At 36.7% G+C, this 72,089-nt stretch overlaps 1 protein-coding gene across 1 annotated transcript; it reads right to left on the minus strand.

The window, feature by feature from the left end:
* Positions 1 to 20,320: 20,320 nt before the first annotated feature.
* Positions 20,321 to 50,316, minus strand: TMEM47 (transmembrane protein 47). Its single transcript, XM_024765451.1, has 4 exons — positions 50,166 to 50,316; positions 48,922 to 49,065; positions 33,717 to 33,857; positions 20,321 to 23,706 (listed from the first exon to the last, which is right to left on the minus strand). The coding sequence occupies exons 1-4, from the start codon at positions 50,314 to 50,316 to the stop codon at positions 23,528 to 23,530; spliced, it is 615 nt and encodes a 204-aa protein (XP_024621219.1). The 3' UTR covers positions 20,321 to 23,527.
* Positions 50,317 to 72,089: the final 21,773 nt, after the last annotated feature.

Here is a 72,089-nt window from a genome sequence, read left to right on the forward strand (position 1 = left end):
GGATAAAAATCAGAGAAAAATCCTTGAACTATGTTAGTGGTTTGGGTAAAATGAATTCAAACTTATTTTTAAATTACTTGCAGAGGGAATTCCCTGGCATTCCAGTGGTTAGGACAGGGCACTCTCACTGCTATGGCCCAGGTTCAATCCCTGGTCAGGGACCTAAGAAAAATTGTTTGGAGAATTATCCCACGCCTCTCCATTTAACATGTCCTGAAGAAGATGTGATAATTTGCAAATGTGGCTCTTTCTGGAGGAAATACCAAGTACTCACAACGATTTGCAGTACTTAGATACAGCAGATCAGAGGATTTTGACACAAATAATATGACTAGGCATGACATCAGTAATTCAGCACAGCAGGTTGCTGAAAATTTAAAGGGGATACCATTTTTTGTCCTGATTAGAATGCCATCATTCATCTGTTCTAGCTAATCTCAACAAGGAAAGGTATGGGGAAACTTAGATGTCTGCAGCTTTCAGAAATTGGTTCATCTGTTTCCAGGCTAAGTGAATTATTTATCAGTGACTCAGCACATCTCTAGTGTTTGAAGGCACATTGCACAAATTTAAAAGGAGTTTTTATTTCTGCAGCCAGGAAACAAATCCAATTAAAATAAACAATTTGGAAAGATTTTTATTTCTGAAAGTTATGAATAATTTCTTCAGTATAAAAATTCAGTGTCTGCATTTTATGAACCACTTTGTACTTGGACTCCAGTGCATTTTTAGTACTCGCCTTTTCACATGTTGAATGGCATGAACTACTATTAAATGCCCATGTGTTGTAAATAAAATCTTGAAGATATTATTTTTTATTATTATTATATTTTTTATTTTGGCTGCACCATGCAGCTTCTGGGATCTCAGTTCCCTGACCAGGGATTGAACCCGGGCCACGGCAGTGAAAGCACCAAGTCATAACCAATGGACCACCAGGGAACTCCCTTGAAGATATTAGAATAGAAAATAAAACAGAATGGAAAACAGCTGAAGCCACACTTTCTCTTTCCTAACAGAACCTCAGTTTTGTTTAGGTACCTACTCCATTTCTAGCTCCAGAAGGAGTTCCTTTTTGCCAATGGAATAAGAGCAAAGAATTTCTCTTGGTTATTCTTCTTGCTCCATATAGGCCATGTGACCTAAGTTGGACTTATCAGAATAAATTTTATTCCATGTTTTGAGGAGAAGTTACTCTCTTTTGTTTTGGTGAACAATAAGTACCCCTTGTTGCCATTGGCATTCTCTTGAAAAGAAGCTGTTGTTAAGGAGAACAAACTAGAGAGATGGATATTTTATTGAATCATTAAATCACTGATGTTTCTGTACTTGACCCTGCACTAACCTCTAGTCTTCCTGGTATGCGAGGATATACATTTCCTTATTGTTTAGGAAAGTTTAATTTAGTTATTTTACCAAAAAAAATTTTTTTTCTAAGCAACATGGAAGCATCTCATTATCTGTACTTAGGCCTTGATTCACAGTAAAATACTTTGTCATTACACTGAGTTTCAGGCTAAAATAGGATATGCATAGTTCACGGTTCTTGTCTACATCACAAGCAACAGAAAATAAGTGGATATGTTTTGTTTCATATGCTGTAATCTAGTTCTGAAGTGGTTTACCAACCATCTCCAGGAATATTGGAAGATAGCATTTTTGGTAGCTGAGAGACTCTAAAATCCTCTAAATTATGGAAAACTTCAAGACAAAGAAAAAGCCTCAAATATTAAAATTTCGCACAAGAAACACAACTGTGGATTGAAGAGGGTTGGACTGAAGTATAGCAATTTTAGAATGTTGAGATTCAAGAAGTAATTTCTATTATATCTGCTCTCTGATTTTTGAATGGTCATAGATGGCAATGGCCTTATTGAAGTTTTCTGTACTGTTGGGGAATTATGATTCAGTTTCACTGCAGAGCATGAGATACTGATGAAAAACAGAATGGAGGGCTTCACTGGTGGCGCAGTGGTTGAGAGTCTGCCTGCCAATGCAGGGGACACGGGTTTGTGCCCCCGTCCGGGAGGATCCCACATGCCGCGGAGCGGCTGGGCCCATGAGCCATGGCTGCTGAGCCTGCGCGTCCAGAGCCTGTGCTCCGCAAAGGGAGGAGCCGCAACAGTGAGAGGCCCGCGTACCGCAAAAAAAAAAACAAAAACAGAATGGAGATTTTTTTCTCTGAAATGTGAGAAGTAGGAAAGTATAACCTGTGCTTAAAGTATCATCAATACAGAGATAATTTTACAATGTGAACTTAACCTTCCAAGTCAGGAAAATGAAAATCAGTCAATGCTAAATAGGAAAGGATTTAGACTACTGTGAGATGTACAGAAGAATAAAAGATGGGAAAGAAACAAAATCCTGAAGAAAAAAAGCACAATCTTTATGATCCATGTAGCAGAATATCAAGACTATTATTAAAGCCATAAGAAGCATTCCAGTACAGTACAAGATGGTGACGTAGGAGGCTCCTGAGCTCACCTCCTCCCATGGACATCAGACATACCAATCTATAGCTACACACGGAGCAATTCTCTCTGCAAGAGATCTGGAAACTAGCTGAACAACTCCTACACACTGGGTAAATGAGAAAATACCCACATCACCCACATTGAAGTGTATAGGAAAGGCTGAGACACTCTCGCACAATAAACCCCACCCCTGGCACAGAACCATACAGTCTGGAGGGATCTTCCAACTCCCAGCTTCTCCCTGGGGAGTGAAGGGTTTGGATCCCACACCTAATGCCCCCACTTTTAAGACTCTCGCATGTGGAACAGGCCCCCAAAACACCTAACCCTGAAAACGTGTAGGGCTTGCATCCGTGAGACCCGGAAGACTATAGTCAAAAAGAAACATTTCTTGACAGGCTTCTGTGAACTTGCCATTGCTGTTTCCCAGGGCTCAGCACAGAGGGAGCAGGCAAAAAAAATATCACATTTCCCAGTCTTTCCCTGAAAGAGACCTATTTGCATACTTTAAAATTGCCCCCTGAGGATCAGGCTTATAATTTAGCACACATCTAGGGGCTGACTACAATCCTCCCTGTTGAACAGGAAGGCCAGAGACACCACCTTTGCCTTATCACTTGTGCTGACAACAAATCACCAATATCCCCCTGAAAGGAGCTTGTACACACATCTGGTACAGCAGCTTTTGTGGCTTCTGCTCAAGAGACAGGCCCCTGGATCACCTATCTCTGATAGCCAATGGGGCTTGCATTCATGACTTGTGCGGAACTGTAGCAGACAAAATTTAATGGGTGCAGGAGCACCCCTTCCCACAGCTATCCACCTGGGCCTAGTACAGAGGGAGTAGGCAAAAAAGCCTATCTCCCAGTTTCTCCTTGGACTTTACAATGGAAAAACCTGACAAACACTAGCTCAGCCAGGTGTGCAAGATTAACCTCAACAGTGACAAGTCATGTTGATAGTATGTACCCTGGATATAATGTGATGAGAGTGACACTTTACCTCTGTGGCCATCCTTCCAAAAATATATAGCCCTAGCCCTGTTATGAGAAAAACATAAGATAAACCCCAAATGAGGGAAATTCTACAAAATACCTGATCAGTACTCCTCACACAGTCAAGATCATTGAAAACAAGGAAAATATGAGAAATTGTAACAGACATGAGGAGCCTAAGGAAACATGATGACTAAATGTAACATGGTATCGTGAATGAGCTCCTGGAACAGAAAAAGGACATTAGCAAAAGTCTGAGGAAATATTAATAAAGTACGGATGTTAGTTAATAATAATGTATCAATCTTAGCTCATTAATTATAATAAATGTTCTATACTAATGTAAGATTTTAACAATAGGGGAAACAGTATGTGATGCATGGAAACTGCTATCTCTGCAATGATTTTTATAAATCTAAACCTATTCTAAAATAAAAAATTTATTAAAAATCAGTGGGGTAGTAGAAAAAAGAGAGAAAGAAATAAGATATAGGAGAAATAAATGAAAAGAAAATAGGACAGGGGAGAAATATGTCATTTAAGTACAACAAAAAGTGTGCTGTGCCCTTTTATTTTAAAAACATTTCAAACATTTGCATTTAAATAACTTTATGTATCAAAAGCCACATTACTTGTTTTTTAATTCAACCTTCAAATCATGGATTCATTCATTAGCTGTTTTCTTCACACCTTTAGTCACACTTATGTCCCTCTTACACCCAAATTCTTAAAACCCTTGAAAGTCCTACTGAAAAATTCCTTTGCTTTCTTCTGCCTTCCAGTTCTTCTATTTGCACTATTTTACATTGTTTTAACACTCTCCAGAGCACAATGATCATCCTCCCATCTTTTCTGCATTTAAGATTCTATGCCTTCACCCACTATCTTCTCTTCAATCCAGAAACAACCAACTGTTTTTCTGCAGGCCAAGTTTATCTTAAAAATTAGTCCACATCATGCTTTAAAATGAATTGAATATAATATCAATACTACTAAGCAATTCAAAGTAGCAAACTACTGATGAATGTAACAACATGGATGAATCTCAAAAATATTATACTGAGCAAAAGGAGCAAAATCCAAATTGGCTGTGTCATTCCATTTTTATTAAATTTTTGAAAAGACCAAATTAAGTTCTGGTGAGTGAAATCAGTCGTTCCCTCTGGGGCAGGGGAATTGACTGAAACGGAGAAAAAGGGAATTTTTTGGGGGTAATGGAAATATTCTATAACTTGTTTGGGGTAAAGGTTACGTGAGTATATACATTTATCAAAATTTATTAAATTATATATTTTAAATATGTATAACTTATGTAAATTATACCTTAAAAATTTGGAGGAATGAGGACTCTAAGGTAAAAACTAAAAGTTATTATAAATTAATGTTTAAGTGATTTTTTAAAATAGCAGCCAACATTTTCAGTTTAGAAATCTGTGTTTCTGACTTTTTATAGAAAATGGGAAAACCTAGAAACATTGAACCCACAGTCTTAAATAAGCCTAGAATCCATGACTCTGGTCTTATCCCTTTCATTCATTTAGGGCTTTTTTGTTGTTGTTAGATCCTTTGGTCTAAATTCTAGTCCTTATTCCCAATGTGACTGTTCTTGTATTTGGACAAACTGGCCGTATCCTAAGATTACACATACATACCAATAGCACATATGCAGTCTCATTGAAATGACAGACCCCAAAGTTTACCTGATAAAATATGCCGTAGACCTAAGCAAAGGCAGGTTGACTCAGAGACCCTGGAACTAGATACATTTTATAAAGGTATAAAGATGTAATAAAATAATAAAAAATACACATTGCCTGTGCATAATGAAGACACTATGGATGATTAAACTTTCCTGGTTATTTCTGAGTTTAAATTTATAAAGATATCAAAGCCTGAAGTCTATATCATTAAAATCTCTGAGTGTGTCTCATTCTACAGCAACATGTTTTTTCAAAGGGCTTGCAATTAAACACAGAGCATGTAAGTGATTTTATTAATGAGATTTCCTGCTAATTTAAGGTTATTCCATTTTTAAGACTGCCTGAACATTTATAGGTCACAAAAATATTTTTTTAAAGATTCCTTAGTGGAAAAGTGACCGAAATAGGTTAGATCAAATAAACTTCACCTTCCATCAGAGACTAGACATGAAATATTTCCATTCAGAAGGAGGATTTGGGGGGGCTTAGATTCACCTGATGAGTGAGATATGAAAACCAGATTTCTACTTTAGCTGGGGAGTTTTATTTAGGAGACCATATTCCTCTCATTTCTATTCAACAACATATCCCGTGAAAACAGAAACACTGCAATTAGGTCATCATCAAGTTTCCTCATAAAAACACACTATGTTTCAGATGATATTAAGAGGACATGATAAGCAAGCCACAGGACATAGAAATATAACATACCAGCAGAATGTTTTGAAACCCATTGTCAGCAATATTAACTAGGCATGGCAAAATAGGATGGAGAAGAAAAGCAGTAATGACTGAAAAGGTCTTTTAGCAAACACCTGTAGATTGCAATTTGAAAAGAAATTTTCTTAACATCAAAAAGAAATAAATTATAAGTAAGCATGTTATTTTCCTCCCTGTAAACATCTCCACGATTCACTTATCTGGGTTGCTAGCCAACAGGGTCCCAGTTGCATTGTGCGTTGTAGCATCTACAGTACAAAAGATAATAATTTGCATTACTAAATTAGGGAGAAAATACAAATTAAATTAAGCTAAATTTCTGCTCCTCACACTAGTAGTAAACAAAAGGAGGTCTGGTTTGAAATATGAGATTTGATTTTGGCCAAGTATCCTAAGCCCAAAGGGAAGTAGGGGACTAACAATGATACAATTTTCTTAGACATACTTGGAAGGTTCAGATAAATTTAAACTTTGAGTCATGATAGGGAAATGAAGTAGGGTGAGTAGGGAAAAAAGAGAACAAACAAGGTGACTTTGCAATCAATTGTGCATTGGTGTTTACAAATGTTGACCCGGATTTAGAGCTTTCGGGAACAGAGTTAAGTTATACCAGGCCAGTGCCCTGAATGGCTTTGTGCAGTCAGGCACTTGTCTAGTTCCAGAATGATGCTTCCAAAGCATTCATGGCCTTTCTCACAAAACTAGGTCAGTGGTGTTTGGACATTAACTTTGTTTTTTCATAGATATTAAACATCCTAAAATAATCTTTTATTCCTCTCTACATGAAATAGTCAAGGGAGAAATAAATTTAAGAATCTGGATTGTCCATATTGTTATCTAACTTTTCTGAATTTGATAGAATACAGTCAATATGTTTTTCAAACTTTCTCTCTAATGCAACTAAAGATAGTGATTTGAAACCCCCCAGTAATGAGCATCTACTGTACTTTGTGCTTTATTATTAATTATCTGATAGAATCCTCACTATGTCTCTATGAAATAAGGTTTACTTCTATTATAATTCCCATTTTACTTATGAGGAAACTGAGATTTTAATTTGTTCACAGTCACTATGCTAGTAAGTGGATGATTTGAGATTTAAATTCAGATCTGTTTTACTTCAAAGTATTTTAAAACGTATGTTGTGACACATTATTGCTGGGATACTGATCAAACTTTTTAAAAAATAAAATAAATTACAATAGAACAAAGCAGAGTAGAAAATATTAGACAGCAAAAGAGGTAACAACAGTTCACGAAACTTTTCTTTCAGGTGTGTGTGCAGCATGTGTATAATAAGCTAAAATTAAAATGAATTTCTTTATCACAGCAAAAAAAAGTTTGAAAACTAATGAGGTCTATACTCTCGACTCAAAATAATCTGTGGCAGCTATAATATGCAAAAAAAGGAAAACCCTAAAATAAAGTACTATAATTGGGAGATGTGACTGGTAACTTCCTCAGCTTTAGAGGCTATGTGGGCTATTTTTCATTTTTTGTTTCACTAGATATATAAGCAGATATCTCTCAGATGGTTCTCTGGATTCTTTCTGCAAATCAGAGCTTGAGCAACAACTCTGCGGAGTTTCAGTGTACACAGATCTCATTTGATGACAAGTAATAGTGTGTTAGGGCTTATACAAATATTAAAGACAAGGACACTGAACTTAAATATCTTTCCCAAAGTCATCCAACTAGTACATGACAGAAATAGGAATCAACTCTGGACTCTGTGGTGTCATGTCCCCTTCTCCTCACACTTCCTTTAGATGACATACAGCAAGTGTTCCATGTACACACAGCTTTCAGGTTCAGAGCAGAAACAGGATGCTTAAGAAATGCTAGTCCTTAGGGTGTTGCTGGTGTTGATAAGGTGCTATGGCTTTTTGCATTACTAATAAACGTATGTCCTTCCTGATTTGACAGCACCAACAAAATGCAATCATTCAATTTCAAAAGCATTAAGTAACAGAGTTCTGCAGTCTCAAAATGATCAGTTTTTCAGAGAACAAAGAGTCCTTTGATACTCCTGACCTTAGTGGAAATAAGTAGGGGGGATGAAATTGGGTCTACTGTAAATAAGATACTAGCTAACAGGTAAGGAGACTGAATTTAGCAGCAATATATGATAATGAGTAGCTTCAATAGTTTATTGCTCTTTGTAAATATTCTCACCTTCTGAGCTATATGAAACATTATTTGTAATTGGAGAAATAATTTCATTTTGATGTTCATTTAACTGACTCACCTGAACACACATAGGGAAATCAGTTGTATTGTAACCATATGGCTATTTACTAATCTAGTCAATAGATTGAGTAGAGGCCATCTGAAAGACAATATATGGAACATCTCTAGAAACATTGTGATGCACAGTTTAGTGTTAAATATGTAATAGGCACATATGTAAAAATAACCCAAATGTATATTTGTACATAATATATCTGTTTAACTGGCTCAAATATAATGATATATGAATACAAAATATATGTGAAAAAATACCATGGCCACTGTGTTTAGGAAAATACAAGCAAGATGAGCATGAAATAATGTATTTTGCTATAACTCAGAAATTCTAAAGTGCTTTTGAGATGGCTTTTCTGAGAGTACTAATATAGCATTTAGCTACTACCAGCTTCATTTCTATTTCTAGGAGCTAGTAACCAGGAGATGGAATGCTCTGGGGTTAGTGTTGGCAGAAGACCAGGTGTTTCAGATATCAGTACTCACTGGCAGTGCGTGAGGTTTATGAGGATAAAGAGTTGGGAAATTATGTCTCTGTGTTATATATAAAGTCATGTCACAGAATTATTTATCTATCACCAAGCATCTCAAAATGCAGCTGTAATATAAAAGAAGACAACTAAATTCAGAAGACTACATTGAAATAAAAAGCTAAATTTACTAGCTGATTAACTTTGAAAATTAATTAGGCTTCAGTTTCTTCTACTGAAAATTATAGATGATAATTCCCTTTTACAGGATCTTGTCATAGTAATTTGAGGTTGAATCATATAAAATTGCTGATATTGATCATTTTTATCTACAAAAATGATAATTGCATTTAGATCAACTTAATAGTAATAGCTTCACATTTATTGAATCCTCTGTCTTATATGCTCTTTGCTATGTTTTACATGTTATAGTAGATTATAATGATGGCTTCAATTTTTTACCCTTCCCTGTATTTGTGCCCTTTGTAATATACATCTTTAGTGTCCTCCCATCACAAGTGGGCTGACCTTTCCTGTCTCTTGAGTCTGGGTCCAACAACTTTACTTATTTTGCCAGTGGGATGTCAGCATGGGTGAGCAAACAGAGGCTTGCAATTAACTTTAGCAACAGGGCTTCCCTCTTTTGCCGTGAGAACATGTCCAGGACAGACTCCTGGAGAGTGAGACATATCTAGAACAGAGTCAAGGTCACCCAGTTATTCTAGTCTAGACTATCGGCACTATTATCATCTCACTGAACAAAAGGAGACACTGTGACCCAGAGAAAAGTTCAGTAAACTGTCTTGGGTCATATTAACAGACAGTAAATGACAGAAGAAGGGTTTGAAATTAGGGAGCCTCACTCCAGAGGACATATTCCAACCAGTACACAGAACAGCTTTGTTCTTGTAAAGATGAAATGAGATTATTTTTTGAAAGTGCTTTGTCAGTGTTAAAGCACACTAAAAATATAAGTCATTATTATGAAACTGCAAAAGATGCTGTAAAATTCCAGCTAAGTTTTCCTTTGTCTCATAAAAAAATTTTAAAAACCCCAGGCAAGTACTAGCTGATTTAAAATGCACTGTTCTTTGATATGCCAGTTACATAGGAAAAACTGATAAATGGTGAAATTTAACATGCCACCTTCTTTCTGAATCAGTGATAGACCGCTGCTATTTGCTAGGCAACTACCAAGTAAACAGAAAAATAAAGCCACCGTTTTCGTGGCAAGTGTCATTAATAATAGATTAAGTTTACAGTAAATGTAATCTGTAGCATAGATCACACAGACAAAAATCCTGAAGGGGAAATGAAGGCATTAATAAGATATTTCTTAATTTTATGAAGCGTTATACACATCAGACCACTGAACCAAAAAACCTAGGGAAATAGCAATGAAACAGGGCATTTATTCCTCAGCTTCGAGGATGCATGCAAGTATAAATGGTGCAAAACAAGATGATTATGCCTAGAAATTGGAATAAACATAAAAAAGAAAAGTCTGGAGATGTTAATAGGCATTAAGTTCATGAGGTGTGACTTTATTTACATGGAATATTTTCTATGGGCATGAATTTTAAAAATTCGATTAATTTTTCATTTTTACATATATTGAACCCCCCAAAGTTATTATTTTCTTCAAAAATAAAATAAAACTAGATGCTGCACTGGGTGAAATGAATAATGGGGAGAACTGAAGGGAAACAGGACTCTGCATAGAAGTGTGCACCTAAGCTGAGTAAGGCATGACCCGAAGAGGGACTTCTTGATTTGGAAGGCTTTTGTCTGCAGTATTCCTCTTTTTATAAAACACAGAGATGACACTTTTAAAAAAAGAGAAAGAAAAAAATGAACTTAATAGAAGAAAAGAGAAGAAAAATAAAAGGAAACCCCAAAGAAATGGATTAAACAATAGGAAAAGAGTTCTGCTTTGGAAAGCATAACTAAGACTTAAATGATTTATACAAAACCTGTTGTTTCATAAATATCTCCCCAAAATCCTAGGTTTGATTTAACTGGCTCTTATTTTAATCATTTTCTTCTCCTTTGATGATTATCATCTAATTTTCTTGGTCCTTCTTTGAATAAAAAGGAAATTTAGAGGGAAAAGAGAAAGAACACTCAGAAGAGTTTTGCTCTTGAGTGTCTTTACTTTCTCTAGTATTCAGCTTTGAAAACAAACCATTCAGTCATTCATTTATTCACTTATTCATTAACTAACAAACATCTAGGGAGAAAAATGATGACTCCTAGGACATACACAATTCTGCTAAGAGAAAACTGATTGCGCTTGATGTAGATTTGGATAGCACTTATTTTTTCCTGACAACTACACCTTCATAAGATCCCACCATCTTTTTCATGTAAAATTCTGTAATACTTAGTCTCTTTATATTGTGCTTGCTCAGAAGATGTAGCTTTGTATAGTTCCTGCTTAATTTTACCTTATTGTCACTGCTTCATTGTCCTAGCCTGTCAATAGTTTTGAATCCTGACACCATAATCCTGCAGTGCTATTTGCAAATTTTTATGTATTCTTTTTTTTTTTTATGTATTCTTAAAAGTCATTGAAGAAGTTTTCTACAGGCTAGATGACTAAAAAAAAAATCTGAAAAAAAAAATTGGCACTCTATTATGTGGCAGCTGGGCATGGAAATTGATACCACTGCTTTGGAAAACTGCTTGGAAGTACTTATTAAGTTGAACATGTGAATTCCCTATAACCCATCAATTATGTTCCAAGTTATAAATACACAACAGAATTATGTGCACAGTTTTATCAAGAGGCCTGTACAAGAATAATCATACCAAAATATTTGTAATAGTCCAAACTGAGAGCAAACTATTTGTCCAGCTATATATCCATTTATGTATAATGGATAAATAAATTGTGGCATCTTCATATAATGGAATATTATACAACAATGAGTTGAACAAAGTACAGCTTACATGCAACAATTTGAACAAATATCAAGAACACAGTGTTGAGCAAAATAAGACAGAAACAAAGCAAATACTGCATAAGTTCACTTTCCTGAGTTCAGAAATCAGACTAAATAAAACTATATAGGAATGAGTCGTTAGGTGGTCAAGCTACTTTAAAAAAAAAGGCACAAGAAATGATTGTCTCTAGGGTGGAGGAACTCAGGGGACAGTGATGAGAGGAGCATGAAAGATCTCTGAAATGTTGGCAATTCTGGTTTTTGATCTTGGTTATGATTATATGGTTGTTCTCTCCGTGATAAATTACTGAGCTCTACATACGTATTTGTACATTTTTGTGTGTATTTTATTTGACAATAAAAAAGATTAAGCAAACAAACAAGCAATTATAATTAGAATGTCATGTTTGGAAGCACCCCTATAAGATCATCTTCTGGTTCATTTCCATTCCTTTAGCCTAAGCTGCCATTAAGCATCATACTTTTTTTAATGGGTGCTTTTTTATAGAGCAGATCTTTCAAATAAACTGCTTAAAGTCTTCTCTAATATTTGTCACCATTATTATTTTGTAAATAAGTGACATATTAGCCTGGAATTGCTAGGCTGGAAACATATTTCAGAAGATATATAGATAAGTCTCCAAAAAGTAAAGAAACTGAAAAATAATGACTATGACATATGACAAGTAACTCTTCTTAAATCTCAGATATTTTAATCATAACTAAGAGCTAATTCTGAAGTGAAAGTCTTTTAATCACAAATAAGTAATAACCATATTTCCTTAATCCTAAAACATATTTTGTCACACCTGTGAAATCAAGGTCCATCTTATAATCAACTGCATCCTCAATCTTTGTCAGCCTGGATCAAAGTTAAGGTCTTCCAGAGAGGATTTTCACTTACTTTTGCCAGCCAACTTCCGGCACTACCCACCTGAGACCATTTTAAATTAAATTCTCTGCTTGAAGTTCTTTGGACCACACTGGAATTGTGAATTCAGACCTCAAACTTGCATGAGTACCAACTAGTTGTTCAAATTCTCCACCCAGTGCCAAGATTGAGATATTAAGCTTCCCTTGCTGTTCTTTTCTCTGTGGCCACTGTATTGAGTAGCCTAGTTTTAAACTGAAACTAATATAGCCTTTGGTGACCCAGTTTTATTCAAAGGACTCCTGTTAGACCATGCCTCCACCCAAACTTGGTTGTGTTTTTTCCTTTCTTATTAAAGTACATAAATTCTTACAATCCCTGGTATTTTAGATTATACAGGTAGAGAGATTTTCTTTTTTTGCAAAAGAAAATATTTAGTCTACAAGTGCACAGAAAAACCCAGACTGATTCTTCCATGTATCATTCTGTTTAACCACATTTTAATTTTGGTCAAAATCTTGCTACATACTCTATATTGTTAGTAAAATATTAGGTTGCAATTAAAATTAATGAACTTACTTTGAGAACTGTAAATCATATCACCATGTGAGGCAGAATTATTGTTTCTATGTGCACACTTTGTGTTCCCTACTTGAATTATAAGACCCATGAAGTCTCAAATTATACCTTTAGTAATGTCCCATTGCCTTGTACGTTTTGGGCCCATATTAAAGATGCAATAAAACTTAGTTTGGAGGGCTGAAAAACAACATGAGGTTAGCAAGAAACAAACAAAACTTCCATAAATAGGGTGTGTGTGTGTGTCTGTGTCCATGTGTCTGTGTGTGTATGTGTGTGTGTCTGTGTGCACCTGAATGCAAAGTAAAAGTAAACATCTGGGCACAGAATCAAAGAAAGCTTCTTTGTTGGTCTTCATTATGAAAATATTTCAGCTTTGTCAGGATTAGATATTATGGAAGAGTGCTTGGGAGGGGATTGGGACTCCTATCTACAATACTTGCTCCAACAGATTCAATTCATAGCCTTAGCAGGTAATAAAAGAACTTTGCCTCTGGACCATGTAAGGGATTGCCCAGGCATAGCTAGGTGCACTGGCCATTTTATGTATTAATGCCAATCTCAAATAAATCACTTTTCTGGTCTGCTGTGGAAGGAAAGAGGATATTTCTGTCAGTAAGTGAATGGAGGATTACTGACTTGCCGACCTTTCCTGACTGTGATAAAAGATGACTTCTTTCCTTTTAGCAATACTTCAAAAATGGAAATTGCTCTTTTAAACGTACAATGTGAGAATGAAGTAGGGAGCCCGCTATTATTCCATAAATAGATCGTGGCAGAGGGCACCCCTTGGGAAAGGGAGAAATTCTCATTAGGGCTATTTTTCTGAGAGCTGTCAATATGCATGCGTTTGCATTTAAAGAATGGAGAAAGGAGGAAGCAAGTCCTGACCGGATGTATTTTTAAGACTCTATTCTTATTCCTGCAGCATTTAAATATAGTGTGTAAAATACAGCACTCCTAAATGCCTCATGCTATGTTTGTTCTGCAGATTCTTATGTCACTTTCCTGATGAAGGAGTCAGGAATGCAAAATTATTTTGCCTTGCATTGTTAGATCCAAATAAGAATGGAAATAACAAGGCATGCACTTTCCCTTGACCCAGGATATGTGACAGTTGCCTGGTATTTCAAAAACAAATGGCTTTTGCTGCTCAGGCCACAGGAAAAAAGAATGTGCTAAAGGACTGGACTTTTTGTTAAATGTGTTTGAGGGTCTTTAAAGGCCTGAGAAAATTAAACAAGTGAGAAAATAATGATGCAGAATATTTAGTGATATCAAATACTAAAACAACTCAAATGGTCTAGAAGTCACACCGTATCTCTGGAGTGTTCTATCAATTAAGTCTTAAGTGACCTTTCTTTCAGTAGTACCAGTTGTCAGAACCACTCTTTTGTTTTATGTTCTGTGTGCATGTGGCTTCTCTGGACAATTTGAAGGTATTGTTCACAAAAAGCAAGGATCCTGTGTTATACCAGTGGATGCTTCTGGTGATGAATCAGTTTGTCTTAAGGGCTCGAGGCCACCTGCTGTCATACAAAATCACAGAAAAATGTGAAAGCTAAAATCCACATCAATCAATAGAACTTTGTTTTGAAATTAAATAGGGAAAAAAAAAACTCTGAAAGTGGATGACTTAGCCCCTGGATGAAAACTGTGGAGATGACAGATAATTTGACTGCCTATAACACTTTGCTCTAAGAACTAAGAAAAAATCATGCTAGCATATTATTTAAACACCTAAATATTTTGGTCTCATCACAAGAAAGAATAATCCTCTTTTTGAAGATATTTATCTGTCACAGTGCATCTGATATTGAAATACATATTACATCAGTGAATTTTCATGAACAAGTAATGATCTTTTCTTTAAAAACACACACACACACACACACACACACACACACACACACACACACACACATTTGCCTTTAGGAGGATGCAATAGCAAGAAGCAGGAGGGAGGGTTTCTTCCCACCTCTTGTTTAATCCTAGGTTGAGTTGGAACACAAATGTGGAGGAGATTAAGTCCTTGACCTTGGGCTCAGTTGTCTGTGCTTGTGTATAACTGCTTTTTCATATGTGGAGCCACCATTTTAGCCAAAGGATGATCCAAAAATAACTGGAACTGTTAGGTTGACTTGCTTAAGCAGCCATACAGATCAGGTGTCCAGAAGAGTTGGATGAGTAGACTCTTCTACCAAATACAATTAATGTGTACACTCCAGCATGCTTGATTCTAATTGGTCCTGATTCACCTGAGCCAAAAAAGCACCAGAGCGGAGGCAATAGAAACCTTGGTTGATAGTATTGTGTGTGTGAGATATTACTCTGAAATGCTCAAGAGAAGCCGTAAGTGCAAAGAAACAGGCAAAATCAGCAGGACCAGCATTCTTGGAGAATGCATGTGAATGGTGCTGTCTGGAGTTGTGCAGCACGACAGCTCTTATGGGCTAAGGTAGATTGCCAGTGCATTTGTGATGTAAGATGGGGGAGAAATTACCATGAGTGGCTTCAGAGATTCCAGGACAGTTTTCATGCCATCTAATAATTATTGATCTTTCCCCCTTAGCATATGACTTTGATCCTGGGAAAAATATACACACAGAAGGGAGTGTTTACACTAAAATATTTTCACTTCGTTATATTTTACTGTGAATGAGAGAACTGGGAGCAATTCTGATGGGGAAATAGGAGTGTTAGGCATGCTGGGGTGGGATAGGAAGTATGTCAAGAAATCTTCATGTACTTCCCAATTCTTTTTTGGAGATTTAGCACAACCTGAATATTGAATCCTCTAACAAAGGGTGCTTTGTCTAACAAAAGGTTCTATTGGCTCCAACTAAAACTAGTTTAATCAAAACAGGAAATTATTGGAAGGACACAGGAGTATTTCAGGGAACACAAGGAAGCTTGACCTTACTAAGAACTGGGACCACCCACTGTTATTCTCTCTGCGTCTTACAGGGTCCCTCTTGACTGCTTCTCTCTGCATATCTATTTCATTCCTTTATTCTCTGCAGTTTTTCTTTGCCTCCCTGCACGTACCCCCAAACTCCATAGTTTATGCATTTTATTACTAGCTACATGCAGAGACCAATTCCAAATCAATAGGCAAGGGAAACAGAGGGGACTAGCTTAAGGCAGGAACCATCTCTGCTGTATGTAATCACCTCTGACCAGGGGTGCAGGGTCATGTGGTGCAAATATGGCTGCCTGCCAAGTCCTCTACTGTTCTCAGAAAAATCATTATGGGTGAAGCCTAGACTCCAGAGCTAATCAATTACATCAACCTGTCAGGTTTCTACTCTCATAACTGCACAGTCTTATACCACATAGTTATGACTAAATGATAAAACTTGGAAGATCCAACTGTTAGATCTCCTTGTCCTGTATATATTTTTCTCCAATCTTTATGCTCACTTTAACTTTGTATTACATAGATTGTAAATAATTCTAAAAATGCTCTGGTTCCAAAATAAAAAACATATATGCAAACCATTCTAAATATAAAAATGCACAAAATTTGTACATATTTATACTCGTAAATCAATACGAGCCTCACTTTAGGAAGAGCATGTCACATGTGTTTTCCCCATCCAGAGAGCATAGTAGTCCAACAAGCCTAACTGAAGTCAAACACTGCTTTTGATTTGAATGGGCGTAAGAAGTCTTAATTGTTGCCTCAACTTTTAGAGCATTTGTGATTCAAACATGTCATGCAGTTAGCAGCAGCAGGAGGATGTTGATGTGTTTAGGCTCATACTTGAACTTCCTAAAGTTCAAATACCTGCCCAAATATGTACTAATATTTATTGACTTTCTGATACAAATGGGGAAAAATAATTTTATCCATGCCTGAAAAGAATGCGGGAAAGAAACTCACAGCATTCCATGTCTTTAAAGTTGTCTGGAAGGATATGCTAAATATTGAGGTTTGCAAAGAAATATTCCAAGAATGGATTTTCCAGAATTCTGCTTCATTAAGAAGCATTTAAAAATATCAAGGTCTTCAGAAAATATAACTGGAAATTTTATATGAAACATTATGCCTCCATATAGATTTCTGTATTATATCAAATTTATGCCAAATTTGTTCCAACAGTGAACAGCACCCATAGCTTGGAGTTGAATGAGAAACATACTTTTCATTCCTACTGTACAGCACAGGGAACTATATACAATATCCTATGATAAACCATAATGGAAAAGAATATGAAAAAGAATGTATATATGTATAACTGAATCACTTTGCTGTACAGTAGAAATTAACACATTATAAATCAACTATACTTCAGTAAATTTTTTAAAAAATATACTTTACATGATCATTAGTGTTAAATGTTTTATTACAATATCTCATTTTGCTTCTTTCAGACACACCATGGCTCAAATAAATGACACAACCATAATGGCTAGATAATGTTTAAGATGAATCACCTACAAGTTAAAAATGGTAAAACTTGTTCTTGATGTCAGGAATTGCCACATTACCACTGAGCAGTGAAATGGCCACAAAGGGGAACTTACTCTCCAAAAATGCTTTGATCCACAAGTTTCCCAGAGAGAGGCTGCCAAGCATGATAGCATTATCTGTATTTTCAGTTAACACACAGTATCAGAGGCCAGCGAAGCAGTGTTTCTCCTCCATTTAACCCTTAATAATTTAATTCCCCGTTCATAATCATCTTTTGTTGTTGTTGGATTTTTTTTTAACATCTTTGTTGGACTATAATTGCTTTACAATGTTGTGCTAGTTTCTGCTTTATAACAAAGTGAATCAGCTATATGTATACATGTATCCCCATATCCCCTCCCTCTTGCATCTCCCTCCCTCCCACCCTCCCTATCCCACCCCTCTAGGTGGTCACAGAGCACTGAGCTGATCTCCCTGTGTTATGCGGCTGCTTCCCACTAGCTATCTATTTTACATTTGGTAGTGTATATATGTCGATGCCACTCTCTCACTTTGTCCCAGCTTATCCTTCCTTAATAATCTTAACAGAAATGTCTTCTGTTCAGTTTTAAAACAATTTCTTTGAACTCTTCCTTGTGAACTACATTTTTATCAAAAAACTAAATAGGTTGTATGATATTAATTTCTTATTTTACCTTTCTGATGATAAAGTCAAAGCAACCAAGGGTCCGTCTTCAGTACCATCATGTATATGCAGTGTTTGAAGTTAAAGTCTATGCCTGTCTCTCTTCTGTGTATAAGAAATGCCTTCCGGTCACACAGAACATCCTCACCCATGCCAAAATTAGTATATAAATTATATATATAGTTTAGATACTATTTTCTTCATTAATCCACGTCACACGCAGAAATTGAAGTATTCAAGGTTTTTGCTGGTTTGATGACATGATTTTCCAGTATTTGTTCCAAGCTTCTTTTATAATCATTATTTCTATGAAGTCATTCAACTTGGAAATAATTGCTTGCCAAAACTGAGTTTCTCTGGTGAACCACTCAACACAGCTTTAGTTTTACAAAGAACACCATTCTTTGTATGCTGTTAATCTTGGCTTACAAACACCACATATTATCCTTCCCACTTGAACAGTTCAGCTCCTGTTCTCTTAGTTATACTTTGGAACCATTAGACTTACGGCTGGAATATAAATGTGTGAGTCACCTAGCTGGTGAGTCTTTGAAAACAGATTTTCCAAGTATGGATATATGGACCGTCTGCTCGTGGCAACATCTAGTAGTTATTAAAAATGTGAGGACTTCCCAGTCTGCAAACCTGCCTTATATCAGAAAAATTGTTGGCATTTTATCTCATAGAGTTTTGTTACTTAGTCTGATTTTAACTTTGACATTAAGTATCTCTGACATTGTGTTCCCAATACTTGACACAGAAGTTATTCAAGTTAAATTATTCAAATAAATTAGTGCTTCCTGTGAAAATACTAAGCGCTTAATTCTCATTTTTATTTGCTCCTTTAATCTTATCTCATTTAAGGTTGCACTTCTGAAAAGCTATTAACAGAAGGTCGTAACATGAAAATTTGACCAATAAATTAAAAATCCAGGTATTCAGTGGATTATTCTACAGAATACAAAATAATTTCGCTATCAGTTAATTTTCTAACCAAAATGACTTAAAGACCACCAAAATGGAACATTGTGTTGACAAAGCATGGGCCTGACTTAATAAAACAAACCACAAACTGACTATATGGCCACTATGGCAAAGCAAATTAAAATTGTTTTCCTGTTTCCTGTTCACAATGAAATGTCTGAAGGCAATGGATTTTCCCTTGTCTAATCCTAGTGAAGTTATCTCTCCATGTCTTCCAAATTCAGAGAAACTGGGTCATGGATAATTACCAGGCAGGACATGACTGTAAAGGTGTTTTGCCTGTGAGAATTCTGTATGAAAATGAAAGTACCTTATACTGAAAATATAATACATCAAATGAATGATGCTGCTCCATCGAATTAGAATAAGGTCATCGAAAAGGAAAATTTCTACGATAGAAAATTTGTGAAAATGTTAGAATTCATAACTTAAATGTGCATACTTTTAAACATCTGATATTAAATACCTCATAGATTTATGAATGATTTACAATATTTTTTTCAGCAGAAAAATATACTGTGAACCTGTCAAGATTTGAGCGTTCATGAGAAATGAAAGACATGACAAAAAATATATATTTTATATTCAAACTGATTTTATCAACACAAGAAAATTTGCTCAATTATATATGGCTCTATTTCTACCTTCCAGAAAATTTTTTGACAATCATACAAGTGCATTTTTTGCTCTAATATATATTTCTTTCCAAGTATACTTAACATTTATCTAATACACAAAGGGTGATGGGAAATTTGGACTTTATGAATTTCTACACATATGCACACTGAAAATTTAGTGTCTAATTAAAAAATAGAAATAATGCAGGAAAGCCTGCTTTAACATACCTTGCAACTACTGAAAACTAAACAAAAACCAAATTAGAGTATCAAACCCTTCACTACTCCTCTTTCTACTTGTGTGATTAGACAATAGGAAAAAGGAGAGCCTACACTCTGTCTCCTTCTCTGTGCCTTTTAAGATAGAAAGTTAAAAAAGACACTTAATAGTCTTTCTTTTATTGTTCATATAACTCAGCTGCAGAAGATAGAAAGGATTTGGGAGATAATTTGAAACAAAATATAGTTTAAAAATATTTTACACAAAATGAACATGTCATATCAAGCTATGTTTTCTAAATAACATATACTTTATAAAAGAGAAAATGAACTGAAGACATGTAATTTAGAAACCTGTTAAAGAGTCCACACAGTAGAGAAGACACAAAGTCAAACCACATCAGTGAAGCCACTTTTATTTTTATTTTTTCCACATAGATAACTTCATGTCAGCTACAAAAATCATGAAATTAAGAACTGATCGTGAAACTGCAAACTCAAAACCACTGGAGTGATAAACAGGTTCCCCCCAGAGGACTGTTAAAAAAACAATAACCAGAATAGCATGAATTCATATTTAAGTATTAAACATGTCATATATTTTAAAATAATAAATATATAACAGCAGTAGAGAAACTAATAGCATAAACAGCATGGAGTATATTTTATTTTTTAAGACAGATGAAATTTCTAGGCACAGTTTTAGGCATTAAAGAGGACACAGAGGCATAGGTTAGTGTGCGCTGCTCTGTACAAAAATACAGTCTGAATAAATTACATTGCTAGCCATACAATTAGACGTCACTTACCAGTCAGTTCATTGCATGTTTAATAATATACAGGTACATGCTAATCCATATATATCATTTATATTTCAAACACATAGGTCTCTCTATATTTATGTCTTTAAAATTTACATGTTGAACTTACAAAAAGCTAAATTGTTGTGCAAGAAATCCAAATAACTAGCCCTGCTGAGTACTTTATGCTATATGTATGTATGTATATCTCTCTCTCTCTCTCTAAGATAAACAATGGGATTGTAGTTAATAGTTTGGCTTGTAAGAAAACATTAAACAAACCTAAAGCTGCAAAGACATAATGTTACTGTGGGTGAAAAATTCACTTGTGTTGATTCTGATAGACAAAACAGTATTTTGGATGAGCAATGACAACTTTCATGTTATATTGAACTTGTTAGTAATGAAACACTTTCAAATATTAGTGATGGTAGAAATATAGCATAGGGCTCTTCACTGGGAAGGGGAAAAAAGTTATATAAGAAATCTACTTCTCAGTAAACAGCAAATATGTGTGCCTTAGCTTATACTATATTCTGTCACTTTCCAGCTTTTCATATTGACAGAGAATGAAAACTTTGTAAGACTCAAGATATGATATTGTTCTAACAGCACACTGCATCCTCTACTAGGACTAAGAAAAGTGCCTCACTGATGTCAGCACCAAAGTACTGTTTGTCCATTATTCAGGAATAAAGAGATTCTCTCCCAGTAAAGAGTGTTTAGTAGCTGAAATCCCTTTCCAACAAATACCAATATTTAATGCTGCTCTGATAATACGCAATTAACAGCAAGATAGTCTGGCCCAGATTTTACTATTTCTCAAGAAAATTGCTTCAAAAGATTCTATAATAGTAATATCTTTCTGGAAAATTTCCACTCATAGTTTCTTATGATTCTATACAGAATTATATACTTTTATAAAGGTTTCTCTCTAGGATGCATTTAATCATTTTTGTCTGTCATCGCTAAAATAAGAATAAGCCTGGTTCTTCAAATTTACTTTGTGATTCCATAGAAAAGTCACAAGATAAGAGGGTTTTTTTTAAGCCTTTGAATAATAAAACAGTTTTGTTTTTTTCCTGTTGTTTTGGCAACAGTTCTTAAGACAAGCTGAAAGCAGAACTCTGCTTTGGGAGGTAAAGCAAATTATTAAATACTATTGATGTGGTCCTGCTCTTAACAGATTTTGCAATATAACAGAACACAGGTACATTTTAAATGATTTCTCCAATGCTTCTTTCTGCAAGAGGGCCAAATAGTGTCTTTGTTAACAAAAATAATTATTTATATTAGAACTGTATATTTGATATAAAAATATGTTTACAATTAAACTAACCAAATTTGTATATTAAACAGGATTAACACAAGTTTGCAGTGTAAGACTCGTTGCAAGCTTACTCCCTATTATTGATAGTTCCTTCCATTTGACCAGTCAATAAATGATTCCCTTACTATAAATCCATCATAATTGTGTGCACAAATCAGTTAGCCCATTAGTTAACTTCAGAGGACCAGGTGATAACCAGATGAATTCTACTCCTCTATTGACATTTAGACATTTATATAAATCTATCACTATTCCTTTATTTTTTAATGAAGACATTTAAAATACTTGGAAAAAAGGCAGCCTTCTATTTTAATGAATTTTAAACAAAATGATCATCCTAATTGCTACTCTCTTTTGAACTACAGGGCTTACAGAAGAATCATTAATTTTCAGATTAACACCATTTCAGTTTTTCTTCTTATACAATTCTATTAACACTTTCCAGTGAAACAGTAGAGAACATAGAGCAAAAGCTTTAGGGTATATGCACTTTTGTATGGTAAATAAGTGTGAATACCAATCTAAGCCTCTTAAAAACGTGTACAAGGTTAGTGTTCAAATCACTTCACTAGAGCAAACATTTATTTTATGTGCAAAAGGCAAATGCATGTGTAGGGCTAGGGAAAAACTTATTACCATTTATACTAATGGTTCACCTTCTATAAAAATATTTAAGCTTGTTACATATGCACAACTGTTTGCTGTAATGTTTGGTAAGTGATTTAAAGGGTACTTAGGACAAAAGCAACTCATGCATATTTCTTTCTAGTTGCCCCAAGGAAAGTAGAGACTCAATTTTTCCTCATTCTAGATATGGCTGAGGCAAAATTTCTAACCACATAATGAAAAGCACATGTCTCCAAGTCTTGACTTCCTTCCCAGGGAGATGCTGATTGCCAAAGCATAACCTCCCTTTAAAACAAGTATTCTTGAAGGTGGAATATGTATCATTAACCAGTTACATTCAGAACCCCCATTAGATGCTGAAGGGAAGTTCACTTTTCAAGAGTTCACTCAAGCAAATAACCAACGGCCAATGTAGTCACTGGGTGGGATAAGCAGGCGATAAGGACTCTAACAGAGGAATCCTTGTCAGCACAATGGAGCTTCTAAACGTTGCTTATGCCAGCTGCTCCCCTGCAGGCAATAGAAGATTCAGGCATTTCTCATTCCAACTAGTTTCTCACAATGGTTGCTGTCATATAGACCCTTCACGTCTCAAGAAAAGTGACATGAACATATTGGAAGTTTGCAGCATTTGCCTATGTCTAATCAGCTCTCTTAATTTGTGCAGGTCCCTAAAATGGATGTAAAAGCTGGTTATGATGTTGACAGCCAAAAGGCAAAAGATATTAAATCAATTGAGCAAACTGCTTGATGCTCCACAAGTGTTTTAGAAAATAGTGACTTAGAAAAGATGCAGATGTAATCCTTTTGTTGGATGGTTGATTTTTTTTTAAATTTTAGACTATTGGTTCTAGTAGTAGTCTTCGTAGTTCTTAGGGTTCAGGCAATAAAGGATGGCACCCCCAAACGAAAATATAGTTGCACCCCAGGCCAAGCCATAACCCCAATTGAACTCATGGTAAATTTTCAAGCTCACAGTTTCAATGAACTTGATTGGGTAAAGGACCAGGCTGCAAACCTGTAAAACAACTAAAAAAAAAGCAAATCAAAATTAGGAAAATGTTATTTACAGGAAATAAAATGATATACAAATATACATATGTATGAGAATTACACTTTAATCAAATAAACAAAAAAGCCAAAAAATTTGAAGCATTGCTTATTCTAGATGGTACACTTTAAAATATTGACAACTTTTTCTGTTTAACACTATTTCACAGTACAGTAAGAATTACTCTATTAATAATTAGCAAATCACGATAATAGTATTTGATGAAATAATTAGTGTAATATAATTTATATGAGCATACAAAATAATGGTTCTCACTTTACAAACACATATATAATTATCACTATTATGGCAAGTAGTACTAGTTTAGCTAAACTGTTTCACTATACAACACCTGTAAATAGCTTCCCAAGAATAGTGACCCCAAATAGCAGCTAAAAACCCTTGTTATTTATTTATACTCTTGAGAAATTGGGGACTTTGAATTCATCTATACTGATGAAACTGGTGTACCTGTGATTCAAGATGTGCTTTTGTTGCTGTCACTTCTCAATATCATCTAACTCAGCCCAATATTCCAAGTCCTACCTTGATGTCCTTACTCTGATCAAAAACTATTTTTATTCTTTTCTTTTCATCCAGTCCATACCTCTCATCTTTTAAAATGGGTTCAAAAGTCATCTTTGTCAAGAAGCCACACCAACTTACACCCTTATTAGATATAACAGATATAAATATATTATATATTCATTCCTCACCTACTTTCAAAAAAGAATTAAGTCTATGAAGGCATGGGAGGTAATCGTACTAGAAAACCTAAGTTAATGATGTCTACCACAATAGGGCACAAAACTTAGCTCTTACTTCTTAGTTAAACCTTAGTTCTTAGGCAGGGCTAAAGGGGAAATGTGATGAGTTATACTTAATAAAATAAAAGAAACCAGTTAATCGGGAAGGGGGAGGTGCTTTTTAAAAAAATATCTAAAATGCAGTCGGTATTTATCCAGTGGTTATTTTTATATGGGAGACACTGGATTATATATGAGGTGATGTCTTCCATTCAAAATCATAACTTTCTATTGGATCAACTATTATATAATTTCTTTTTTTTTTTTTTTGCCCACGCCGCACGGTTTGTGGGATCCCCGACCAGGAATTGAACCCATGCCCCCTGCAGTGGAAGCACAGAGTCCTAACCACTGGACCACCAGGGAATTCCCTTCTATTTTATTTAAATCAATTTAATGAGAATTTATGGGATGCATCTGCCTTATTCTCTACTATATGATGGCTTCCACCCTCAAGAGACAATCTTCACCCTGAAAAATCTGAGATATAGTAATATGTGACAGGGATTGGCAAACTACCAAATCTGGCCTGCTTTTTGTTTTTGAAAAAAAGTTATACTGGAACACAGCCAGGCTCATTCATTTATGTACTGTTCACACTACCATGGCACAGTTGAGTAGCTGCAACAGAAACCATGTGGCCCACAAAGCCAGAAGTATTTACTATCTGGCCTTTTATAAAAAAAAAAGTTTACCAACCCCTGATATATAATGTAAATTTTGGGTTAAAATAATTATTATTTAACTCATCTTAAAAATACCATAAATTCCAAAAATGCAACAACGAAAATGTGAATGATTAAGGTGTAGGAGACAAGAATAAACTTTGACACAGTAAAAATGATACAGCTTATTACATTTTTTGAAAACAGCAAGAGGATGGATAGTGTGTTTAATTAAACTGGAATTTCGTGCTTTAAAATCTACTCTCATCTATTCTCAGTACCTGTAAAATATCATTAATACCAATATGACTAATGTTCCTAGAAAGTCTACATTAACAGTCATCTATCTCTGGCATAAGACTGATGAACTACAGAAAACTCATGAGGGGGCATGATTCCTAAAAATTATTACTTCCGATAACGCTCAGACTAGGCGTGAAATGACCTTTCTGGAAGCAGATATAAGAATTCCAAACATTTTTGCCATGTAGCTCAACACTGCTCTGGGCCAGCACTAGCCTACCATACTTCCACATTACTACTGACAGTGGATGGATAAGTAGGTCCATATAACAGGAGAATCTCTCAACATTCAAAACAGAAATCACACCTTGTTTATAGTTTAAAAATCTCAGAAAAAGTTTTAAGTCGTTGTTAGAACAATTAACAGCATATTATATAATCCACACTTCTATTTCCAGCCAGTAAGTGCTAAATGTGTATTAATTTAAAAACTGGCTGGCTCTGTGCCTTTGTGATGGAAAGGGTGCTTTCATGTTTTAAATGTCTTAAAACTAACAAGAAGTCAATTACTATCAACCATGAACTACAGAAAAAAAAATTCCAAAGTTACTAAGTAAATTAAAAAGAAAAGCATTTTTCTCCTTTGGTTTCTATACTCTGGTCACTAGATCCTGCCAGGATATGATTGAAATATGAATGTGAATTAGAAACAGTAAAATTCATTTACTCATTCAACAAATACTTGAATGTTTCTAAAGTGACACAGTTTAAGGCACTGGTAACACAAGTTGCTACCCTCATGGCTAGGCACACCATTAACAGTAAATAAATATAGAATACGGCAGGTATTGCTAAGAGACGTGAAAATACAAGAAAACAAGACAGAGGGATGCAGGCTGCTCTTTTAGATGAGAGCTGAAGAAGGCCTCTCTGGGGAGGAGTCATTAAAGCACAGACCTGAATGAAGTGAGGGGTGCAGGTCAATGTAGTGGGAAGTGAGCAATCTTGGGTAGAGGGCACGGGCAGTGCAAAACTGATGCAGGAGCACACTGGGTACAGTGGAACATCAGTAAGGATGCTGTGGATGCAGTACAGTGGTACAGAGAGCAAGGAAGGGAACAGCATGAGATGAGATAGAAAAGACAGCCAGAGGCTCATTCAGGAATGGCCTTGTGAACCATGATCAGGGGTCTGGATTTCATTCTAAATGTGATGAGCAACTGCAAGAGGAATGTGAACAGAGAAGTAAAAACTGATCCGAATTATATTCTAAAAGGATTATACTGCTTCTTTTGTGAATCAGCCAGTTCCTGGAGTGAGGTGTTCACCTAGCCTGCTTTTAATATTCATTTCAGTGTGTTCTATTTAGCAAATATTTGGTCTTCATGGTATAATATAATGATATAGTTTCCCTCTAGTGGGAAAAGTAGAAACACAACTCCATTAGGCTCCACTGGCTTCCTTCTCTCTCTTGAGCAGCTTTCTTAGAGATGGAACTTTATTGTGTTGTTTGCCAGATGAAAATAACCCTAAAACGCTTTATGCTTCTGAATTATTTTACTCTCTTTGGAATCACTGAGAAAAATGCATGTAATAGCAAAATTGAGAAAAAAATATAATCTTGCATTTGTAAATAATTTTCTTCATTTAATATAATATATAGATGCAGGTTAAAATGTCTCCTTGCCTTTCACAGATGCTGCAAAGGAAACTAACAAACACACCTAGAGTCCAGAACTCAAGAAAATAACACCATACTATGTTTCTACTTTATCACCAATCGATGAAACATAACAGGCATTGGCTGTGGTATTTTCTATGCTCTATCTCAGAGGCATAAGTAAAGTTGTATAGCGTTTTAGAATTTGAAGGGAATTTGAGGTTCATTTTATTCCCCCTCCCTACTTTTTGGAAAAGAGGCAACAAAACTACCAGCCATGAAATTGTGCAGACAGAAACATGACAAGAACTTAGAGGTTCTTGTGTTATTTCTAGTTTTCTTTAAGGGGATATTTTTCAATGTTTTCAATATTGAAATATTCAAATTATTCAATAGTCAAATAGTCAATATTTTCTAACATGGGGATATTTCAATATTTCAACAAACATTTATTGGATGCCCACTGCATTCTAGGTGAAAGAGGTAAGACAGATAGGACACGGCCCTTGTCCTTTGATATTTCATACTCTATCGTGGAGACAGACACACAGATACAAACAAATGTGTTCAACAGTAGTAGTAGAGGCATGTTCACTTATAATCCATTCATCATGTTTATTGAGCTCTAATGATATTCCAAGTACCACTTCTGCCTGCAGAAAGAAGGGAGGGCTTCAGAGACGAAGCACTATTTGAACTGGTTCTTGAAGGATGGACAGTACTCGGTCAGAAGAGAAACATGAAAACACCTCTAGGAAGAAGAAGCAGTTTCCATAAAGCTTAGAGATATAAGAGGCTGTGCCCATAGAAAATTCACATGGGTAGAATGAAGGGCACAGTCACATGGAGATGTTTGGTTTAGACTATAAAAGACTTATTAGCATGTCATAAAAATACAGACTGGTTTCTATAGGGAGACATTTCAGAGGTTATTTGAATTGTAGATGCTGTTGGTACCCTATCCATATACTCTCATCCTCATAATTCCAGTATATGTCAGCCTGACTTTCGATTGTCAGCACCTGCACTTCTTTGCCTGACTTTTCCTCTGGCCACAAAAGCTACTTTGCCTGACTCCGAGGCAGGTACAGTGTTCTGGGAAATTACCATTGCTGTTTCCCCATCATCACCAACAGCCCTTACCAATGACTATCAGCATTTGGTTTATAAATACTCCAATTCCCTAGTCCTTCCAGTGAGGTAACTCTGAGGGGTGTGTTCTGCACTGGTTTCCAAAATTTTTCCAGGAAGATTAAGCTCCAGATGCTTACAGTGACCACTGGTTTGATAATGTACTCTTTATTGGCTGCCTTCTCTTCCCTGTCTCACTTTCTTTCCATATCCCTTCTTTTACCTCCCAGATTAAGTACTTGCACTTGATTCCTTGCTTCAGATTCTGCCTCTGGGGAAACCAAAGGAACAAGTGACAAGACCAGATTTGTATTTCAGAACTACATCTCATGTGTTTGTATGCAAGACAGCCTAAAAGGGAGGAGACTGGAGGAGGACAGGCCCCTAGGAGGTTAGTCAGTGCATGGATACCTACCTGTGCACAGTGATGACTAAGGTAACATCAGTGGGAAAGGTCAGGGAAAGTAAAGACTATAAAAGAAAAACTGAGTAACTGGATTCCAGGAAAGGCAAAGGAAGGAGTCACATAGACAGTTTAACTCAGACATTACCACAGAAAAATAAATTAGGGGGAAGTTCAAATTTGGGAACTGAGATGTTGCACTTGAGGAAGAGTTATATCCTCAACTAACTCAGTAATGGTGGTGTATAAAAAGAAGCTACAGACTTAGAAGATAATTTAAAGACAGAATTGATAGGACTATCCAGCCAAGTCCCCTAAATATCAAATTTACATAAAGGAAACAATATTTGTAGAATAAAAATCATTTGCCCATGAAAGGTTAACATGAAGCTATCAATTTCTCTCCTTTTTAATTTAATCTATAACTACTTAAAATTAAGCAGTACATATGAAATGAATTCTTGATGGCGATACTGTAAACTGTTCTAACCAAAGGGTAGTTTGATATGGATAAAGATCTGTGAATAGAACTCCTTTTTAGTTTGAAATATAAGCTGGACACTGATTTTTCTGTCAAAATCTAGACTTGAAATACCTCCAGCCATCTCCTTGTGCCTGACAGGATGGAGAGGAGGGCTGCAATACACAAGCCTCTAATCAGAGATGGAAAGCAGGTGCAGGACCCCCTCCCAAAATATCCCCATTCTGCATAAATAATCATTTAGAGGAGGCTTTCTGCAGATATAACTGAAAGGAACATCCTCAATAATACAATTAGTGGGGATTCTGTCATTTAAAATCTGTATTATGAGAGACTCAGATTTTTCTGCAACTTGTCTTAAAGGCCATGGGGGAGAAAAAGGAAACAATCATCCTAAGTCCCAGTGGGGCACAAAAAGATCTGCAAAACCATACAATAAGAGAAAAGGACCCAGAAAAAGGCAACCCCTCTAATTTCACCAAGTCTTTAGTGAGAACTAGATGTCAGGTATCAGAATCTCCTCATGCATTATCTGTCATTGTCAGTTACACAATAAAAAACATGCTATAGTCAACTGTACTGGACATGTGCACAGTTTTCATGATGTGCTATGTTTCAGTCATGCTGTACTGATCAGTTTGTGACACCTTGAGTTGCTGCCATCCTTCAGGTGTTGCTCCCAAGAGATGGAGTAACTGGAGTTACAGGATGGACTCCAACTGCAGTACACAGTTGGCAGCTGAATTAAAAATTCAAGGCTGGGGCTTCCCTGGTGGCGCCGTGTTTGGGAGTCTGCCTGCTGCTTCAGGGGACACGGGTTTGTGCCCCGGTCCAGGAAGATCCCACATGCCGCGGAGCGGCTGAGCCCGTGAGCCATGGCCGCTGGGCCTGAGTGCTCGGAGCCTATGCTCTGCAACGGGAGAGTCCACAACAGTGAGCGGCCCGCGTACCGCAAAAAAAAAAAAAAAAATTCAAGGCTGATTCGGCTTTTATTTTTCTATGTGTTATATGTACCCAAGTACAGATAACTCGTGAAACCTCACTTGGGCTCTCAAATTAGAGAGCTGCCCTGAATTGAAACCCTGGCTCTGCAACTTACTAGCTGGACAACAGCAGACAATTACTTAACCTTTCTGAGGCTGCTTCTTCACTGATAATATGAGGAAAATAAATACCTAATCTTACGACTGTTATAGCAGAGATAGCAGTGTGCTACAGGTCTAGCAGTATGACACATGGTAGGTGCTCAGTTAATTATTATTATCATCAACAGTATCATTATAGATAACATCTTATTCTGAAGTCTAAATTTGTAGGACCGAAGGTAGAAGAGTTGTGGAACATAGGACAATGTTTTAGATGGGTTGCAGCGATGGCTACCTCTTAGATCTAGCAATTATTCAAGCAGGTAGCAAACCCACCCTAAATCAAGGACCTCAGAGAAAAAGAGAAGACAAGAAAACCTCTAAAATTTGTCTGGCTGTGTTTATAAGACTTAATCATCAGCTTTTAGTAAAAACCCTTTAAGAGTATATTATCTAACACCAAGATAGTGAAGTTGCATACTATAGGCATCCAACATACATTTGTTAAATAAATGAATGAAAATATGGATATATGAAAAATAATCTCTACAACTGTTACTTTTTGAGCTGTTTTGGTCTTAGATTTGTGGTCACAGGGAATTTGCTGCTTCATAAATTGCCAACAGAGTAATGGTTTAAGAAAAAACAAATTACAGTTAGCTAGCTGTTTTCATGCCTGTTTTTCCCTATCAGATTATAAGCCACATTCCTCAGTCTTCTTTCCGTCATTCACTCAGCTATTTACTGAGTGCCCCAGAGTACCAGGCACTGCATATGGTACTGAATTAATGATGTAGTTCTGCGTAGAAATGTTTCCAAGTGGTAGTGCTATGTCTGTTTTGATTTTATGTACTGCAAGTTTCAGCAGAAGCAAAAAAAAACAAAAGAATATTTCTTAGTTGAGATAAGTATCATTCCCTATGTGTGTGAATACCAAGATAAAGCTTAATATTATTTGAAGAAGAAAATATTGTGAGAAAAGTGGAGAAATACAGACCATTTTCAAGCAGACCAGGATGAGTAAAAAGGGAAAATAGTCCCAAATACACATTTACAAAGAATCACTAAACTGGTGAGACAAGCCAACCACTCGAATAAGTATGTTTCCTAAGAAGCAAGCAAGATAAACAACCATGATTTTTAGCTAGCATTGTTTCAAGTAGGCAGATTTTCCAACTTTGTTAATCTTACACCCAAATCATAAATGGATTATTATGTTTAATAAATATCTTTTCCAGAAGTCAGCTACAGGCAACTCTTTAATGGCTTTTGCAGATGGGAGAGAGAAACTTTTTCATGACATGTTTCAAATAACCAGTAAGTTTTACCTTGCTTATATGCAAAGTGAATGCTAAACTAATGGTTATTTCAAGAAAAGCTTCCATAAGCAGTCTCAAAAGAGAATGAGTAAAATTAAATCTCAGCACATGTACAGTTTTAAAATGTAGCAGTATAATGCTCATTTTCGGTCTCAGCAGGTAGAATAATACTGTATGAATGTTGCTTTAGGGATTCATCTCGTTATTTTATAATTTACTAATATTTGTGGCAGCGAGAGTTAAATCAAAATCTTTTTTTGAACAAATCCATTACCTTTAACTTATACTCATTTACAATATGTTTTCTGTTACAACAAGTGCTTATTTTCACATTTTCACAAATTTTGCTATACTTGGGAAAAACTATAGAACTTTTTAAGAAAAAACTGGAACTTCCAGTTATTTCTGTAAGAATGTTTATAATAGGTGCTTTAAACAACAGATTTCTTTATAGATTCTGCATATGCCATTATAGAGTAAGTTAAAGGCTAAATGGGATAGTAACTAGGTAGCACAATAATACTGGGCATTTATAAGAGAATGTCTAGACTGTCTCTATATCTTCATAAATCAGAAATATGAGTATTCTAAAAATTATTCAAAACATAATTCCAGTTTTAAAGAACTGTATATCATTTCAGAACAATTTATCAAGAAATTCTATTATAATTGACTCTAATCACTATGTTAATAAATCCTAGCTGCAAAGATAAACATACTATAATTAAAATATCTAAGTTATTTCATTGTAAAAATAGGAAAAGAGCCGTGGCAAATCCATGAACTGAGAAATAAACTGCAGAATGATGGAATCTTTAGGAGAATCTTCATGTTATACTAAATGATTCACAATAGAGACCTTTTTTATTACACGAGATCAACAATATAATGATATTGTCGCCACCGCCTAAGACTTCAAAATATTTTTTGTAATAGTGTTTTCTACTCTATTAGAAAGTATCTGTCATGCTATTTAGCCAGTTTTATAGGTGTCTCAATATAATGTCCAGTCCATAATAGGTACCCAATAAAGAGTGAATGAATGAATGAGGGATCCAGTAGTGAATGAACCACCCGTTTAGGATTCAGTAGCCTCCTAGCCCCAGGTCCACCAGTAACTACTATGTGATCTTGAGCACATCACTTAAGAGATTTTAATTAGATCTATTTCTACATTCTTTCAGCCCTGTGGACCGTTGTTTTCATGACCCTTGCATTCTGACCAGTCTTCATGGGTATAAGAAGATGAACACAAACAGCAGGGGGCAGCAGAACACTTCTGATTGTATAATTATAGACCAAATGACCCTTCAAATCCTGAGAAATTTCATCTATCCCCATCTTTAAACAGCTTTAAAAAATCCATCTAACAGGCTAGATGGTTCTCTCAGTGTCTTCATTGTTGACAGTCACAGGGGCTTATTTTGCAGTCTTCAAATCAGATATGACTGACAGGATAAGTTGAAGGCACCAACAAGAATATTTCAGTTTCAGTCATTTATAAGAATATTTAAGGAGATCCTTATAAATGAAACTTAAACTCATATCAAATAATATACTGGGCTTTTAGTCTTATAAGCCCCTTTTCTAAATAGCTCCCTGACTTTTAGTAAAAGTTCCATTTTACCTGGGTTGATATTTTAATCCAAGCTGTGCTTCATAGAAAGATGGGTTGCTAAATTAATGAATATGCCATTGAACTCAAACGATTGAGTTGTCTGACGGGTCATGTTAAACATTATGATTTTTCAGTATAACCATGTTTATTTCAAAACAGATTTATACCTTTAAGAGTACACATATTGGAATTTTTTTTTCAGTTTTATGTCAGAAAAAAACAATTTTGCCTTAAGATCACCAAGGGGGCAGTAAAAGGAGGAAAAAAATACTGGATGTGAAGAAAGACTGTTGGTAAACACATCTGCTGCAATTCCTAAGGCAACAGCCCTTGTCAAGAGCCATTATTTATTCGTGTTTTAGTTTGAAGTTTAGAAATTGCCACTGTGCTCTGTGAAATGCTTAACACGTTGAAAACGGATACTATGATAAACCTGTAGCCAATTTACCTTAAAATATAACAAATGCCTCTTGATCTGTAGGTAATACAGCAACCACATTACTGTTTCTGCATGAGAAGGGAGGATGGTAGAAAGGTTCATGAAACTTTAATGTTTGAAAGTAATGAATATATTTACCTGCTGCAAAAAGCATGACAGCAACAGGTCTGTAGAAGCGCCTTCGAGATCCCACGCAGATGGAAATCAAACCCACCAGGAATGCAATGAGAATGATGGCAGCACCGCCCAAGAGTAAAGCCAGAGTAGCAATCTGCCAATCTGGAAAGAAAAAAGAAAGGCATTGCTTTTTTCAAGCAGTACACTAAGCTCAGCAGCAGTCACCTTGCTGCAGCTAAATAGACGTGATTTTACTGCATACCAAGCATCCTTTGGGATTTGAGATGTTTTGCAACAAAAATTACTACAAATGTCCTTATTCAGAAAAGTCTCCTACATTAAGCTAAACACAGTTGGTTTTTTTTTTAAATCTTTTTTATCCATGTACCCAAATCTCACTTATCCTTCCAGACCCACCTTGAAATCTTCGCTAAGCACAGTTTTTAGACCACAGGTTTGCCATGCTTTTCTTCCAAGGACTCTATTAAGCATTCATGCTAAATTGGTGCCCCCTGCACAACCTATTGTCATTATTATTTAATTTTCTATTGAACTATAAAGTTCACAAATCATAAGTATAGAAAGTAGAGAACTTGATGAATTTCATGTATATTTACACACCCACGTAACCACCACCCAGATTAAGATAGAGAACATTTCTATCACCCAGAAAGTTCCCTCGTGCCCCTCCCGAGTCAATTATCACCCTCCTACCCAGGCTCCAAACCAACATTATTTACGTATTATATTTGCCTTTTCTTAAACTTTATATAAATGGTATCAATTCATTGATCTCTGGCTTTTAAGTCTGTATTTATTTTCTGGCTTTTATGTCTCTGATATTCAACCACGTTGTTGCATGTGGCTGTAGTACATACTCTGTTTTTTTTATTGCTGTGCTTTCTTAGAAAGCCTTCCTTTGCACACACACACACAAAACCCAACTTTTTAATTGCCTTTCTCTCCCTCCCCCGCCCCAACTAAAACAACTCCCCCAGCAAATTAGCATCAGGAAGATTTGTTGTTTTTTCCTCTTCTCTTTCCTTTCATTCTAATCTTACTGTTGTATTTACCACCATAGGGATGGTTTCTGAAAGTAAGTATTCCCAGGGTGCCAGAATGGACTCTAAGTGGCTCCTTGGCTCCTTTCTTCATTCACACGCGTTAACAGTAAGCATATACTGACCACTTACTATGTGTAGGCCTCTGTACAGATATTTTGAGTCTCCCATGCCCTGAATGAAACCGAAACCTCACTGAAATGTATTTGTTATTTCTTATAAAATAAAGATTTAGAAAGAGTATGACACAAAACTGGCCCATTTTCCATTTTATAAGAGTAGAATGTTCTCTAAGAAGTAAAGTGAATATATAAAAGCACTATCCAGCTTAGGAAGCATCACAGAAAATGACACTGTGGAGAACATTCTTTCATGGGTTTTGTTTCAAAGTCCCAGGCTGCCTCTTCTGGTCCTCACTTTAATGTATGTGCAAGAAATAAAAATAGACTTTAACCCATGGTTAAATTGCAATGCAGTCTATCCAAAGTGAAGAACTCATGATATTTTGATGCTGCACTCTGAAATTATCCCTCCAGACAGCTCCCAAAGTGCACTCTTTACCACTGCAGGATAAGGGACAAGTAGAGGAACCTACAATGCCCTAAGATTTTCTTCTTTTATTTACACTTGTATAACCCTGCCTCAAGCATCCTCTTCCACATCCTCTCCTCCTAATAAATTCTGGAAATACAGCTGGCACTGAACTAGAACTCGCACAGCATTCAATAAACAAACAAACAAGGGAGAAAACAGAACAAGTCCATACTCCTTAAAATATAAAGATGAATCACAAGAAAGTGGAGAGCATTTTTTTTATGCCATCTATTTGTAACAAAGCAATATAACTTCAAACAAAAGTATATCTGGCTTTCAACTAGAGTTTAAAAGGATAGCCATACTATGGGTTTTTTGTTGTTGTTGTTCCATAAAAGCATGTAGCTTTGAATTAAAAAAACAAAAGAACAATCCTTACATTTGGAAGTCTCTAAATTTTTTTGAAAAAGTTTATGCATAGCACAATTTTATTGCACTTTAACATAATAAAAATCCTTCTGAAAAGTTGTAAGTTGAAATTTCTGAATAATAAATCAAATTTTCATTATATCTAAATATTTGAGGTACAAAAAAAAATAATAAAATCAATCCATCCAGACATCAATCAAATTCCTGGAGGCTTTAAGAGCCAATGCCGAACATTTTCTTGTTGGAGTATTACTTTCATAAAATGAGTATTGCTTTTAGCAACTTACTCCAATTTATTTTAAATAAATAAGAATTTTGAAAGTATCAATTTTGTTTAAATCAAGATACAACTTATTCACTCACTTTAAAAATATCTTAAAAATAAAAGCACAAGATTGCTTTTTTCCAATAAGCTCTTTCACATAGCCCAAAAGGCATAAAATGCCATACATTTGACTATTTCTACTTTTCAATCCAAAATAAAACAGGAATTTTGATCAATTTTCTCTACTTTAAATATCCTCAAAGAATAGCTAAAATATATGTATTTATTTGCATTTTGTAAAGAACAAGACTAAGAAAGAAATTGGCAAACTTTCCCTCTAAAGGGCCAGATATTAAATATTTTCGGCTTTGTGAGTCATGGTCTCTGTTGCAACTAACTACTCAAGTCAGCCGTGTTGTGTGAAAACAGCCCTAGGCAGTATGTAAATAAAAGGAGCATGGTTGTGTCCCAATAAAACTTTATCTACAAAAACAAGTGGTGGTCTGTCAGGCAATAGTTTGCTGACCCCTGGTCTATACCTCATGTACTATCTATCTATCTATCATCTATCTATTGATTGATTGATAGAATGTGGTTTTTTTAAATTTATTTATTTATTTTTGGCTGCATTGGGTCTTCGTTGCTGTGAGCGGGGGCTACTCTTCATTGCAGTGCGCAGGCTTCTCATTGCAGTGGCCTCTCTTGTTGCAGAGCATGGGCTCTAGGCACATGGGCTTCAGTAGTTGTGGCACATGGGCTCAGTAGTTGTGGCTTGCGGGCTCTAGAGCACAGGCTCAGTAGTTGTGGCACACAGGCTTTAGTTGCTCCGCGGCATGTGGGATCTTCCCAAACCAGGGATCAAACCTGTGTCCCCTGCACTGGCAGGGGGATTCTTAACTACTGCGCCCCGCAAGGAAGTCCTTATGTACCATTTTAAAATGTTGAATTTTCTTTTAGGTAAAGGCCTCTCAGACAATAATAATTTCATAATGAAGTCAATTAGATTAATGAGTAATACAGGAGTGGAAAGTGATGCATATCCAGCATAACAATAGAAAACTGCAAAAAAAATCCTAATTTCACATGTTGAATTTCCTTAAAATAGTAATACGTTATTTCATACCGAAAGCCAATAAAATGCAATAGAAGCTACAGGAGAATAACAAGTATTAAAAGGGACTAGAACCTAATTAGGAGGGGAACCTCTTGTAGCAAAGGAAATAGTTCTAAAAAGTAGATGAATACAACCAGTTCTGATTTTCTTCTATATGTCCTGTATTTAATTTTAAGTATTGAGGCTGTGGCTAATGAGAAAGTCACTTTAGACATAAAGTCAAAAAGGAGCACCAGTCACCAGCATCTCCACAGTTATGATATTGCTACCCTTCCCTTTGGTCCACAACCATAGCTATGCCTGCTCAAACAGAAAAGCCATTTTATTTTCCAAGAGACTAGAATTGGGCCACATATGTCTGCCGCTGTCCTGGCCAGAAGCTGGGGCTTAGACTGAAGTATTGAGGCTATATCTCTGGTGGACGGTGCCAAGTTTCGGGATCACTGTCATTATACCCATTTGGAATGATTCACTTGGGCAGGTTGCCCAGGACCAAAGCTTTAACTTGCTGACCAGTTGAACATCAATCAGTAAGCTGAAAAAGCAGTTTGAAATGGCTACCATAGTCAAGAAGGATCAGGGTAGTTTTCAAGGTTCAGCACTAGGCATATTGGAGCTGAGAACAGTGCACGTGGCACTGTGTTTCTTTCAGTAAACAGCAACCGAATCCACTGTCCAAATATTAGGACCTGCCTCACAGATGAGTTAAAGCCAGGGACTATGCAGATCGGTCTGATACCATTTTCCTCTTTCTTACTGAACAAGACTAGGAGATGGGGAATAAAACAAGTCAAAAATACTTTTATAGATACCTACTAATGGCCATTAAAATAATAGGCTGGGATTCATGTTTACAAAGACATGTATTTACTTATCTACCAAATGTAGATTTAACAAGAATATATACATATAAAATATTTTGCTATATACTACAGGACTCGGGCAATTTTACATTAATACTATAATAAATGACTGGAAAACTATACATGAATCATTTTTTCCATTAGAAGGTTTGCATGCCACAAATACTTGCTATCCCATATTCAGTGTTTGCAAAACAAAATGTCATAAAATTCTCAATTTTCAGCTCCATTTCTTCAAAAAAAATCATCTAAGTTCTCATAATTGGTTAATTTCTATATCAATCTTAGTCCCCCAATTTTATAGCCCTCACAGTATTTAATCAGATGAAGTGTTAAGAGTCCTTAGAGATTTATTACTCGGCATTAGTTTTATACATTTCTATAAATGATATACTGATACTGTAGTGGAGCAGTGAACGTAAACCAGCTCTGCAGAACATCAGTGGCCATGGTTCTGTTTTACACATTGCAGTGCTCTGCACAAGTAAAATTGCTCATTATTCAATGTTGGGCCACCTGATTTGAAATCTGAGTTTGGTTTCTAAGACCTGAGAGAACAAGTGATAGTAGGTTTGGAGGAAATAATGTACAACCTTGGTCCATAAACTGGTTAGGTCTCAAGTGGGCTGGGAGGGATGTTTTGGATCCGGAAATGAAACTTGAAATGAGGCTGGCATAGTATATGTCAGGTTCCACTTAAGAGTATTTTGGCAAAACTGACACAGTGACACGCCGGATGCGTTGGAACTGTACCTACAAAAGCCAAGGCTAAAGATAAGTATGTGCTTCCCTATGACAGCTTTCTCTAACAGAAAAAAGATAAAAGAAAAAAGGAAAAAAATAATTAAAATAAATAAATATATATAGATAAAAGACAAACACACAATGTTATACTTTCCCCCGCAGCTACAGAACAAAAATTGGGCAGTCCATACATCAAAACATCAAGTCCAACATTAATGTGCAACTCAGGAACTAAATTCAAATCCTCTTTCTAAGTATTTTTATTAGCGGGTGCCAGAGTTTCCAATGTCTATAAATGCTTTAGTATTCTGCAGAATTGTGCTGACTTACTTTACAATCTAATACATGAGACTGGCCTGAAATTGCTACTGCACTATGAAAATTCTGTGGGCCACATTATAACTGCCAAATTGGAGAATTCACATTCCCTTGGGGAATTCACGGTCAAAATTTACTTCCGATTTTCAGGAAAAGCAAAATCTAAATGATGATACATTTTCCACACTTTTGAGCCAAGGTCAGTGTACCACACCAGTGCCTAAAGCTTTCCTCCACCTGTCTCATTTCAAAACCTTTAACTCATCAGACACTGGCTAATTTATTTACCTCTGCAGGTATTGTTTATACGCTGAGATTAGTTCTACTGTATGTAAATCTTTGAGCACACAATTGTCACTTCTTCTAGGAAATTAGATATAATTAAAAAGCAATGAAGAAACACATTTTTTTTTTTTTTTGCGGTACGCGGGCCTCTCACTGTTGTGGCCTCTCCCATTGCGGAGCACAGGCTCCGGACGCGCAGGCTCAGCGGCCATGGCCCACGGGCCCAGCCGCTCCGCGGCATGTGGGATCTTCCCAGACCGGGGCACGAACCCGTGTCCCCTGCATCGGCAGATGGACTCTCAACCACTGCGCCACCAGGGAAGCCCAAGAAACACATTTTTAACCTTATAAATTCAAGTCCCACAGCAGGAGTGGGTGGTACTTCCCCAAGTGTATTCTAATATTTTAATGCACGATTCTCACTATTCCTAAAATTCTCATCAGAAAGTAAAATATTGATTTTAATAACTTTTATAATCACACTGAAATGTGCCAGAAAGGCACTTATATTTTTACCTTTGGATTCTCCAAAAGAATATTCACCAAAATGATATCCATAACTGCAATCAAAATCATTCACTACTCAACCTAGAAGAGTAATCTTTTCTGTCATCTTGACACTATCTCACAAGCCATCCACAAGTTCTCCTTAAAGTTACTCTGCATGTGGCAGATGAAGTGGAAAATCGGAACCATTTGTGAGTGAGTTTAAACTTAGTTTTCTTGGCTAAGTTGCATCCTGACCTAAATCCGTCAGCATTGCATTAATTTTCCACTGTTCCATGGGATACAGACACAAGCAAAGGCAGCCAAAAGAAGAATCCGGATTCTAATTTCAATAATTAAAATGACCATCTCCTTTTTCAAACAACTAATATCAAAACTAACATTCACATGCAAACAAATATTTATGGCAAACAACTACGTCTTTCATAAAATGACAAACAGTATAGACACTGTGTGCACCGAGCTGCACACAGTCAAGTGGAATGTCAGAGAAGCACCTACTTTAAAACCCATGTTAAGTTGGCAACAATATGATTTAAGTCTCACTCTTTAGGCCCATTTATGGATAAAAAAAATGTGTCAGAAATACAGCGCCAACCTGATTTTAAGCACATAAATTACCCCAGGTAACCATCCAAATACATAATGCAACAATTTTAATGACCAAAGTGCAGGTCAATTTTACCAAAATTTTGGAAAATTCTGGGGGTCCAAGAGTGCCAAACAGGTTATTAATTTTCAATCCATGACAATTTCATTCAAGACTTCTGAGTTGTTTTGTGTTGATGTTTGAAGAACACACATACTTTTTTCTTTACAAATAAAGGGGCACTTTAGCTGCTTCACAGAATTCTATCACAGAAAATTTGGGGAAATGTAATTTATCATCTAAACACCATAACATAGTGTTTTTTTTTTCCCAAATAAAACCATTGTATACACTGCTTAGCCAAAGCCCTGCTATTAAAGTATGTTTCAGTATTTAGACAAAAAAGAAAGACACCATCACTGCTAATGGCTGCTGTTTCTTACCAAGTATTATATTAAAGATTTCGTTAGCATTTGATGGTAACTAGTATTATCTAATGGGTACTGGTATTTCTCAATAGTAATTCCTAATCATAGTACATATATAAACTTGTGATGTGTTTGTTACATCAAACATTGTTCTTCTCTACTCTTTGGAAAAAACCTAAGAAGGTTACAATTTGGAAAACTTGGTTATTTGGAAAAACGAGAAGAAAACCCATGCCAAGACTAGGAGTGGGTGACCTGCCTCTAAGCAACTAAAAAGCTTTTGTGATGGGTTTAGCGTAGCTAATAATAAAGAGCAGATGGAAGGCAGCCAGCCAGTCACCCACAATCAGTATTAAAACACCCCCCAGTAAATATGGAGGGATAAATTTGGCAAGCTAGTGCCCCCACCAGTTCCCTGTTAGCAAGCTTCTTTAGATGAGAGCCCTTCTTCTACCCCCCTGCAGAAGGTGAATTTATATTTATTTCCTCCTTTATAGTACTTCGTACATTTGTATTATTTCATTAATTTGTTTAAAAGAAACTTTCATTCATCACCTTGCTCTCACCACCAGAACGACTAGCTGATTTTGTACCAGGACAATGCTTACTCCCTGCTAGGAAATCAATGAATATGTTTCAATGAAGTTAACTACTTGGATACATACGAGAAGATAGAAAAGGGCCTCCTGGGACATTTCTTAGAAAAGGGCCTCCTGGGACATTTCTATCTCTCTTTAAGTCACCTACTAGTGCTAGGAAAAGACTCCAGGTTGCCTTCACAAAGCACTATGCATTATGATGAACATTTGGTTTCAGGACCATAAAACATGACAGAAATAAAACTCCTTCTGATGGAAATTTGAGTCCTTTTGTGGATGTGCCTTTTCATGCATAGAGAATATGTGACTCGGAGTCCCAACTTCTATTTTTTTAACATCTTTTTGCCTAATACGCATATATTTTGAAAAGACAATCAATATTTGTGACCTTATCTTGAAACATGGCTCATTAAAACTATCATTTTAAATCTCACAACAGTTAATAAGCTGGTAGAGATAAAAATGATCTAGATATTTTTTTCCTGGTTTTCTGGAAACCATGGATGCTTCATTTTTGTAGGGGTTACTGTTTGTTTAGTTTTGTTTTGTTTTATTAATGGGAGTCTTTGGTGCCAAAGGCAAGACTACAATAGAACAGAAAATTGATGGTCTACTTATGTCTCAAAATCCCAAACAAATATAGGAGCAAAAAAGGGTAAGGAAGGTGTCCTTGTCTAATTTTCAAGGGAGATGATTCAATACTTTAAAAAGACTGGTAAGATTTAACTGTCCATGCCTTTGACACGTGAGGATGAAATTCTGCTTAAGGAAAAATCTGTCTCATAAATAAGTGTATCTTTAAAAAAAAAAAAAAAAAGCCAGAACGTAATAATAAGTGTTTCTTGTTTTTGTTTTAATCTTTATTTATTTTTTGGCTGTGTTGGGAATCCACTGCTGCGTGTGGGCTTTCTCTAGTTGCGGCGAGCGGGGGCTACTCTTCATTGCAGTGCGCGGGCTTCTCATTGTGGTGGCTTCTCTTGTTGTGAAGCATGGGCTCTAGGCGCGCAGGCTTCAGTAGTTGCAGCACACGGGCTCAGTAGTTGTGGCATGTGGGCTCTAGGGCGCATGGGCTTCAGTAGTTTTGGTGCACAGGCTCAGTAATTGTGGCGCATGGGCTTAGTTGCTCCGCAGCATGTGGGATCTTCCCGGACCAGGGAGCGAACCTGTGTCCCCTGCATAGGCAGGCGGATTCTTAACCACTGTGTCACCAGGGACGTCCCCCAGAATGCAGTAATAAGTTGATAGGAAAAATCAGTCTCTTGATAAATAAATGTATCTTTAAAAAAATAAATAAAGTCAGAATGCAGTAATAAGTTGATCCAGTGAAATTTATATGCATATAATCAAGTTAAGAAACTTACATGGCTGGCTTCCACAGACTTTTGGAAGTGTTTTTCAACTTAAAGTCAAGCAGTTGTTTTAAAGAACCCTATCATAGAGAAACTTAAAGAAAAAGAAGTTTTCATTGATTTTTAAGGACTAGCCACGGTAACAATGTAAAATTTGATGATAAAAAACATCTAAAACTTAATGGACTTGTCAACATAAATGAGTCTATTTGAAGACTCTTTAAATTCTATGGGAAATCAAATCTTGGATGATAAATAATCTTCTAAAAAGTAGACAGCTGTTTCACATGCAGTCCTTAACTTCTTCATCGAAAATTCCATACATGATAGTATTCAACAATCCTTCAAATACCAAGAGATAGTTATCTGCAATATTACTGGAAATTCTGAAAACCCACCCTGCAAAAATACTATGGCTAAGTACAATCTCTCTATTGAGTCTTTAATATTCTGTCTTGCCTTATTTTTCTTGTCCATGCAATCAATTTAATCGGGCAGGATTATTTTTTAAAATCTTTTCTACTCCAAATGTGCTGTGATTCTGTGACTCAACATATGGGCAATTATCAAGAGAAGAATCATGTTATTAAAATAATGAAAAAACAAGCAAACAAAAAACATCCCTGCAATTCTCATACCTTTCTAGCACTACAAAACTTGGCTCCTGTATGGAATTGTTACATTTCAGTGTTCATGTACAAACCATCTTGTCAGACTCATACAAAACCTTCTAAGAAAGGCTAAAATTTTATCATGAAGCATGAAGTAGCAAATTAAGAGTTCAGATTCTTAATCAGTTTGATCCTTGATCATTTGAGACTATAATCCAAAAATGACCTAAGGTTGAATATATAGAGAGAAAAACGTTCTCTATTTGTAGACAGGTTAAGTTTTTGAGGTCATTTGATTCCAAATCTAGAGTAATCCCATACAAGTGACTAATCATTAAAGCCATGTGTTGGTTGAGGGCAGTTTTTGCCCCAGCCAAATGTTATTTATACAACTGATTCAAAGTTATTAAATAAAGAAGCTATGTAGTTGTCTTGGTTCTTCAGAGGCAATAAAGAAAGAATGCAGATTTCCGGCTAGACTCCAGTGTCAGACTATATACTTGCACATGTGGCCCAAGAGCATTTCCTATCCTACATGCTCTTCTACAATGTGACCTTGCCACTGCTCCATCAAGAAGTAGAGCCCAATTCTCCTCCCCTGGAATCTGGACTATACATATGGCTCCTCTGTGATTTCCCAGGCTGGTTCAGACAGAGACTGGTTCTCTTTGAACCCTTGCTCTCAGCAAAACTACTCATCCTGTAAGAAAAGAAGTCCAACTATGCTGAGACCACCATGCTAGAAAGGCCAGTCCCAGCTGAGTCCAGCCTCCCAGCCATTCCCAACAATAAGTCAAACCCTGTGAAACCATTTGGAAGAAGATCCTGCAGTTCCAGATGTTCTAGTTTCCAGCCATTCAACTCACCCTCAGCTCCAGCTCCAGACATCCTGGAGCAGAGACAAGCCATCCTCATTATGCCCTATCTGAATTCCTGACCCACAAAAGTCATGAGCATAAAAAAATAACTGTCATTTGACACCACTAACTTTGGGGTTGGTTTGTTTTCCAGCATTAATAACTGGAACACTCTTGGAGAAAACCTGTCCCTACCACTGATTGAGAACTTGGTAAACTTACAAAAATACCTGGTCTCCTCAATAATATATGGAGATAACATTAGCTAAACTGCAAGTTTATTCAACACTGGGAATAATAGAGATGTCTGGCCTGGAGTAGTACTGAATAAAAGGTAGCTATTAGACAATAAATTTGTGATCATGATTTACCAAGAGCACTGTTAAATGCTGGGAAGTACATATCAAAATTTAAATTTGAGACTAACAACACACTTCATCACTCAATGCAAAAAAAGTTTACCACTTAAGGAGGAAAAAGTCCTCAATTATTGAAAAAAATTATCACTTTGGGTTTGCTTCTCTGAATATATAAGGAAGAAATGCAACCCTAATGAGCAGGTATGTTTGCATATTTAATCTTCATGACAAATCATCTGATGACAGTAAGCTGTATGAGGTCATATGATTGGTAAGTGGTCAAGTTCAGGGCAGTTTGAATCCAAAGCCTCATATATTCTTCACAACACTACTCTGCCCTCCTAGAGGATTATGTTATAATATATCAGCGTTCATAAAGAAGTTTACTGTGATATTTAGGTAATATAATCCAGGGACTTATTTTGGAGCACCTAAAATCCTTTTCACTAATATATCCAGCAGTACTTTGCGGTCTCACTAAGTGGGCTTAGTATTAAACAGAAACCTGAAAGTGATTCTTCAAATTTATTCCTGACAGCGGGCAAAATCTATTGCTTGAGATATGCTTTTGTTTGTTTTGGTTTTGTTTTGAAAGGTTTTATGAAAGGCCAGGCTTCTCACATATTCATCAAATCCCTTAGCTGACAAAGATTGATCTAAATGGCTCCCTGGAGATTACAATCATTCTACAAATGTGAACAAAAGAGGAATTATATCTGCCCACAGATTAAAATGTCCTTTGTAAAAATCAATCTGGGGAACTTCAGAGTCTTAGGAGACCTTAAAAGGAAATCATCATCAAGATCTTGAAATGTTATACTGGGTTTTCTCTGGATTATTAATCAAGAAAGTTTTGGTGCTAAGTGCTGCTCTTTGAATAATTTTCCACCAGTCTACGCTGTATAGGTTAAAAAAAATTCCATTTGTTCTACTTCTGTTCTTTCTTAGGAAGCCAGAATAGAGTATAACTGTTGTGACCTCCAGGCTTGCTGAGCTATTTGTAAACATGCATCAATATCAACTCATTTCAAGCAACAAGCTGAACTTTCCCTGGAGTAAATCACATTGCAAAGTTTTCCAATGAAATTACGTTTCCCAATTAAGATATGGATTCAAAATATGCACAGATATACACATCTGAACTCAGAATCACTGTATCTCAGATTTTCTAAGATTTGCAGGTGTTTAGGCAGTTCCGTTTATCTTAAACTACCACCTAAGACAGGTTTTCTTATAATGCCTTTTAAAGTGGATTTTTATATCACAGTTTTTAAAAAATGAGCTACATACAAAGCACTCTTAAAAGAACCCCTTGTCAACTGAAAATAATAATATTCACCTGTTATTAGCCTACAGCGCACTGCCATTTCAAAACTGCCAGTGACTCGTTACAAATGCAGCTATTTTTAGGACAGTGCGCTAATGTTAATATTCCTTGAAAAAGGAACCAACTATTTAATCAAGTATTTTGTGGATGGAAAGCTGGATAAATGCCACTTGTTATATCCCAAAATTGCTCTCAGTAAATTGTGTTCATTTGGCCATCTGCACACCCTTACATTTTGCTTAGTCAGTAAATAACACAGACGTCAAAAAAGCAATCTGATTTATATGAAATAGCTACGTATTTATAAATTTTAAAGAAGTATAAAATTACCCTAGAGGTTATACAGTACGTTTGAAGTCAAGTTTAAGGTGTCAGCTTTCTGTATACACTTGAGTAATCCTATTTGTACTAAGGATTCTCTTATAATTGCTATGGCTGTGAAACCCTATAATTATATTCTAGGAAAAAAGTTATCAAAACTAAATGCGACTAAGCAAAAGTCTAAAACATTACTATCATTTAAAAATAATATTTAAGATGTATTAAAAGGCTGCCAAAATCATCCTTAGAAATTCTGTGGCCAGCAGCCATGTGAGTACCACCTATTCTAAACTTCCTAACAAGCATACTTAATTAATTTATTTTTTTCCTGTTTCCACCGCGAATGACAGTCTATTAGCCATTTTCTCATTTGTCTTTTTGGGAAATTTACAGCTTAAGGATGAATGCCTGGATAGTCCCCCATACACTGAATTGGGACACCAGAGAAAAGCATTACAGTTGACTGACACCCGGATTACTGGTTCGTACTAGAAGTGCTGACGCAACCTACAATACACCAGGACACAAAAGGAATGGTTCTGCTGCTTTTGCTTAAAACCATAAAACAGGTTATAAGCGGCAAACGATGCACATTTGGTACCAAAATTAAAATGCGGCTTTAAAAATAATGGCTGAGGGGAAAGTTTCCCTAGGAACTGGGCCTAAGTAGGACATATTGTCATCGGTAGAAACATTCCTGAAATTTCCCTTCTGTATTTACAAGCTTGCCTCTTCACAGCAGTTTCAATTTTAATTAAGACAAAGGTTTTTAATTAAGCCCTGAAGATGCTGGTAAAGGGCCTTCAGTAAAACTGTCCTTGGTGGTTCCTCCTGAGGTAATTCATTTCGAGACAAAGAAGTGAATCTCTTAAAATCTTCAGAGAAGACATTTCCCTCCCTGCTTTCTGCTATTCAACACAGCAAACAGACTGAGAAAAGCTGCCTGCCCTTTGGAACGGGCAAGGAAAACATTGCTGGTTTCACTTCAAGCTTCCCCCTTGTTTCAGAATACTGGTGCACAGAAGCTTCAAGTGCACCGAACACTGTAAGAAAATAGACTTTGTAAAGTGGGGAGATGAGCGATTTTCCAGATTTTGTTTCCTTTCCTCCTGCATCCTCCCCGTCCACCACCACCTTGGGGAGGAAAAATGAACTGCTACTACATAAAGAAAGTCAATAACTTGTTCCAGATAGCTTCCAACAAAACCATTTCCACCAGCCCAATTTGCTTCTGAAGTATACTTTTTCTAGGATGAAAGCTATTTTATTTTCAGGAACGCAACAAGAAATAAATGCTGCAGTATGAGTTTCAGCAAGAGGGTAGAATAACGGGTTTAGAAGAAAAAATCAGAAGCTGTACCAGCCTCCGATTTTCACCTTGCAGAGTCCTATTACAACTATATTTGCATTAAGCTTGTGTCTCCCTATTTCCTTGCTTAGAGAGGAAAAAAGCAAAGATAAATGGGTATGGAGGCAATGAAGGAAAGATTAGCAAACACTGCAGACGCGCCACAAACTCGAGCTGGCTTCTCCCCATTCCCCACATTCCTGGCCGAGAGAAAAGGATACGGGCCTGAAAAGAAAATGGGAGTTGAAGCTTGTTTCTCCTACCTATCTGAAAAGTCTTTATGCAATCAGGGGGCTATTATTTCAGGAGACAGAGAGAAAGGGGCAAAAGATTCACGTTGCTAAGGAGACGTGCTGGAGCTGGCATTCCTACATAAATTTCCATTTCTATTGGAGAGGGGAAAGAAAGCATATTTTCTCCAAAGTTTATTTGGATCCCCTGGTTACTGAAGAAAGGCATTTTACCAATTTATTTTATATTTAGTTGTAAACAACCAACCCTGAAAGAATTAAAAGACCTAAATGTTGACCTCCCGCTGCCAACCAGTCCCCTCCACAGTAAATTAAGCAACAAAGACGAAATCCTTCAATGGAAATTTTGAGGTAATATCAAAGAAAAAGCCTTTTGTAAACAGACAAATTTATGGAAGAAACTAAACCAAGTGCACTAATTTCTTTTATAACAAGAAACCAAAGACAAAAGCAAATCTGATTTTTGTGGCTCTTTGTCCTATTTCAACTTGCCTGGAACTTGACACGTTTCCAGTAAGGCTTTATAAATAGTCCCAGAGAAGACAGGGAACTGTCACGAAGGAATTTAATGAGTTTCTCAGGGGTGCGCGTTTAAGTGTATAAAATCACAGCCTGGTCTTCTGCCTTTTATTCCCCTTTCTCTGCACTGACACCAGCAGCTGAAGAATCAAGATTAGCGAGGAATAGGGGTTGGCAGCAAGAAATCGGAAGTTGTCAGATTTCTGCTAAGGGCGTACACATTGGGAGGGCAGGGGAAGGCAACCGGGGCTCAAGGAGAGAGTAAAGCGGTAAAGGCCCTCCGTGACTACCTAATTCTCCGTCGTCCACCCCATCCCTTTGCTGTTTCCAGGGCTGGCTGAATAAGCCACAACTTTCCAGGCATCTGTGAGTACCTCATGCAGAAGAGCAAAAAAGATCTGGAGGACTGAAGAGGCATCTGGAGTGGGAAAGAAAGAAGAGCAACTCTCAACCAAGGACGGTGTCACCAAAAAAGGCAAGGAAATTAAAGCCTGTCCCTCTCCCAACTCTTCACATCGCTCAAAAATTTAAGGAACTAAAATCCAAACCGAAACTCACGGGAAAACCCAGGTAAAGTGGAGTAGAACAGGCAGAAACGGGGGCACTCAGAGGTAAACTCAGGCACAATTCTCTGGGCTCGCCTCCTTTCGCGCCCCCTAGGAAGGGCGGCGTGAAACGAAAGAACGCAGGAGCTAAAATGGGAATGAGAGCTCCCACAAAATGTGATGTAAACCGTACTTGCTTCCCCGCTGCTGTGTTCTTTGTACGTTATTTAAAACCTTTATTCATTCGGCTTTACATTATGCCAAGTGGGATCTGAATCCCTCCATTGCATTAACCTTTTCCTGTGCCCCGAAGACCTAGCCCAGGGCCTGGCATAGGAAAAGTGGCATATCTTTAAGTAATGAATCTACGCATATTTACTGTGTGCTTGGGGCTAAGGATTCAGCCCAGTTCGACCTTGTCTCTGTTTTTAAGGAGACGCTCTATTTTTTCCCCCTGTACATGAGGAATAAACTCCCATTGAAACTGAATTTGCAATTTGTAACTGACTATAGTTCAGCTTGTGATTGGTAGGTTATCTGTCTCCTGTATCTCTGACTACTTGCCCTTTTTCCTATAAAAGAAAGAACTTATTGATAGTTCATTGGGGGTAGGGGTGTTCCCAGATCTTTCACTGTCTGAAAAAGTTGGGAAGAAACCCGAAAATAGTGGTTAAGATCTGAAGAATGGAAGAAATGCCTTCTCTCTTTTAATGAAACACCATCCTCAACGCTGCAGGAGTTCATACTTTTTGCGGATAACAGTTTTTTTTCTTCTAATCACCTTTCCATAGAGCTGACTACATTTTGACTGAAGCAACATTTTGAATGCAAGAAACAGTTGAGTTAGTGTCAAATGACGAGAATAAGAACCAACTCAATGTGAAATAAAAACCCATTTTTTTCTTACATTTGTTCCCCTACCTCTCCATCGTGATATTTACCGCACTTAACAAAGAATGCTAGAGCACTCTGAGCTCCGGAACCTCTAACTTCCAACAGGATTCTTGGCCTCCCAACCTTCCAAGGAGAAAGAAGCTTACATGCTTATCCTTGAAAACAGTTCCTAATGGAACACTGCAAAGTTATAAACCAGGACGATTAATAGGGAGGACCAGGCTTGGGATATCTTTCTTTTACCTGGATATATGTTCATGGATTTATAAGGTACATTTGAAAATAATTTTTAAGAATATTTCTTGACTATGCCCTCAAAGTTATCTTTTTGTTCTCCAAGTTCTATCACTTGCCCTTTAATAAGTTCCAGTCCCAGTCTGCCAGTATTTTCTTTATCTTGGTTCCATCTAGTTTGGGCTTCCTTCCTCCTCCGGCCCCACCCTCCCCTTGCTTCATTTTTCCGGCTTGTACTAAACTGCTTACTTGAACAACTCCATCCTTCATTGTACCACCTATAAAATTGTCTCTGTACTGTCTCAAAAATTAGAAAAATAAGGCATTTTTAACAACAAAAAAGCCAAATTCTCCTAAAATACTCCATTCCTCTTTTAATATGTCTAGAATTTGCACAGCATAATACAGATCACCAATCCTTAATCCTCATTTTAAAAATACAAAAAGCTCTCAAGACAGAAGGGTTTTTATTTTTTCCTTTTCATAAGTTTGTAGCAAACTCATTTGGTAAAAACAAACAAATAAAAAAACAAAAAACAATTACAAACTGATGTGAGGCTATGTATGGTTTTGGTTTATCCCACTTAGTGTGAAAAAATATGGAGCCACAAACCCTGTTGGGTGTTGTCTAATTTACAACATATGAACCATAGCATCATTCAACAATCTGAAAAAGTTCCTCAATACAGCTGGCCCCAGAGGTTTCATATAAGGGATAGTGGACCTGCATTTACTCTAAAAAGGGAAACGGTGGAGCAGAGATTCATAGTTAATATTGAATGAAAACCTACCAAAAAACAAAAAAGGTATCTGGCTGGAAGTAGGATGGGAGGTGACAGCTAAGGTGTGTGTGTGTGTGTGTGTGTGTGTGTGTGTGTGTGTGTGTGTGTGTGTGTGGGGGGGGGGAAGAAACAAAAAATGAAAAAAACCAACATATGTGTGGATATATAAGGTGAAGATCTGGAAGACTGCCAAAATGAGTGTGTGTGTGTGTGTGTGTGTGTGTGTGTGTGTGTGTGTGTGTGTGGAGGAGGGGAGTAGAAACAAGAATTGAAAAAGACCCATATCTGAGGGACTTCCCTGGTGGTCCAGTGGTTAAGACTCCGCACCTGAATGCAAGGGGCCCAGGTTGGTTCCCTGGTCAGGGAACTAGATTCCGCATGCCTCAACGAAGATCCCACACACGGCAGTGAAGATCCTGCATGCCACAACTAAGACCAGCGCAGCCAAATAAATTAAAAAAAAACAACCCATAACTGAGAAATGATATGGGCCTACATTGAACTGTGAAGAAAGAGTCCCTTGCTTAGGCAAATTTACTAGAGATCTCTTAGAAGTGGTGACTTTTTGGCCCTTCATTATGGTGCCACACAAAAGCCAGACACCTCCTCTTTCACCTGAACCTAGCCTGGGCACCATATCACCATGGTCGCCCCTCTCCCTAGACCTCAGGGAGGCAAAGGCTAAGGGCCCAAATTCTATCCCATGGTATAGGAGCTCCATGAGAATTAGTCATAGAACTCTGACGTGGAACTCTGCCTGAGTTGTATAATCAGGGAAAGGCAGGAAGGAGTCATTCCCAGACTCTGAAGTAAAGGAAGAGATCTGCCTCAGGCTTGCATTCGTCAGGCCAGAAAAACAGGGCAGCAATGTGAGAGGTGAAGTCAGATGGAAGAGACTGGGAAGTTCATTCAGAAAAGTAGGGAAGTGTCATGGTGGGAGGTAGAGGATATGGAAGAGATGGGGGGGTGAGGAGGGAGCACGTTCCAGACTTTGAATGTGTCTTGAGAGAATAAAGAGGAGTAAATGTCACATTGTCTGCTCACAGCCTGTTAGCAAGGGCACCATCTCTACATTTGCTTAGCAGTTGAAAGGTACAACTACTAAGGTTCAGTCCTTTGGGATCACTCAGAAGGGATGTAATCAGTTAGGAAGGGAGAAATGATGTACTGTTTTCAGGAATCATCCCAGAAAATCTCATACACTGTTCAAGTCACCAAACTTGTCACTGTCACAGCAGCCTCTGGTCAATGTCAATCCTGTGCCCCTTCTTTAGGTAGGCAGTGGGGAGGTGTCATCCAGTTTTTCTGAATCCAGGTCACTATGCATATAAAGTAAGCTTTATCCATCAGGGACAGGGCAATTTGGCTCTGCAATTTTAAGTCATGCTTCTCTTTCCAGCTGCTGGAAAGGTCTTCCTAGAGCAGGCACTAGTTTGCTATAGAGAGGAAGAAACAGAATGGAGGAGAAAATTATGAAGCAACCGTTAAAAGATTAGAAATATCCACCAGCTGTTTGTCCAGTGTAACAGATAATAATGTTAGCAAAATACTTTAGAAATTAGAAACAAAGACTACTTCAGTGGTTTACTCTCTTTACTATAATTCCATTCTCGAGGTCCATGCTAGAAGGATTCTGATGTGAGTGAAACCACGATACAGTAAGTCCTGCCTGCTATTTATGATAATTAATAAGGTCCAAGAGAGTTCCAGATTATGGTGTGTTCTGTATTGCATTATTGAGATTTCTTCTGTTGTCACAAAATTCTTGGCTTAGAGTTATCACAAATAATTGTGACTAATAATTACAACTTCTGCTCTTTTAAGAAAAGAATATTGATGAAAATGAAGAATTCCACATCCAAATAACTATATTCAATCATTTTCTAATGTCTTTTATGATTTAAAAATGTATAATATTGAATCTGTTAGATTTAAGTCAATAAGAGCACATCCATTGTTTCACATTATGTGTGAGTTTTGACTTCAAGTTACTTCTTATTTCATAATAGTGCCTATGACCATAATAATTTACTTGCCCACAGAGAAAGGAAATAAATCATGAAAGGGAAAACACAAGAGGCCACTGGAGTTGAAGGATGATTAGTTTTAAAGTAAATATGTTTATTGTAATGAAAGAAGTGTGTCAGATGCCCGGGAACTAGAAATACAGGGAAAATCAGAATATTCCCAGTGGGATTAATTCTAAATGCCTCTTCCATCTCTTTTTCAAGCTTCTATTTTCTTAACAAAATCAATTATGGCACAAGTTTTATTCCACTTTTATATTTTATTTGTATTCACTTAGAGCTTTGTGGAGAAATGACCAAGTAAGTATAAGCACTTCTTGTACTTCATGACTGCATTTTTTTTTCTTTTTTTATGGTACGCGGGCCTCTCACTGTTGTGGTCTCTCCCATTGTGGCGGAGCACAGGCTCCGGACGCGCAGGCTCAGCGGCCATGGCTCACGGGCCCAGTCGCTCCGTGGTATGTGGGATCTTCCTGGACCGGGGCACGAACTCGTGTCCCCCGCATCGGCAGGCGGACTCTCAACCACTGCGCCACCAGGGAAGCCCCATGACTGCATTTTTAAAAAACATTTTATTGGAGTATATGCCTGCATTTTTAAACTTCTGGTTTCTTTGTTTCTACAACTATAAATTGAAACTTTCAGTTACCCTGAAGCAAATGCATGCCTACCCACATATTCTCATCCTAGTGGCATTTCAGTTATCCTTGGCCATCATCATCAGGATACATCATTTCTACATCTCTCCTGGTGTGCCCCACGCTTGAGGACTAAATCAAAATTGGAACAATGGAAGCCTCAAAAATAAAGGGGCAGGATGACCAGGTCTAGATTTTGCTTGGTGAAGCTCGAAGGGGACTAGTGTTGAATCATGACTTGGGTTTGACTTAAACACAAGTCAAGGGAAGTTAGAGTAGAGATGGATCATCATCATTAGGAATCATCATGGGAAGTTGTTCACATTTTCCATTGCTCTCTTTGGAACCCATTAGCTAAGCTTTCTCTGTGACTTTAGATTTCAGTTTAAAGCCATCTTTGTGCACTTCTTGCTGGGTTTTCAGAGAACTTTTACTCTTGGACATTTAAATGAAGACACCTGTGACTTGATGGAAAAATTCTAAGTGCCTGCTTAGAACCTCCCCTCCCAAATTAGACTGCAAGAGTGTCAGTTTTTCATCTCAAAAATAGTTTCATCCATGATGGTTGGCACTGTTTTATCCTCTCCCATGTGTTTATTTTTTGTAACATAGATGGTCTTAAAATTGTTGTAACTGGAAGCCCTTACAAGCACTCTCCTAATAGGGACTCTGTAGTGTAAGAAAGTTCTCTTTCATTAGAAAGTGTGGATCCCTTCTCTGTTTTGTGGCCTGAAGCCCTCACTCACACTCACAATGGAAAAAAAATTAACCCCAATTCATACATCTCAAGTATAGCAATGGCTCAAAGTTAATTGAAGGAAAGGCTGAAATTAAAAAAGGATTAAGTAGAAAGGAGGGAACCTGGAGCAACTTATATTCACACTTCCAAGTAGAAGAAAGCAGCTAAGCGATTTCTCTCTGGAATTTCCAAAAGGTGGTCTTAAATGTCAGCAATGCTGGGGGATTGAGGCTAGTGGAAAAAAGATCCTCTTAGGAATTGTATTCCAGTATAACTCTCAGCTCTAGATTTCACCTTTTAAAATTTGTCGGTAAAGTTAGTGAGTACTGCATGATTCATCAGTAGTTTGTCACAATTCAAAATGTCAGTTCATTCAGGTCCAAACAGATATTGGTAGAAATATCAGAACAATATGAAGATCAGAGCTTTTTGTCATTCCCTGAATCATTTTTTTCAACTTTACCTGTTTCACATTTTCCCCTCTTTCCTTTCAGGCTTTCTGGTCTTTGGTAAACAAGAATGGGGATTGTTTTATTCAGCCAGACCAATGTTAAGATAATCACTCTGGAACCTACTGAGTATATGGATTTGGGCTTGCCATTAACGTCAGATCCCTTCTTTATAAAATAGGGTGATACCTATGTCATCGAGTTGTTGTGAGGATTGATGAGGTAATCTATATAATGTGTAATGTCTGGCATATGGTAAGCACTAATCATAATTATTATATTAGCATAAGCCAGATGTCAGCTAAGGCCTTCTTGTCCCTAGGAGATTTAGGGAAACTTTGTTTAACTCTATAATCCTTCAGAATCCAAAATCCTTTCCCAAATCCTTGCTGCTTCTGTTCTTCTCTGTATCTGGTTCTGCATCTAGTCAAATGCTCAATTCTACCCCTAACCAACCTAGGTGCAAATGTCAGCCCTCACCAAATTTCCAGGAAAAACACATCAAGTAGCACCGTATAGTTTTGAATTTATGAAACTTTTCTGATGACTTAAGGAGTCATGAGGGAAGGGTGCTACACTGCAAAGAGGAAAGACTTCCACATCTTGCTTGTCTCATCAGAGCCCGCATCTGTCCTCTCTTCTCTCACTGTCAGTCCCAACCCTTCCTTCTCTATCCATCTGCTCATTCCTATGGCTCTAAATCCTTGCCCCTCGAACTGTGGTCCACAGATGCCAGCAGTACTGGAGTCACCTGAGAATTTGCTAGAAATGCAGATTCCTGACCTCTCCCTGGACTAACTGAGTCAGAATCTGTAGTTTAGTGGGATCCATAGTGATCAGTGTACAAATTAAAGTTTGGGAAGCGCCTGATCTACATCATCTTCTCAGGTCTCTCAGGGCTCAACCTCTACTGCAGGTAGCTGCATGAAAGCAGCTGCTAAGAGAATTTTTAAAAATCACCATTTTCTTCCTTACTCTTCAATGCATTATGTGGTGACCAGGAGAATGGAGTTTCTTTCATGTCCACTTCTCAGCAGGCTCCAATTGTCACTGATTTTGATCCCACTGGCAATGATTACTCCATAAGGGTCATCAGGGTTTTCTTGATTCAATAGTTCTAAACCACCTTTTTTTGTTGTTTTTTCACCTGCTTCTGAGAGCTGTCATTCTCAGTGTAGTCCCAAGAGTCTGAAGATGTGTTAACTGACTGATGAAGACAAATGATGATGCTTCTTCAAGTGCACATTAAAAAGCAACTTTTAAGACTGAGGAACACTAAGAGTGACCCCTGGCTTTTTCTGAATTCATTTTGAGACATTTATTGCAACTTCACAGCACATAAATAAACTACTAAGGATCAAGAAGTAAAAGGCAAAAGTTCAATTAGCCTAGTCATCTGAAAGAGCATCGTAGAACAAAGTACAGCAGGACACTGATAAAGACCATCAAATACAGAGAGTCACAGGCCTGGAAATGATATGTGTAGGTAAAGTAAGAGGATGAAGCTGCATTGTTGTGCTTTCAAACTCAGGCCACTTTGACATTTGATCTCCAGACTCTTTCTAAATTCCTTATCTTTAGCCAACCCAGTTATTAGATTTGGGAAACTCACATATACTATTCTTAATTGATGAACTGACAAACAAAAAATGGTGTGCCAGTGAACAGTGTTGAGAACATAAGCAGCCTGTGGAGGCGAGAGTAAGCTAAAGATGTCATTTGGGAAAGTTTATCCAGGGGACATGATGTGTGGAGTGAATGGATACAGGATTTTTCAGTATGATGAAGAGAAAACTAAAGTGAAAGACAAATGAAATTTACTTTAAAAATTATAAAAGCTCAATTATATATAAATAGTTGGCAGGTCAGGGGAAAATATAGAAGATAAATAAAAGTTATTGATTATTAGAGTTGACAATTGAGACTGAAGGACAGGCTAGTAACCCTTGTAGGGACCAATTTTTCATAGCTGGCATAGAATTGGGGTGAATGATGCCACCATTCTGTGTTTTGACACCATCACCCTACAGTGAACTAAGTGAAGCTGTGATTTCTGATAACCCTTTATTATTTCTTGACAAGATATCACCAATTTTGATAAAGCAAGACAGATAAAGCAGATTCTTAAACACATTCACAGAAGTACATTTTTCTAATATATTCTATTCAATATCTTTTGCAATTTTTCTCAACATGTTTTGAAACTTTTTACCAATTCACTGTCACTTTCATATCAATTTCTGGACATTTCTTTGGTCATACATTTTAATACTTTGTGTGTGTCCAGGAGGGAGACCACATATTTTGTGTGTGTTTTTGTGCTTTGGGTTTTTTAATCTTTTTTAACATATTTTTTCATTGACTGAATTAGTGTGTGCTGCTGTTTCTCAGGCCTTTCCTGGAGTACATTTCTCTCTTAGAAACAGGCTTCTTTTTAGGAGAAAACCCAAATCTGGTTTTCATTCTTTGCGCAAGTGTCTGAGTACAGGGTCAAATAATGTAAGAAAAAGTAAATACATTAAAGTTGTTCTTTGGAGTCAGCAAAACTAAAATAGAAATTCTTTTAAAGGGTGTGATTTTAAATATTGATAGACTTGCTGCAAAATCCCTTCAGTTACGCCATGCTTCTTAATTCTACTTTCATTTATCATATTCTTTTAAACTCATGGTGTTTTCCCGATGTTTTTTGCTGTTTACTCCCTTTCCCTAAGTCCAGTGAGAAAAACGGAGAGAGTGGTTAAAACAGTCAAAAGCCATTTCTAAAGTATATGTACATGATTTACCTTTTCCCATTTTAAAAATCTTATCTCTTTTTATTTCTTTTTCTGCTGTTGTCATATTTAGTCTCTCACATGATCCACGTTCTGGCTTATTATTTTTTTTAATAAGCAAGCAGTAAATCAAATTGAAACACACACACACACACAGAGCACCACACAGCACACACAGCCCATACTCAATTATTTGTATGACATCAAATACTGGTGAATATCCTTGTCTCTCCCCTGGAAATATGTAGAACCTTCTTTCCCTGATGTACAGTCAAATTTCACTTGGGTGTGAGCAATTTCCCCAAACTGAAAACTGTCTGTGTATTTTGGGATAATATTCCTACTGCTGTTTTACTGAATATGGGGCTGGTTTTGCCATTACCAAGCCAGATCCATTCCAATCAACATGTCATCAAACCAAAATTTAGTACACAAGGTCTGACCAACTAAGTGTTCTAAAGGAACAACAAGGCAAAATATTAAAAATCAAGAGTGCCCTGCAAAATCCAGACATAGGATTGCTGAATCTATAGTGCAAAACGTTCACTCTGTCTTTGATCCCTGCTCTCAGCCAGACTTCTTCACTATTGGAGTGGCTTTTTCACCACTCCATTTTCCCTTCACTCTTTCAAATGGTTTTCCAACTATGTCCAAGTTTCTCATCATATCTGCTAATGCTGCAATGTTTGGTCTTGTAATGGGTTTCTTGCCTTCCCATTATCCCTTCTGGGTAGTATCAGAACAAATGTTAAGATAGTAAATTGTGTACATAAACGAGGATAGTGTTGGTGGTAATCATTAATGGTGCTTTAAATGGAAAGAGATCAGAAATAGAGAAATTTCTCTAGATTTAGTTAGAGTTGACTATACTTTCAATAATTTATTTGACAACGACTCCATAAGAAGAAAAAGTTTGGAAAAGCATTGTATAGAAAAACATGCAAGGCCTGTTTGGAAACAACCAAGGTATGTGATACTAAAGAGTGAAGAGTTAAAAATGATTCCACAATTTAAGTCTGTTTGAAAAAAATATGATTCAAAAGGCAACTTACAGAAAGTAGATTAGTGGTTGCCAGGGGCTGGGAGGAAGGCCGGCATGGGGAGTTACTGTTTAATGGATTTAGAGTTTCAGTTTTACAAGAGTTCTGGAGATTGATAGTGGTGATGGTAGCACATCATTATGAATGAATTTAATTCCACTGAACCATACACTTATAAATGGTTAAAATGGTAAATTTTATGTTATGTGTATTTTACCACTATAAAAACATTGGAAGGAATAAAAGGCAACAATTTTTTTCTTTCCTCCAACGTCCCTTTAAACATTTTTAGTGCCGAGTAATCTTCCTCCACTCTTTGTTGAAAACTCTTATAGAGCTCATAGGTGTCTGTTCACTTTCATGTAATAACGAGTCCCATGTCAGTTTAGGTGGCAAATATAATTTTGATTCAGCAATTAGAATGTCCAGCTGTGGGACTTCCCTGGTGATCCAGTGGTTAAGACTCCCAGTGCACGGTGCATGGGTTTGATCCCTGGTTGGGGAACTAAGATCCCGCATGCAGCACAGTGTGGCCTAAAAATAAGAATGTCCAGCTGCAATATATTAATCAAAGCTCCAAACTTCATTTAGCATTAATTCTTTGTAGGTTGGACGTATAAAGCCACTCTTTTTATAAAGGGGTGCTGCTTCTATTCTAGGTCTCTTTTTATGTTGCTGATCAGGCTGAGGGGTTCAAGAGATGGAACTGATCCTACTCTTTTCTTTGTAAACTCAGTAATTGGAAGAGGGAGTCTCTGTCACCTTCACTCTGGCATGTCAATAACTTTTCTATTTGGTATCTCATCTAAATTTGAGGGAAGGCGAGTTCCATTATAAGACTCTGTTATGATGTGCTGTCAAGTTTGGCTAGAAGGTTGGGAAAGAGAGAAAATACTCTGGGCATCACTCAGATGACTGGTCAAGGACTGTCAGAGACTTAAAAGTTGTGACACATGAGTATTAATAACCTAGTGTGTGAGAAATGTAAGTAGCTCTAAATCAGATTTCATTGCACATCATTTTATTAATATTATTATTAATTATAATTTTTGAGCACCTATCAAATTCTAGCATTTTCTAGGTGCTTTACCCATGCTTTTTAAATTTCTTAAATGAATACAGCCACACAGAGAGGAAGGTGCCAGTGCTGCTTTTCGGGTGAGGTAATTGAGTTGCGTAAAGTTTGAGTTACTTACCTAAGGCCATGCAGTTAAGTAGTAAAGCTGAAATTTTTCTCTTCTGTCATCTGAAATTGATAGAACATCAAGATCACTGCATTATTCCTAACTAATGTTTTTTTACAAGGAGGCCTAAAGCTATGTTATACTGAAGGAACAAGAGTTGACAAGCACTGCTAATTGCCTTTTGTTCTATTCCTGCTAGTAGACTTCCACTCAGGACTGACACCCCCTCCCCCCCCCCCCCCGCCCCATCCTTTTTCTTGCTCTGGCATTGCTAGTCGCCTTTATCTCCACCTTGAATTTTAGTCTTTCAGACTAAGCAGTATTTATAAAAATCACACACCAAGGTCACTTTGTGCAAAGCATGATCTGAATACTAATACAGACCAAAAATTTGTAAGACTACTGTGTTAACCGGGGATGAGTGATGTCATCTTAAGTGAAAGATATTATATAGGGACCCAGTATGTCCTAGTTCAGATATCTTTTGTACTGTCATACTTTATATGTCTTTTTTGTTTTGTTTTGTTTTGTTTTTGTTTTGTTTTGTTTTGTTTTGTTTTGCGGTACGCGGGCCTCTAACTGTTGTGACCTCTCCCGTTGCGGAGCACAGGCTCCGGACGCGCAGGCTCAGCGGCCATGGCTCACGGGCCCAGCCGCTCCGCGGCATGTGGGATCTTCCCGGACCGGGGCACGAACCCGCGTCCCCCGCATCGGCAGGCGGACTCTCAACCACTGCGCCACCAGGGAAGCCCTTTTTTGTTTTTTGGTCACACCCTGCACAGCTTGTGGGATCTTGTTCTCTGACCAGGGATCAAACCCTGGCCCTCCGCTGTGAAAGCACTGAGTCCTAACCACTGGAACACCAGGGAATTTCCTGTATGTCATTTTAATGTATCATGATCTCATGTAAGAAACCTATTTCTATACAACCAACTAACTAACCAAATTAACTAACACTCTCCACTGTCTGGGTAAAGCAGGCCAACGGATGCCCAGGGCATACTCAAGACTCAGGGCTACTAGGCTAATCTATTGTAGCCCCACTCACTGTGGAGATGAGTGTTTACTAGGAATTATGTGTTTGTTATGATACCTGTTTATGGTGCTTGCCCATGTTTTAGTAATTGTCAAATTAACTGTGGGAGAAGCAATGGTGAAAAGTTCGAAATAATTACACAAAAATCTAGCTGCAGTCCAACCCTGGAATAAGTCCTAAGTGTCTAAGTTCTCTCTGTACTTAAAATAAAAGCAAAAACAAAACCCAGATAAGCATTTATTTATGAAAGATGTTAGGAGACTTCTAATAAGGAGTCACTCAAAGGAAATGTCTTGAACCTATATCACTATATTCATAAATAGGTGCTCCTTTATGAGGAGGTACCATTCTACGTGGAAGAACAAGGGCTGAGAATGTGAGTGCAACATTAAAAATACATACACATGTGTACACACATACATACACACAGAATGATAAAGTTAGAACCATAGACCAGGATACTCCTTTGTCCCACAAAGGATCCAAACTACCAAAGGCCTCACCTCAGCAGTGGACAAGGAACCATCAGACCTCAGACAACCAAAGTCTAGCTGTGACTCCATATGACAACACCATGGTATTAGAACCAGACTCTCTAGCCTTCTGTGTGCATAGATTCTGGAAGAAGAATTGACCAAGTAAATTTCTTTTCCTTGGTTAATGCAAGCTAAAGCCCTCAAAAAGGAAAAATTGGACATACTACTAGTAAGAACATGTGAGGTTTTAAGCAATCAATTTGAAAAATAAAAGAGATATGACCTTGTTTACATCCCAACCTATTGAAAAAGGTCATCAACATTAAACCCCATTTTAGGAAAAATTGTTAGATTGAATATAAAATGATCTAGTTATCTTTTCAAAACAAGAAATACATTTTTTTAATATCCACTTATTTCCAAATGTAAAAAGCTACAGATTTAGAGAAATTCTGATTTGTACAAAAAAGAATTATAATCTCCGCATTTAATTTAAAGTTATTTTCTTGCTTTTGTTTCATCCAATAATTTCACTTAGAGGTACATATCCTAGAAAAATTCTTTACAGCTTTAGTATTAACTTTATTGTTTTGATATTGCAGTTGGACCAATATTTGCACTCAGCTCCATCCAGGCTAGTTGTTTTTTGCATCACAAAAATGATGTGAATATACAGTTAAAAGAGCTAAGCTAAAGCCGGTACATATACCCCTTTCTCCCTCATGAAAGAGCAGGGCAGGTTCTGGCCCTGGGCTGGAGCATTACTTGTTCATGGGCCATGCAAGGAATGCAGATAAAGGATTAATATATGAACCTGCATCCTGGGGAGAAGCCAGGTAGACCACATAAACAGATTTTCAACCCTAAAAGTGCCAGACCAAGAAGTAAAATCCAGGGATGTGGCAGCCAGTGGAACTGAGGGAATAAGATGGTATTTAGGAGGTTCACAATGGAGAGAGGAGAGGTGCAAGGCATCCAAGGCCTCTCACTGTTTAGGAGGGAGCTTTCACAGGCTCTCCCATGGCCTGAAGGCCGTGGGTTATTTCTCAGCTAAAATCCTATTTTTCAGTTTCCACTGGGCTTGTGTATACTGTTTTAACTTTGTGAAGACACTACTGAGCGTGGGTGAGGCGGTGATGGGTATTGGAGCACAGTGTAGTTAGGTCCCTAGAAGGGGTTATGTCCAAATGACCATAAATATTGTTAATGATTTCCTCTACTCTAGAGAAGCAAGTCTATATCTGACCGAGTCTACCTCTGAGCAAACCGCCAACCTAAAGCTGTTTTTCTTCACAACCACATTTTTTATTATGAAATACAGCATATTTACAAAAGGGAGGTATATCAATTTAACCAATAAGAAATTAATGAGTGCTTATTAACCATATTAGAATAGAATATTAGCAGCTCAGAGCCCCATGTATGTGCCTCACTGATCTCCCCATCCTTTCTTCAACCTAGATATGCACATGGTCTAAAAATTTCTATTATTTATTCTCTTGCTTTTACTTTATACTTTTACCCCATAAGCAATTTAGTATTTAGCTTTATCACATTTAGTGCTATATGAATAAAATCCTATAGCATGTCTTTTTCTGTGACTTTTTTGAACTTCATAAACACCAATGCATGCAGCTACTATACTTTCATTTTTTTCTCTTGCATAATGTTCCACTGCATATGTATACAATGAATGAATATTTGTTTGTTCTTCTGTGGAAGACCATTTGGACTGATTCATATGCCTTTAAGAACAGTGCTGCTCAAAATATTCTGGAAGCATTGCTTAAGGCCTATGTGCAAGTGTTACGTGCTATGGAGTGGAATTGTGGGTCATCAAGTATGCACTTGTTTACCGTTATTGGATTTATACTTCCACCAGCAGTGCATTAATGTCTGCATTAAAAACCGGACATGATCACCAGTTGGCCTGCAAGCTGGACCCGGTTAATGAAAGGCTCCTCACCCACCCCCCTGTCCTTGGAATTACACCCACCATTCCCACACTAGGAGCTGTTCCAAGGACGCAGCCTTGAGAGAGTGATACGTTGTTGAGACCATCTGGATGGTATATGTGACTAAACCCTGTTAAGGCTTCTATATAGACTTTTAAGGTTCTGGTGGTTGGGTGCAGAGATCTGCTCATCTTGCATCCACCCAAGACAAGCCACCTAACAATATGGAGTGGTCAACCCCTTTGGTCTCCCGTTGGCCCTTTGTGTACAGGGGCCAGTTTGCAAACTGAAAATGAAATATATTTTCTGTTGCTCCATCTCTTCATGAACATTTGAAATTTCTGAAGAGTTCTAGGAAAAACATCTCAAAACTGTTCAGCTGTGGGGAGAAGGAGGGAAGCACTGATTGATACTTTTTTTTTTTTTTACCCTGTTGTCCAAGATGGGACATTGGGTGTTACCTACTCTGTATTTTTAAGTTTTGCATGCATAAGTGCAAGTGGGCTCATGCAGGTAACCCTGGCCAGCATGGGTTCCAGGAAGGGAGAGGTAGAGGATGCAGCCCCAGGAGAGGGAGCTCCTGAAAGTAACTGTTAAACAAGTCATTAAAGGCAGCATGGAAGTGGTTGCTGCAGCAGGAGATAAAATAAGAGTTAACACACAAGAAGTTTTATAATTTTTGTCAGTTTTCATTTTTGTAGATGTCCTTTATCAAGTTAATAGTTCCTTTTCTAGTTTTGTCAGCTTTTTCAAGTAAAATATACATAAAGTAAATTCACCAATTTTAAGTGTGCAATTTAATGATTTTTTAAATTAATTTTTTATTGAAGTAACATTGGTTTATAACATTACATGTTTCATGTGTACAACATTATATTTCTACTTCTGTATATACTACAGTGTGCTCACCACCAAAAATTTAGTTTCCATCCTTCACCATACAGTTGACCCCCTTTATCCATTTCACACTCTCTCTCTTCCCCTCTATCTACTACTCTATTCTCTGTATCTATGTGTTTGCTTTGTTCATTTATTTTATTTTTTTGGTTTATTTGTTTTTATATTTCACATATGAGTGAAATCATACACTATTTGTCTTTCTCAATCTGACATTTCACATAGCATAATACCCTCAAGGTCCATCCATGTTGTTGCAAATGGCAAAATTTCATCTTTTTTTATCCTTGAGAAGTATTCCATTGTGTATATATACTACATCTTCTTTATCCATTCATCTGTTGATGGGCAGTTAGGTTGTTTCCATACCTTGGCAATTGTAAATAATGCTGCAATGAACATAGGCATGCATATATCTCCAACTATCCCACTTCTGAATATTTATCCAAAGAACATGAAAACACTAATTTTATTTTTGACTAATGCATATAGTTGTGTAACCTCCACCACTATCATGATATAAAACACTTCCATCACCCCAGTATGTCCCTTCATGTTCCTTTGCAGTCAATCCCTCCTCACCCCAACCCCACCCCAACCCCTGTCACCTAGACCTTGGCAACTGCTGATCTGCCTTCCATAGTTAATGATAGAGGTTAATGATTTCCTATTATTTCTAGTTCTCTAAAAATTCTTATTAGGAAAGGATGTTGAATTCTATCAAATGTGTTTTATTGATCTATTAATACGATCATGTGTTTTTTCTCTCCTATAGTCTCTTAATGTAGTAAATTTTACTAGTATTTTTTGTAATATTAAAATAATTCCTGGATAATACCAATTTGGTAATGATGGGTTTTTTTCAACAAGACTATATTCAGGTTGTCGTTAGTTTGTTCATGAGTAGTGCATCTGTATTCACGATTTGTTCCTGTAACTTTTCATAGTATACTCTTTGGAAGGAAGTTATTATACACAGTTCACAATTAAGGAGTGGAGACTTACGCTCTCTCTCCTTAAGGGAGGAGGATTTACATAAATTATTTGGAATTCTTCTGCACAAGAGACTTGTTTCTTCTCCCTTTACTTTTTTTTTGGCCACACCGCAAGGCTTGCAGGATATTAGTTCCCCGACCAGGGACTGAACCCGGGCCCATGGCAATGAAAGTGCTGAGTCCTAACCACTGGACCACCAGGGAATTCCCTAATTATTTGTTCATTTAATTATTTATTTATTTATTAATATCACTATGGACTCATGGATACTTATTTTATATTTTGGGTTACAACTCAATGCTATGTTATTTATTTTGTTACTCAAATGTTGCCTCCTATGTTCCTTTGACATACCCAAACCATTGAAATATTTTGTTTTGTTTCGTTTTGTTTTTTTAAATGCTTTCTTTCTGGCACTAAAAGATGCTCCAGGCTTATTGTGTACATTTTCAGCCCCAGTCCTAGAATCAGCCATTTCTCCAAGGATACCAGTTCTGTAACTTTTTAATACACTATTTTAAAAATTGCTATAAAGGTTATTATGTCATCACCAAATAAGTTGGTGGAAATATTCCTTCTTTTTCTCTACTGGAAAATTTGATTTATTGTTGGAATTCTTTGTTATTTCACATTTTCTGGAACTTCCCTGCAAAGCCATCTGATTCTAGTGTGTTTTCTGGTAGGATAACTTAAACTATTGATTTTGTATTTTAATGGCTTTCTATTTGTCTAATTGAACGAGTTTAGGTAGGTTGCATATTTCTAAAAATTTTTTCCCATTTCATCTAATATTTTAAATTTATTAACAAAATTATTCAGAACATGATTTTATCTTTTTAATCTCTGTAGTATCTGTAGTTGTGTCATCTCTTTCACTCCTAATATTGTCCATTTTGCCTTCTCTATTTTATTTTATTTGTTAATATGATCAGAGATTTGTGCAAGTTATTAGTCTTTTCAAATAATTGTTTTGTGGGGCTTTGGTGGCCTCTTCCGTTCCTATTTTATTTATTTATGATATTTATTATTTATTCCCCGTTATTTTGGGGAGGTTTATTATGTTGTTCTTTTTTTATTCTTAGGTTGGATGCCTGGTTAATTATTTTTAAATGATTCTTCTTTTTGAATATACATACTGAAGGCTATAAAGTTCCTCTAAGTACCACTTTGGCTATATTCTACAGTTTTGATATGTGTGATTTTGGTCATTTAGGTTGAAATATTTTATAATTTTTTTTCTGACTCAAAGGTTATATAAAAAAGTGCTTTTAAATCTCCAGATTCCTTCATTCTTTATTCATCCTACCAGTATTTGTCACAAAAATACCAGCAACTGCTCTAGTCATTAGTCATATAGCAATAAATAAAGCAGAATAAAAGCTATGCACTCTAGGAATTTACATTCTAGTGAAGGGAGACAGATAAAAAAATAAGTAATGTTTTAGATGGCATGAAATGATTTAGAGAAAAATAAAGTAGGGAAGAGGGAAAAAGAATGAGTTATGGATAGGGTGTTGGAGGCCTCAGTAAAAAAGGAATATTTGTAAAATAACCTAAAGGAGATGAAGGAGTGAGTGTTCAGATATCTGCAGGAAGGATCCTGACAGAAGAAACAACCAGTGTACAGTTCAGAGGTTGAATCAGGCTTACTGTATTAATGGAACAGCCAGTGTACCTGGAGCACACTGAGGGAGAGGGGAGGTTATGGGATTGGAGAAACAAAGCCAGCTTGGAAGGGTAGGTGTGTAGGCCTTGTGGACTACTGTAATGACTATGGATTTCAGCTTTCACTTGTAGCATGATGTGAAGCCATTGGAGAAATTTGAACAGAGGTATGACTCATCCAGGTTAGGTTTTCCCAGGATCATTGGGGTAGAGTTGAGAATAGATTGGATAGGAACAAAAGGGAAGCAAGAAGACAAAAAAAATGTATTGCCATTCACTTCGTAGATTAGAATGTGGCCAATTTTCATAATGTTCCTCAAGTTCTTGCAGAAAACATATATTTTTCTGTCATTGTATACAATGTTACATATACATTCTTTAGGTCAAACTTATTTATTGTGATATGCAAATCTTCTGTATTCTTGCTAAGTTGTTATCTCTTTAATCCATTAGTTACTACAGATGTGTCAAAGTCTCTCAATGTGATAGAGGTTTTGTAATTTTCCATTTAATTCTGTCAATTTGTGCTTTGAGGCTATATATGTTTGAGGCTATATTATGAAGCCCATGTGAGTTAAAAATCATTATTATTGGGACTTCCCTGGCAGTCCAGTGGTTAACACTTCATCTTCTAATACAGGGGGTGCAGGTCGGATCCGTGGTTGGGGAGCTAAGATCCCACGTGCCTTGTGGCCAAAAAACTAAAACAAAACAGAAGCAATATTGTAACAAATTCAATCAAGACTTTAAAAATGGTCCACATCAAAAAAAAAATCATTATTATCTTCTGGCAAATTGAAACTCTTGATCACTATGTAGGCCTCTCTTTATCTTCAATAATGCATTGGTCTTAAAATCTACTTGGTTTGCTTTCAAATACATTGAGACCACCTTTGTTTTGATTAGTGTGTGCCTGGTGTATCTTTCCATCATTTGACTTTCAATCTTTCTGAATTTTGATAATTTAGGTAGGTCTCATGTAAACAATATATGGCTAGATTTTTCTTTATTTTGTTTACAGTCTGGAAAATCATTATCTTTCAAATCTAGAGTTTAGTCCATTTACATTGTTATAGGATTATGGATATATTAGAATTAATTTCTGCTATCTCCAGGCATTCATTTTGTACTGTTTAGCCCTTTCATTGCCATTGCTAGTTTTTCTTCTTTTTTATTATATTTTCGATTAAGTTATTTTAGATATTATACTCTAAATATTTCTTTTGGTATTTATTCTAGCTATTTATACATGCATACTTTATTTAGTCTCTTTTACATTTTCCAAATCTTTGTCTCTCTGAGCTGCTTTCAAGAGAGTTCTTATGGATCCATCTTTCATTTATTCTTCTCTCTTCAGCTGTCTAATTTGCTGTTTAACCCACCATCAAAATTTTCATTTTAATTATTTTGGTTTTAGTTTCTACAAATTCTTTTGATTCTATTTTAGATCTGCATTCTTATTTTTTATTCGTTATTTCTTGTTTAAATATTTAAACCTCTATTTCATGTTTTGAAATATATGACCATAGTTATTTTATGTTCTGGTTCTGAGGATTGCAACATTGGATTTCTTTGCACATTGGGTTCTTCCTCTTAGTTGTGGTAACTGGTTTCTGTGGCCTTTGTATTTTTTTTCTGTGATCTCATGTCCCTTAGATTGTTATCTGTGGGAATTATTTGAGGGCTGGGTTGCAATTGTTTCCCCCAGAAGGGTTTGTTTGATTCTGCCAGTCATCTAGGGGTCCAGAGCACTTATCTTAAATGCTTCTCTTGAAGTTTCTGCTTATGTAAATTTGGGCTACAGACATACGTGAGAACTGCTTTTGTTTAAATATTCTCAGGGCAGATTGTACTCCCCTTCCATACAAGGTGAATGTCAAGACAGGCAATTTCACTTGCTGTCCCCATGGTGTGCCAGGTTTACTTCTCATTACCATTACATGGAAGGTCTATCCTTTCTGGATCCTAGCTTTAACCTGAGAGTTGTATTAGACTCCAGCCTTGGGCAAGCCTTAGGCTCTGCTCCTGTCCCTGTGACTTTCAAAGCAGCAGAGAATGCTCTGTTCAAGGTCACCAATGCTCTGTTCAAGGTCACCAAGCAGATGCCCTGAGGATAAAGCCTACCTTTATTTCTCTTACATCTTGGGATTTCTATTTTCATTTTATTTTTTGTTATTCGCCTGTTCTTTATTTCTTGCCAGATCAGTGGTAACATTAAAAAAAGATGTTTATATTCTATGCAAATTTTTCTTATTTTCCTTAGAAGGGGTGTTCAAGGTCTCAAGTCTGCCATACTGCTTCAAATAAAAGCCACTTCACACATGCTCTCCTTCCTTACATGTAAATATATTATTTTTCTCTTTTTTGTATTTCATATGTAAATATGAAATATATTGTTTCATTTTGACTCTCTCCCAAAAGATTATATACTGTGAAGAAAGAGGTAACTGTGATAATAAGCTAAACCTGATAATTTGATAATTGTTGGTAAAAATTGGAGATAAACAATAATTTAGTATGTCACAGGAAAATATCCAATTATATTATCACCTACGTCTACTAGAAATCAGCAAAATGTAAACCATAGTTTTTAGTATAAAGTGTGGACAACCATTTTCCAAATTGGTAGTCTGAAAACTAGAGGTAAAAACCACTCAATTTAATCTCTATTTCAATGTTATATTTCTTCTCACTATCTCCAAAAATACTAGGAAATTGACAAGTGATGTGACAGAGAGATGGATAAAACACTATCCTGAGCTTCTTTCTGATTTCTCCCTAGTCATTAATTTCCATTTTGACAACTATGGAATATATACTTAAAAGCTTTTGGAATTTGATTATCAAAAATCAGAATCTTTTAAAATACTGACTATAAGCTCCTTGACAAGAGAAGCTTATTTTCTATTAAGAGTTTGGATTAAAGGAAAAGTGAGATATTATCTCTATATTCAAGGAAATCACTGTGTGCTAGTTTAGTCTAACCAACAAATACATGTTATATTGGTATAATGAATAGAGATTTATAAAAATCATTAAGATATCACATAGGAAAGCTCTCTGATCTAATATCAGAGGGATGAGATGTTGAACCATGATGCACAATCTAGAACAATTGGAGAATTGAGTAGGGAAGAAACAGTTGGTGCTCACCAGTTATCCCATCTATAATTTACAATCTGCTTTGCAGTTAAGTTAGGCTATATGACAGGTTCTGGTCAATGGACAATGCATGAAAGTAGCATAAGTCACTTCTTAGCTAAGGCAGTTAAGAGTGGGGGTACCTCTTTCATCCTGCTTTGCCTGCTGACATGACCTGTGTGTTCCAGATGGTATGGCAACAATATGGAGAAGAACTGACCAGTCTTCATTAGACTTCACAAAAGTGAGAAAAGATATTAATTGTGTTTAGTTATGAGATGTCTGGCTATAGCTGCAGGTAATGTTAATTACCTAGATTAATACAGTAAGGTCTTAGTTTGGGATCCACCCAAAACAGACCCCAACACTGGCATTTGAGAATGAGTGGTGTATTTGGGAGGTGACACCAGGACACACCAGTGAGGAAGTAAGATGGCGAAGAGGTGATGGTGAATAAAACATTTGTTTTCAAGCAGTTGCTATGGGTAACTTGAGCTTCATCCTGCTGCGGAATTCTGAAGGACAGTATAGACTATACACTTCAGAGTTATTCCTAAGTGATTACTAAGGGATGATGGGAGTGTGAGTTTTTATGCACCAGCTTCTGTTAGCCATTGATTATAGGTTTCTCCTGGGAGGTGTTGATTCCCCAGCACTTTTTGCCTGATATACAAGTGAGAAAATGGGCCTTGATGGCCAGAGAAAGCTCTCAAAGAAATGCAGGTGTGCACAGCGTGGTTTCACTTGTATGAAGGCACAAGACAACATGATATATCATAGGAAGTATAATGTGAGAGGCTGCATGGCATGAGATAGCACTGAAGAGATAACATGGCATCCAATCATGGAGGCTCTTTTTTGCCATATGAGGACCTTTTGTCTTTTGGTCTTGTTAGTGGCAGAAAGCTGTGGATAGATTATAAGTGTAGGAGTGATGTGGTCAGATTTGTACTCTAGATTGGTCACTCTAGAAGGTATTTGGAGAATGGAATTGAAGTGGACCAATTCAGTGATTGTTACAGTTCTCCAGTGATGAGATCACAGGGCTCGAAACTATGACAATGATAATAGAGACAATACTGATAAAAGCTAATATTATTTAGCAGTCAGTATGTGCCAAATACATAATTTTAACATGAGTCATTTAATACAACAACCATATCAATAGAAATTATTATTATATGTATTTTTAGGAAACTGTAGTGGAGAAAGTTTGAGTACTTTATTGAAGATCAGAGTTAAGAGGTAGATGAGCTTGGATGTAAACCCAGGATATGTTGTTCCAGAGTCTACACTCTTAACAAGCTCAACACTGGCTGTTGGTAAAAAAGAATAGATTTGTTTACGTTATTTGGTGAAATGAGCAAATCATGGTGATTTTTTCTAAGGAAGAGGAAAATGTAAAGGATGACTCCAACATTTCTACCACGGATAAAAGGTTAGATGTACATTTATAAGAAATATTTTTAAAACAAGAGAAAATTCTTCATTGCATATAATGTTGCTAAGAGGCATTTATTTTAACAACAGCAAAAAAGCTTCTGAAGTTTATTTTATCCCTATGGTTGTAATAAAAGAAATGAGCCCTGAATTGCACTAATTTCTTCCAAGAAACTGGTACACTAATTTGGGGCCAAAGAGCTAAAGTATGAAATAGCTCAATGACAGGGAGTATAGTACTTTGTTTACTGGCAATTTGGCAGGTAGTGTCTTCTGACCTGGGAAAATGGTCCTGTAGGCAGGAGGGGCTTATTTTCGTCATGATGTGAAAAGCAAACCTAACATGGATAAGATTAGTAGCCTTACTTGTAGTGGCCACTTCATATAGATTTGAATTTTTAAATATTTTTTCTTAAAGACAAAGATGTGCTACACTTCAAATATTCTTTCTCTAAAGATGGCTGAAATTGTATGGAAATGAGCTTGAATATTAATTTTGGTGGTACTGACAGCCAAATAATCACCATGAGTGTTGTGGTTCTACTGTATAGACTGAAGGTGATTGTCATTCAGTCTTCATTTGAAAGTACATTTCCTCAGATCAGTGCTCTAAAAATATATTTCATAGGCTAGGTGAGTGCTGTAGGAGAAACTTATTAAATGTTGGTAGGAACTACAGTTGACCCTTGAACGACATGAGTTTGAACTGTGAGGGTCCACTTATACATGGAATTTTTTCACCAAGTGCATACTATAACACTACACGATCCATGGTTGATTGAACCCAAGGATGCAGAACCGTGGATA

This window comes from Neophocaena asiaeorientalis, unplaced genomic scaffold (assembly GCF_003031525.2).
Source record: "Neophocaena asiaeorientalis asiaeorientalis breed wild unplaced genomic scaffold, Neophocaena_asiaeorientalis_V1.1 scaffold361, whole genome shotgun sequence".
NCBI classification, from domain to species: domain Eukaryota; kingdom Metazoa; phylum Chordata; class Mammalia; order Artiodactyla; family Phocoenidae; genus Neophocaena; species Neophocaena asiaeorientalis.

Bases quoted from the DNA above. Each gene is read 5' to 3' on its own strand.
- TMEM47 (XM_024765451.1), bottom strand. From the start codon at position 50,316: ATGAAGGATGGAGTTGTTCAAGTAAGCAGTTTAGTACAAGCCGGAAAA. The intron at 49,066-50,165 runs GCAAGTGATAGA...TTCCCATTTTAG, and splicing joins GGACTGGAACTTATTAAAGG to CTCCTGCGTTCTTTCGTTTC. The intron at 23,707-33,716 runs GTAAATATATTC...CTTTTTTTTTAG, and splicing joins TGTCATGCTTTTTGCAGCAG to TTGTTTTACAGGTTTGCAGC.